General features: G+C 43.9%; 1 protein-coding gene across 1 annotated transcript; it reads right to left on the reverse strand.

Annotated features, from left to right (window-relative positions):
* Nucleotides 1-14948: 14948 nt before the first annotated feature.
* Nucleotides 14949-23671, reverse strand: LSM11 (LSM11, U7 small nuclear RNA associated). Its single transcript, XM_040439925.1, has 4 exons — nucleotides 23330-23671; nucleotides 17148-17287; nucleotides 16870-16953; nucleotides 14949-15628 (listed from the first exon to the last, which is right to left on the reverse strand). The coding sequence occupies exons 1-4, from the start codon at nucleotides 23667-23669 to the stop codon at nucleotides 15317-15319; spliced, it is 876 nt and encodes a 291-aa protein (XP_040295859.1). The 5' UTR covers nucleotides 23670-23671; the 3' UTR covers nucleotides 14949-15316.
* Nucleotides 23672-53890: the final 30219 nt, after the last annotated feature.

Consider the following 53890-nt stretch of genomic DNA (forward strand, 5'->3'; position numbering starts at 1 on the left):
TATTGGATGGTTGTAAGATAATAGGCTTTAAATTATTATATACAGTCTGACATTGTCTAATCAATGCTGGCAGTGCCAGACTTTAAACAGACACACCCCTTTAACAAGGGGAATGGTAACACCCAGGAGCAATTCATTCATAAAGTTCTAGTAGGAAGAACAGAGGAATGGCACATCAAAGTTATCTGAAAACATGCTCCAGAATCTCTTAAATATTTTTATTAATGATCTTGCAGGCGGCTTGCACAGCAAAATATCAGTTTTTGCAAATGGTGTAACGTAATTAAAAGTGGTTCTCCGGGAATTAAGAAAATGAAAATACTTAAATATTACTTTATTATAAATATTTTCCCAAATACCCTTTATTAGTTTTAATGGCTTATTTTGTCTAGGGAGAAATCATCAGGAGAAAAAAAAAATGGCTGCCATCCTGTTAGTACACACAAAACCTGTCCTAATCACACAGCAGGACAAGTTACTTCACAACACTGGGTTAAAGATCTGCCTCATCCTCCTCTCTGCTTGTCAGAGATTATGATCCTGAATACAGATAAGATCTTCGGCAGGATCTCTGTGGGAATGGAGTTCATGAGGAGACATGAAATACAGAGAGGCGGGTGGGAGTAATGAGCAGCATCACTTATATGCATAGCAAAGAAAAGCAGGCGACACCACCTTCTGGAATAAGCGTGGAACAATGGAAATACTCTTTAGAATATTTATTCTGAGATATCACACATAAAAAATGGCCAATATTATAAAATAAAATACAATAAAACATTCAAATTACAATAATACACTGGATAAAAATACAATTAAATCAATAAGGATGTGGTCTCCTGAAATAATGTCTCATGAGATAAGTTGCGGCAGAGAGCTGTAAAAATCCACCTGTAGGTGTTTGCCAAATGGGACTGTCTCTGTGAGACTCTTACCGCTCAGTAGTCCCGATGTTATTAGTATATGGTTAACTTCCACGGAGCGGTGGAGAAGTGTCGTCACCAGAACCCTGGATTCTCAACGCTGAATGATGAACAAGCGCGCAGCTTGCAGTAAGTAGTCACACAACGGTGCAGGATACAAACACCGGAGCGCAGGACGCTGAATGCTGAATGTTCAGCTCGGAGGGCGTGCTCTCGATCAGATGATCCCCACTAAGATGACGGATATCTGGAATGTTCAGTTGAAATGCTTTATTCCGCTGCTGTGCCGGTACTTTGAGTTCAGGGATATCACATATGAGTTTCGTTCCCCTCTCTGTCTCGTAGGCGCCGCTCTATCAGTAGAAGAGCCGGCGCTCGATGGTTAATGCAGGCTCCTTTTTTTTTTTTTTTTTCTGCGCTGGACTTGGTTTGTAGATGAGGGTGTGATACTCCTCAGAGAAATCCTTTTGGAGTGCGCCTAAGGTCTGCAGTGAGACACAGTAGATCCGGGTATCTATGATACTTTAGCACGGAAAGTCAATGTCCATCAGGGGGGATCCTAGCACCAAACGCGTTTCGGGGTCTGTTATCACCCCTTCCTCAGTTATCACTGAGGAAGGGGTGATAACAGACCCCGAAACGCGTTTGGTGCTAGGATCCCCACTGATGGACATTGACTTTCCGTGCTAAAGTATCATAGATACCCGGATCTACTGTGTCTCACTGCAGACCTTAGGCGCACTCCAAAAGGATTTCTCTAAGGAGTATCACACCCTCATCTACAAATCAAGTCCAGCGCAGAAAAAAAAAAAAAAAAAAAAGGAGCCTGCATTAACCATCGAGCGCCGGCTCTTCTACTGATAGAGCGGCGCCTACGAGACAGAGAGGGGAACGAAACTCATATGTGATATCCCTGAACTCAAAGTACCGGCACAGCAGCGGAATAAAGCATTTCAACTGAACATTCCAGATATCCGTCATCTTAGTGGGGATCATCTGATCGAGAGCACGCCCTCCGAGCTGAACATTCAGCATTCAGCGTCCTGCGCTCCGGTGTTTGTATCCTGCACCGTTGTGTGACTACTTACTGCAAGCTGCGCGCTTGTTCATCATTCAGCGTTGAGAATCCAGGGTTCTGGTGACGACACTTCTCCACCGCTCCGTGGAAGTTAACCATATACTAATAACATCGGGACTACTGAGCGGTAAGAGTCTCACAGAGACAGTCCCATTTGGCAAACACCTACAGGTGGATTTTTACAGCTCTCTGCCGCAACTTATCTCATGAGACATTATTTCAGGAGACCACATCCTTATTGATTTAATTGTATTTTTATCCAGTGTATTATTGTAATTGAATGTTTTATTGTATTTTATTTTATAATATTGGCCATTTTTTATGTGTGATATCTCAGAATAAATATTCTAAAGAGTATTTCCATTGTTTCACGCTTATTCCAGAAGGTGGTGTCGCCTGCTTTTCTTTGCTATACATTTCACTTTCTTAATTGGGTGAGTGACCCAATCAGCAGTGAACCCACCGCTATCCGTTCATCTTTAGTGTTGAGCCTCCCTACTTTGCCTTTTTTCTGCTATCACTTATATGCAGTCTCCATTACCACAGTCTGTCCTGTCCATCCTCTCTGTACTTGATGTCTTCTCATCATTTTCATTCCCACAGAGATTCAGGTGAAGATCTTATCAGCTGTATTCAGGATCATAATCCCTGACAGGTAAAGCAGAGAGAAGGATGAGGCAGCTCTTGAGCTCAGGTTATGTGAAGTAACTTGTCCTCCTGTGTGATTAGGACAGGTTTTGTGTGTGCTAATAGGACGGCAGGCATTTTATTTTCCCTGATGATTGCTCCCTAGACACAACAAGCCATTATAAATAATAAAAGGTAGTTAAGAATTTTCATTTTCTTAATTCTCTGAGAACTCCTTTAACATAGAAGAGGACACTATACAGCTACAGATGGATCTGGATAGATGGGAGACTTGGGCAGATAAGTGGCAGATGAGGTTTAACACTGACAAATGTAAAGTTATGCACATGGGAAGGAATAATGCAAGTCACCAGTACATACTAAATGATAAAACACTGGGTAACACTAACATGGAAAAGGACCTAGGAACTTTAGTGAACAGCAAACTGCTGTCAGGCAGCTGCTGCCAAGGCAATAAGATAACGGATTGCATCAAAAGGGGCATAGATGCCCGTGATGAGAACATAGTCCTGCCACTTTACAAATCACTAGTCACACATGGAGTACTGTGTATAGTTCTGGGCTCCTGTGAACAAGGCATACCCCTGTAAAAAATTACATAGGCAATTAAAAAAAAAAAAAAAATTGAAATCAACCCCCTTTCCTTATAATAAAAATAAAAATGACACAAACAAAAAAACGTTGAATGCCGTAAGAGGAAAAAAAAAATCAAAATGGTCAATCTGCCGGTTTCTCATAACTTCATCTCCCAAAAAAAGTGATCAAGAGTGATCAAAAAGTCACACACACTTCAACTTGTTGTTACTAAAAACTACACTAGCCCAAAAATGAGCCCTCGCACAGCTCCAGAAACCCAACTATAAAAAAGGTAAGGTCATTAATATGGCAATGACAAGAAAAAATGAAAGTTCTTATTTTTCCAGTATTAAGACGCAAGAAAAACTATATAAACGTAGTGTCATTGTAACTGTACTGACCTGGAGAATGAAGGTAACAGGTTGGTTTTACCGGACAGGCAACAACGTAAAAAGAAAACCCATGAAACTGTGGCAATTTTTTTTTTCCCTCCAATTCCACCCCATTTTTTTTTTTTTTTTTTCAGCTTTACTGTATGCAGTATTAAATGGTAGCATTAGAAAGTACAACTTGTCCTGCTGAAACAAGCTCTCATATGGCTATGTGAAAAACAATAATAAAATCCGCCGGGGCTGAAAGGGTTAAAGGGAGCTGTATCACTCCATGTACAGTGAGCTCCCCCTAGTGGGAGCTGCAGACAGCCAGAATGTAATCTTCAATGACCATTGTGCATATTTTAGCTTGTTTTTCTCGCAGAGTTTTGCAGTGGGACTTTAGGATTTCTGTATATGTCCTTGTGGGGGTAAACAGACTGGGAGCCCCCGAGAGGTTGTGGCTGACCACCAATGGAGAATGAAAATTCACGTAGGAGGGAGATAAACCCTTCCCAAGTAATTATCTAATCCATATGCAGTGATTTAGCATGATTGGTCTTACCACTGGTATTGGTGGCACATATGCCCATCAATGGCACTTGTGAAAGTTTTCACTCTTCACAGTCCAGATCTGCTGCAGACATATAGGTATGTGATAATATGTTGGTGATTGCAGCCACTACTAGGGAAAGATTTAGATAGAACTGCATACGATTAAGGGCTCTTTCACACTTGCGTTGTTCTGTTCCGGCAAAGAGTTCCGTCGTCGGGGCTCTATGCCGGAAGAATCCAGATCAGGATTATCCCCATGCATTCTGTATGGAGAGAAATCCGTTCAGGATGCATCAGGATGTCATCAGTTCCGGACCAGAAAGTTTTTTGGCCAGAAAAAATACCGCAGCATGCTGCGCTTTTTGCTCCGGCCCAAAATCCTGAACACTTGCCGCAAGGCCGGATCCGGAATTAATGCCCATTGAAAGGCATTAATCCGGATCCGGCCTTAACCACCTCCGGACCGCTGTACGCACAGACGCGTCCTGGAGGTGGTTGTTTAATTCCTCCTGGACGCGCCGGCGCGTCATCTCGCGAGACGCGAGATTTCGGTCACAGCCGGCCCGCGCATGCGCATCGCGGGCCGGCAAAAGTTCGAGGAGTATTTCATCAGCAACCTGCCGGCCAATGATCGTCGCTGGCAGGTTGCTGATTTTTAAAAAATCCAATCCAAAGTCATATAACAGATCATATTAGTAAATATGATCTGTTATATGGCTTCTCTGCTCCTCTGCTGGTCCTTTTCGTCGGTTGGATCCAGCAGAGAAGCAGACATCACTGTGAGTACACCAAACACTTCACTGTAGCCCCTGATCACCCCCCTGCACCCCAATTAACCCTTTGATCACCCCTTTGATCGCCCCTGTCAATCACCAGTGAAAGGAAAAAAAGTGATCAGTGTAAACTGTCACTTTTTTTTTTTCACTAGTATTGGCTGTTAGGTTTTAGGGATAGTTTAGGCCCCTTGGTTAGGTAGTTAGCGTCAGTTAGCGCCCACCCCACCGCAGTCACTTTTATTCGCTGTTTAGCGTATCGCTAATCAGCATTTGTACTTTTATAGTATCTGTAAGTGATCAAAACTGATCACGGTCAGATCTATAATAGTATTAGTGTCACTTTAGTTCGCCCTCCACCCAAAACGCAGTGTTTGCCCGATCAGGCCTGATCGGTCGCCCACACGTGCGTTCACCCACGCCCGCCCCACCGCAGTGACAAAAAATTTTTTTTTTTTGATCACTGCACATTCACTTTACACGCTCTGCGGCGATAAAAAAATCAGTTTTGATATTTTTTATCAACCGCAGCGGCCTCCGGTACTTCGCTAGCCTCCCCTTTGTAAGACAGGCTTGCTTTTTTTCTTGGGTAGTCTCAGGGAATACCCCTAAATTTAGTAGTCCAAATGTCAAACAGGGGGTATTCTTCTGAAGAGGCCTACAGGATTCTGACCCAGTCGGATGAGGAGTGGGAACCCTCATCTGACGAATCTAGCGGGTCAGAATATGAACCTGTAGAAAGCAGTGGCTCTCTGACCCAAAGTTCGGACGAGGAGGTGGAGGTCCCTGGCAGCACCAGGCGTACCCGGCCCCATGTCGCTAGACCACAGGTTACACAGGATCCGCTTCAAGAGCAGCAGAGTGGGGCTGTCGCTGCCGGATCACGTGGTGAGGCATACACCAGCAGCGCAGCCCTTCCTGGACCTAGTACCAGCACTGCCGTACAACCTGGTGAAGTAGCGAGCACCAGAAGGGCAGTTGAAGCTGGTACGGTGGCACGTGCACTAGTTACCCCGTCGCAGCCACCTCGCAGACAGGCCCGTAGAGCCCCTAGAATCCCTGAGGTGCTGGCAAACCCTGATTGGCAGTCACCAACTTCAGCCGCACCATTAGTTACCCCTTTCACCGCCCAGTCTGGAGTTCGGGTTGAGACGGCTCAGATCAGTACGGCCCTGGGATTTTTTGAGCTGTTCTTGACTGCGGAGCTCTTGGACTTAGTCGTGGCAGAGACCAACCAATATGCCACACAATTTATAACCGCAAACCCGGGAAGCTTTTATGCCCAGCCTTTCCGGTGGAAACCAGTCCAAGTTTCCGAACTTAAAATTTTTCTGGGCCTTCTCCTCAACATGGGCCTGACAAAAAAGCATGAATTGCGGTCATATTGGTCAACGCACCCAATTCATCACATGCCCATGTTCTCTGCTGCTATGTCAGGACATGATTTGAGGCCATCCTGCGTTTCCTGCACTTTAGCGACAACACCACCTCCCGTCCCAGAGGCCACCCAGCTTTTGACCGGCTCCACAAAATTCGGCCCCTCGTAGACCATTTCAACCAGAAATTTGCAGATTTGTATACCCCTGAGCAAAACATCTGCGTAGACGAGTCCCTAATACATTTTACCGGGCGCCTTGGCTTCAAACAATACATCCCAAGCAAGCGTGCCCGGTATGGGGTCAAATTGTATAAGCTCTGTGAAAGGGCCACAGGCTATACCCACAAATTTCGGATCTATGAGGGAAAAGATCAGACCCTGGAGCCGGTCGGTTGCCCTGACTACCTGGGGAGCAGTGGGAAGACAGTCTGGGACTTGGTGTCACCCTTATTCGGCAAGGGGTACCATCTTTATGTGGACAATTTTTACACAAGTGTGGCCCTCTTTAGGCATTTGTTTCTAGAACGGATTTGCGCCTGTGGCACCGCGCGAACTAGTCGCGTGGGCTTCCCCCAACGGCTTGTAACCACCCGTCTTGCAAGGGGGGAGAGGGCTGCCTTGTGTAACGAAGAACTGCTCGCGGTGAAATGGAGAGACAAGCGTGACGTTTACATGCTCTCCTCCATTCACGCAGACACGACAATACAAATTCAAAGGGCAACCCGTGTCATTGAAAAGCCCCTCTCAGTCCACGACTATAATTTGCTCATGGGAGGGGTGGACTTCAATGACCAGATGTTGGCTCCCTATTTAGTTTCCCGCAGAACCAGACGCTGGTATAAGAAGGTGTCTGTATATTTAATTCAATTGGCGCTCTACAATAGTTTTGTTCTCTACAGTAAGGCTGGGAGAACACGATCCTTCCTCAAATTCCAGGAAGAGATCATCGAGAACCTCCTTTACCCAGGAGGTTCCGTGGCCCCATCCACCAGTGTAGTTAGCCGTCTACACGAGCGACATTTCCCCAGTGTCGTTGCTGGTACCTCAACCCAACCGCCACCCCGAAAAAAATGTCGTGTCTGTAGCAGGAGTGGAATAAGGCGTGACACCCGCTATTTCTGTCCTGACTGTCCGGACCACCCTGCCCTATGCTTAGGAGAGTGTTTCCGGAAGTACCACACACAGGTACACCTAGCATAGGGATCACATCTCACCAGGACAGGCACACAGGGCTATTAGGGCCCTTTCTCTCACAGCTGCTGCAAACCTCTCCTTTCACCTGGGATAAAGTGCATAACGTACTTCGCCACATCTTTGGGCGATTTGCGCTTTGCACATTGTCCCATGGGGAAGGAGAGGTTTGTTCTATAAAGGTAAAAAAAACAAAACAAAAAAAAAATTACCGGTAAGTAAAAAAGTTAAAAAAGTTTAAAAAAGTTAATATGTTCTGTTCTAAAGTTAATAAAGTTATTGCTTTGCGGCCTGGTTTTTTCTTTTTTGTTTTGTTTTTTTTACCTTCCAGGTGGACCAACCGATCGACCAGCTGCAGCACTGATGTGCATTCGGACAGAAGTATTGCGCTGCTGTCAGATTACACGCAAGTCGGTGTATGCGGCGCTGCAAGACGAGATTTCTCCTCTGCAGTAAAAGATACGTTTGCCGAGGCATATGAGCTGAGGAGGTGGCGGTGTTCATATACTTTGGCAAACACTTTGTATATATAAAAAAAAAAAATCCCGGCAATGATTTATTCATCCACATCGATTGATGTGAATGGAGAAATCTGGTTTGCCAGGGCATACGAGCTGAAGTGGGTATGGATGTTGGGCGGAGCTCCTATGTCCTGGCAGACGCCTTTCCCCTCCTTTTTCTTTTTTTGGCAGAGATTTTTTCATCCACATTGATCGATGCGAATGAAGAAATCTGTGCCGTTCATTTTTTTCTTTCAGCCCAGAGGCTGAACGGAAAAAAAAAAATCTCATTACCCGTATGCTCAATATAAGGAGAATAGCAGAAACTCCTAATGCTGGGCATACATGTAATGATTGCGGAGACCCTCAAATGCCAGGGCAGTACAAACACCCCACAAATAACACCATTTTGGAAAGAAGACACCCCAAGGTATTCGCTGAGGGGCATATTGAGTCCATGAAAGATTGAAATTTTTGTCCCAAGTTAGCGGAAAGGGAGACTTTGTGAGAACAAAATCAAAAAAATCAATTTCCGCTAACTTGTGCCAAAAATTTTTTTTTTCAATGAACTCGCCATGCCCCTCATTGAATACCTTGGGGTGTCTTCTTTCCAAAATGGGGTCACATGTGGGGTATTTATACTGCCCTGGCATTTTAGGGGCCCCAAAGCGTGAGAAGAAGTCTGGTATCCAAATGTCTAAAAATGCCCTCCTAAAAGGAATTTGGGCCCCTTTGCCCACCTAGGCTGCAAAAAAGTGTCACACATCTGGTATCTCCGTACTCAGGAGAAGTTGAGGAATGTGTTTTGGGGTGTCTTTTTACATATACCCATGCTGGGTGAGATAAATATCTTGGTCAAATGCCAACTTTGTATAAAAAAATGGGAAAAGTTGTCTTTTGCCAAGATATTTCTCTCACCCAGCATGGGTATATGTAAAAAGACACCCCAAAACACATTCCTCAACTTCTCCTGAGTACGGAGATACCAGATGTGTGACACTTTTTTGCAGCCTAGGTGGGCAAAGGGGCCCACATTCCAAAGAGCACCTTTCGGATTTCACAGGTCATTTACCTACTTACCACACATTAGGGCCCCTGTAAAATGCCAGGGCAGTATAACTACCCCACAAGTGACCCCATTTTGGAAAGAAGACACCCCAAGGTATTCCGTGAGGGGCATGGCAAGTTCCTAGAATTTTTAATTTTTAGTCACAAGTTAGTGGAAAATGATGATTTTTTTTTTTTTTTTTTTTTTTTTCATACAAAGTCTCATATTCCACTAACTTGTGACAAAAAATAAAAACTTCCATGAACTCACTATGCCCATCAGCGAATACCTTGGGGTCTCTTCTTTCCAAAATGGGGTCACTTGTGGGGTAGTTATACTGCCCTGGCATTCTAGGGGCCCAAATGTGTGGTAAGGAGTTTGAAATCAAATTCAGTAAAAATTGACCTGTGAAATCCGAAAGGTGCTCTTTGGAATATGGGCCCCTTTGCCCACCTAGGCTGCAAAAAAGTGTCACACATCTGGTATCTCCGTACTCAGGAGAAGGTGGGGAATGTGTTTTGGGGTGTCATTTTATATATACCCATGCTGGGTGAGAGAAATATCTTGGCAAAAGACAACTTTTCCCATTTTTTTATACAAAGTTGGCATTTGACCAAGATATTTATCTCACCCAGCATGGGTATATGTAAAAAGACACCCCAAAACACATTCCTCAACTTCTCCTGAGTACGGAGATACCAGATGTGTGACACTTTTTTGCAGCCTAGGTGGGCAAAGGGGCCCATATTCCAAAGAGCACCTTTCGGATTTCACAGGTCAATTTTTACTGAATTTGATTTCAAACTCCTTACCACACATTTGGGCCCCTAGAATGCCAGGGCAGTATAACTACCCCACAAGTGACCCCATTTTGGAAAGAAGAGACCCCAAGGTATTCGCTGATGGGCATAGTGAGTTCATGGAAGTTTTTATTTTTTGTCACAAGTTAGTGGAATATGAGACTTTGTATGAAAAAAAAAAAAAAAAAAAAAAAAAAAAAATCATCATTTTCCACTAACTTGTGACAAAAAATAAAAAATTCTAGGAACTCGCCATGCCCCTCACGGAATACCTTGGGGTGTCTTCTTTCCAAAATGGGGTCACTTGTGGGGTAGTTATACTGCCCTGGCATTCTAGGGGCCCAAATGTGTGGAAAGGAGTTTGAAATCAAATTCAGTAAAAATTGACTTGTGAAATCCGAAAGGTGCTCTTTGGAATATGGGCCCCTTTGCCCACCTAGGCTGCAAAAAAGTGTCACACATCTGGTATCTCCGTACTCAGGAGAAGTTGAGGAATGTGTTTTGGGGTGTCTTTTTACATATACCCATGCTGGGTGAGATAAATATCTTGGTCAAATGCCAACTTTGTATAAAAAAATGGGAAAAGTTGTCTTTTGCCAAGATATTTCTCTCACCCAGCATGGGTATATATAAAATGACACCCCAAAACACATTCCCCACCTTCTCCTGAGTACGGAGATACCAGATGTGTGACACTTTTTTGCAGCCTAGGTGGGCAAAGGGGCCCATATTCCAAAGAGCACCTTTCGGATTTCACAGGTCATTTTTTACTGAATTTGATTTCAAACTCCTTACCACACATTTGGGCCCCTAGAATGCCAGGGCAGTATAACTACCCCACAAGTGACCCCATTTTGGAAAGAAGAGACCCCAAGGTATTCGCTGATGGGCATAGTGAGTTCCTAGAACTTTTTATTTTTTGTCACAAGTTAGTGGAATATGAGACTTTGTAAGAAAAAAAAAAAAAATCATCATTTTCCGCTAACTTGTGACAAAAAATAAAAAGTTCTATGAACTCACTATGCCCATCAGCGAATACCTTAGGGTGTGTACTTTCCGAAATGGGGTCATTTGTGGGGTGTTTGTACTGTCTGGGCATTGTAGAACCTCAGGAAACATGACAGGTGCTCAGAAAGTCAGAGCTGCTTCAAAAAGCGGAAATTCACATTTTTGTACCATAGTTTGTAAACGCTATAACTTTTACCCAAACCATTTTTTTTTTACCCAAACATTTTTTTTTTATCAAAGACATGTAGAACAATAAATTTAGAGCAAAATTTCTATATGGATCTCGTTTTTTTTTGCAAAATTTTACAACTGAAAGTGAAAAATGTCATTTTTTTGCAAAAAAATCGTTAAATTTCGATTAATAACAAAAAAAGTAAAAATGTCAGCAGCAAAGAAATACCACCAAATGAAAGCTCTATTAGTGAGAAGAAAAGGAGGTAAAATTCATTTGGGTGGTAAGTTGCATGACCGAGCAATAAACGGTGAAAGTAATGTAGGTCAGAAGTGTAAAAAGTGGCCTGGTCTTTCAGGGTGTTTAAGCACTGGGGGCTGAGGTGGTTAAGCTAAACGTTGTTTCGGCGCATTACCGGATCCGACGTTTAGCTTTTTCTGAATGGTTACCATGGCTGCCAGGACGCTAAAGTCCTGTTTGCCATGGTAAAGTGTAGTGGGGAGCGGGGGAGCAGTATACTTACCGTCCGTGCGTCTCCCGGGGCGCTTCAGAGTGACGTCAGGGCGCCCCACGTGCATGGATGACTTTAATAGCGTCCTGGCTGCCATAGTAACACTGAACGCATTTTGAAGACGGATCAGTCTTCAAATGCTTTCAGTTCACTTGCGGTGTTACGGATCCGGCGGGCACTTCCGGCAAATGGAGTACACGACGGATCCGGACAACGCAAGTGTGAAAGAGCCCTTATATATTGAACTCAATGACAAAATATTGTGAAGTGAGCTCCCTCTAGTGGTGGTTGTAGACAGGGTCAGCACTATGGAACTCAGACAGCACTAAAAATATATTAAAAAATTAATCAACTCTAATGATGGACCTAAAATGACATGGCGCTAAAGGATGGAGAGTCAGTTTAAAAGTACAAAAAAGGACTAGTTACCCTTTCAGGACCAGGCCAATTTTCATATTCTCCTCCTTCCAAGAACCACAACTTTTTCACTTTTCCAATCAGAAGAGCTTGTTTTTTGCAGGATGACTTGGGGTATTCCAGTTGTTAGATATCTGGTTGAGACTATTGGTGACAACAGTCCCACTGATATTTCAAGATTTCAAAGCTGTGAGTGGCCCACAATGAAAGAGTGTGGGGAAATATCCTTGTAAAATATAACCTTTATATGATATACATTAAAATATACACCTGAAGATGCATCACAATACAAAACATATATAGTCAAGGGGTTCTAGAATAGATACCCCACTGCTGGTAGAGAAAAAAGACAACACTTAGCACTGGTGCGCATGTGTAATGCTAACAGTGTTACCCAGCCAACACAAATGCAACATGTATTTATACTAGGGTTCAGGTCCATAACTAGGGACAGGTATCCGGACGGGGTCGCTCTTTTCAGGGCGAGTGCTCTGTGTAGACAGGCAGCATGGGAGTAGGCCCCAATCCTACCAAGTATATAGGGTGATATAGGGCACAGCATCCACACTCTCATGACTGTATTCCTTGTCTACACTCCCTTCCATCAGGCCTGATTCCCCTGCCACGCTGATCCTAGTCACCTGGTCGGTCAGGTAAGACTGCTTGTGTCCACACAGGCGCAGCAGTTACATTTTTATCCTTGTTCCACCAGAAGTGGGGTATCCGTCCTAGAACCCCAATACATGTTGCATTTGTGTTGGCTGGGTAACACTGTTAGCATTACACATGCGCACCAGTGCTAAGTGTTGTCTTTTTTCTCTACCAGCAGTGGGGTATCTATTCTAGAACCCCTTGACTATATATGTTTTGTATTGTGATGCATCTTCAGGTGTATATTTTAATGTATATCATATAAAGGTTATATTTTACAAGGATATTTCCCCACACTCTTTCATTGTGGGCCACTCACACCTATTCCAGTTGTTACAAGTTATCCCTTATCCATAAAATAGGGAGTAACTATTAGATTGCTTGGGGTCCTACCGCTGAGACCTCCACAGATCACAAGACGAAGGACACCAAACCCCGCTGCATTCATTTTAGGTGGCTCCATGGGTTTAAAGTAAAAAAGACAAATATTCCATGAAATGATAGATTTAGTATGTGTCTACAGGACATACAATTAAATTTATAGGTTGTCCTCACTGAAGAGAAAATTCTCGTAACCATCAGTATATACAGATTCTTACAGTGAAAGTCCTTAAAAGTGTAACTGCCGTTTCATTTTTTTATTCCCTCATTTACTAAGGCCTCTTGCACACACAGGGTTTTTTTTTCCGTTCACGTTCTGTTTTTTTACGTTCCATATACGGAACCATTCATTTCAATAGATGCGCAAAAAAACCGGAAGGTACTCCGTATGCCTTCCGTTTCCGTATTTCCGTTCAAAGATAGAACATGTCCTATTATAGTCCGCATAATGGACAAGGATAGTACTGTTCTATCAGGGGCCAGCTGTTCCATGAAAAACGGAATGCACACGGACATCATCCGTATTTTTTGCGGACCGCAAAATACTGAAAAAGCCATACAGTCGTTTGCAAGAGGCCTAAGTCATATATCCATCTGTGTTGGGTCTGAGTACATGTCTCTCCAAAAACAGGAACAGATCCCTCTAGTGCAGAGGCCCCCAACTTGTGAGCCACATTCAATAAACAGGCATATTAAATATGAACAAATAAGGAATTGTGAGCTTGCAAATATTACATACTGGTATACCATCCAAACTGGCACAGTTCAGGGGGATAAGATGTTGGGTCAGTGCTGTAATGAAACCAGTGAGTTTCTTATGATCTAGTGGGTGGGGGTCATAAATGATGGGTCATATGGCGAGCCACTTGATGGTTCTGAAAACTGCAAGTCCTTGCTGTAACTTCCTGGACAGTCCTGCCAAGACTACTGGGAGAATGTTGGAAGGGGCTGCTGTGACAACTGGGAAAGTGGAGGGGACAGTGTGGGTTACAGTTTTTTACTACAAGAGGGGATGAGACTGCTGTGAACACACTAACAGTAATCCTATAATCACACACAGCAGATTTATTGTGAAAATGTCTGCGACTGTCCAAGTCCCTGCTCCCGAAACAACGCTGCTCAGATCAATGGAACTTATTTTCAGCAGCAGATATTTTGCACCAAATCTGTTGTATGTGAATATTCCCTAGGAAGGACACAGCGTGCTGCAACTGTTGCACGATTGTTACACAGAACAGAAGGAAGCGAGCACTGCTGGGACTACTAGGGGGACCTCTATTCTGATTGCTAGAGAAGAAAGGCAACACTTTAGGAGGGGTCGTCTCGCTTCAGCTAATGACATTTATCATGTAGAGAAAGTTAATACAAGGCACTTACTAGTATTGTGATTGTCCATATTGCTTCCTTTGCTGGCTGGATTCATTTTTCTATCACATTATACAGTGCTTGTATCTAGTGGTGGCATTGTTTGTACACTATAGAAAAAAAGAACCAGCCTCTAGTGGCGAAGACCGTGGGAGCTCACATAGGTACACATACACAGGAGCTCCCGTCTGGGATACGAGCAGTGTACAATGCAATGAAAAAATGAATCCAGCCAGCAAATGAGGCAATATGGACAATCACAATACATTAGGAAGTGCCTTGCCTTGTATTAACTTTGCTTGACCCTGTTTTCTCACATGCACGCCATCTCTTAGTGAATTGTCGCTCACATAGTACCTGGCGCTTGACAGAGCTGCACTGTACAAATGACTTCAGGGCTGTACCATAGGAGTGCCAATTCCCAAATCGACGGGCCAAGGAAGAATACATTGCCAGCTTGGCCCCACTCCCTTACAACTGTCAGTACTATCTACAATACAGAGCAGAGTTTGCAAGGATGCAAGGATGCCGTCCTTGTTGCACCAAAGAGCTCATTTGCATATGAGAATAGATGGGATTTCTCAGCAATAGAGCCCCAGATCTGGATGGGGCAAAAACAACTGAATCAACAGAAGGAATTTACAGTGCTCTTCCTTTAATACCGAGGTATGTACTGACAGCTCATCCACATGCTGCATACTGAAAGGTATAAGCCATAAAACTGCTGATAATTTCAGTCCACATTATACCCATACTTCTCAAACAGCCCTCTACTGGGACCGGACATGCTGTCACGTGATTGCGCTCTTATGAGCTTTATTTTTACCATAAAGCTACAAATCAAAGACTTAAGGTCCATGCACGGCATGTGATGCCCACTGAACCCTTTTATATGGATTCATTGTCCCAAAGAAACTCCACCAGAATTCCTTTTACAACATTGTCCTCATACATCCCCCATATGGCGGCGTCATTCAGGGACGTGCACTAATAAGATGCTCTCGCCTCTAATGAACACCTGCTTCATGTGACGTTTAAACGCTTGCTGATAGTCAATCTTCTCCTTCCGCCGTCTAGTCCGCTCTTTCGTTTTCACATCTCCTTGTCTTTGGCCCTGTCCTGGCTCCTGAGTGGCTCTCCTTATATCTCTACTAGTGGCTGCGGTCTTGTCCTCTCCAGGCGGAGAACCTTTATGTGGAAGTTCTAGTCTCTTTGATGGAGCACATGGTTTTTCTGTAGATGGCTGCTCTCCTGACTCCTGAAGTTTCAGCCTGTCGAATAGCTGTGGAATGAAATGAATGGCGTAAACACCCGATATACTGAGGAATCCAATATTAAAATCATGTCAAATGAAGATGCACCTGGTGGATGACAGCAGATGTACAAAGACAAATCTATAAAGGGTAACTCCACTTATACAGCTGACCACCAGTTTAAAAGTATCGATGGGAGAAGCGTCAGGGGACAGTGGGCAGGTCATTTCTCTAGGGAACTGTACAAAGCTAAAAGGATGTCCTGCAAAGAAGCTTAGACTCCGACTTGCCTAGACAACTGGACTGCCCAACTCCCTGGATGGAAACCTGAAGTGGAAAAACCTGCATCAGTTACATGTGGATTTATTTCACCCTATGCATTGCAAAAGGTGAGATTTTCCCTGCATAGATAAGATTTAAATACTACTACTGCAAACTTTCCACCAGCAATTCCATTAACGTTTTGGTGGTCCACTGTATGACTAGACAACCCCTCCCTCTACAAACGGCCACCACGGAGTCAGCTGACCACCACCTTTCCCCTGCGATCATCTGTTATTGCCCGGGAAACTGTAATACTACATGCCAGCCATTCAAACACAGTATATGGCTGACTTCGTGGGACTGGATCCCTCAGAAAAGAAGCCATTACTTGGCAGCTTCTGGGGTTCACAGAAACACAGGACCCCACTCTAAGATGTCCACATGGACAGGAGGTGTGTTTTGGAGATGACCCCTTTATTTCTCTGCTCAGTCTTAGAGCTCATGCACACGGACGTGGTTTGGGTCTGCATCTGATCCGCATTTTTTTGCGTGTCGGATGTGGACCCATTCACTTCAATGGGGCCGCATCCGTATGTTGGTTCCGAGGCCCCCTGCAAAAAAATAGAACATGCCCTATTCTTGTCCATTTTACAGACAAGGATATGACAGTTCTATAGATGGCAGGATGTTCCGTTCTGCAAAATGCAACACACACGGCCGGTATGCGTGTTTTGCGGATCTGTGTGCATGAGCCCTTAAATGGTATCTTTACTAGAAAAGCTGGCAACCTACGTGGCCGCCATTACACTTTCAGCTGGGGTCGTCACTCAGCTTTCCTAGACTGGCTTTTGAAGACTCGGCTGGTGGCCATAGTGGTGATAAATCAGTATACAATTCTGTACAGAGAAATGAAGTCCATATATAAAGGGTACGACCTGACAGTAAAAGTGTGGAACCATTGTACCCTAAAGGTCCTGCCCAGGGTATAAGTCTAATAAACGGTTACCCGGGTGAGAGTCAGCTGGGGCTCATTGTAAAACGCTTTGCCAAGGACTGGTTTCCTGTAAGTCTCATCCACATCCACCATTGCCTGAAATATATTAAGAAATAATAACCAATTACAATTCTAGTACAGAGAAGGAAACATCACTGGACATTTCTTAAAGTTACAGAAGTGACAAGAATTTACGTCAAATTACGAATTCCTTGTGGCCGCCTTTCAGACCCTTAGGCAGAGGTCATGCCATTTGCCCTGGGAGGTAAAAGGTAAATCCCTGTAGTTACCATGTTCCAGAATTTGTCAAAGGCAACGATAAATCCTGAGCAGACCCCGCGCAGACCCTTGAACGTGCGGATGTGGACATTGACCTTCAGGCGTTCCTGTATGCAGCGGTAGAGACGTCCTACGGGGCTTCCCTCATGCACTGGAAAACAAAAATATACAAAGGTGCCCATTTATTAGTGCCCACAGATGGTCAGACTACCCAAAGACCACACCAACCCAACACTCTGCTCGTGTGCAGACTAATCCCCTGGTAGGCAGTGTAGATGGCGGTTTGTTTGCCTGCTGCCATATGCTGTAAGGCAGCTGGGCAGAATAGCCAACAGGGTCTACATTAAAGGGGTATTCCGGTTATCCCCAACCACAGGATTACAAGAATGCAGAGCCTTCTGAAATGGATGGAGCAGCTGGTCGGAAAAGCGCACTGCCACCCTATTGATTTCTATGGGAGCACCAGAGATAGTGAGCTGATAACTTTTTATTACCGGAATGCCCTTTTAAAACTTCACAGGAGTAGGGTACACAGAAGGGATTTTGATGCAGGATCAGACTACACAGGGTATGTTTGTAGTCTGTAACCATGGAGACATGAGTCTGTATGGGCGCTGTGTACAGTAAATGGTAGCAATAGACAGGCAGGAAAGGAATTTGTCCTCCACTCTAACCCAAAATCTAATATTTTTTCTGCCCACAGGGGTTTGTTCACATGTCACTATGCTGCTAATACACATCTGCTATGTGACAACATACACTGCCACCGGATATACAGCAGAAATGCCAGTCTGTCCACCAGATTTCTGCCATGGATCAGTGAGACTAATCTGCCTGTGGCCTGCGTCAAGTCACGGATGGAGTACAGCATGGATTCCCATAGAGAATTCAGGGACAAATATGTACTGGCAATCTTTGGAAAATGTTTGGCGCTTCACACGGCCTTTATGGGCGAAATTTGCAGAAACCCGCACAGGTGGATTCTGTGGCAGATTTTACATTACATGGCAAAGGATGAAATTCACTGTGAAAATTCGCAAAGAACCGACATGCTGGAGCTCTACATCCAAGCCAGTATATACCACCATATGTACACTGTCAACTAGAGCCTTCCATAATCCACACACTGACGCTCCTCCTTATGAGGCTACATTCACACAACTTGTACCCGTTTTACAATCCGTAATTCGCAGACTCACAGAATACAGATGCGGTCCATGTACATCCCCTACTTTTTGAGGGCCCCATTGTAAAAATGCCTATTCTTGTCTGCACCGATGACATCCATGTGAATGGGTCCATGTGGGTTCCGCGGTCACCACAGAGTAAAGGTGGCCATACATCTAGCAGGAGTTGGGGCTCATTCAGATGTTGTGCTGGAGGCCTTTTTATACGGCCCACTCACAGATGATGTCCTCCTCATCCGATTTTTCATTTCAGTGAATGAATCTTGAGGGAAAAATCAGAGCTGTATGGTGGATGCTGTGGTTTCTCCAATCATAGCATGCACCATCCATTGATGGAGACGTCTTCAGACTTGTGCATAAGGGTGCAGTCACACGAACGTGCGACGGGCGTGCCCATGTAGAGGACCGCAAACTGCGGCACTGCAAGATGCAGCGAAAGAAAGAACATGTTCTATTGCGGCATGGAGGCTAGGACCCAGAAGCCTAAGGGCTCATGCACACGACCGTATGTATTTTGCGGTCTGCAAAAAATACGTAGGAAGTCAGTGTGCATTCCGTATTTTGCGGAACGAAACAGCTGGCACCTAATAAAACAGTACTATCCTTGTCCGTAATGCGGACAATAATAGGACGTGGTCTATTTTTTTGCGGAACGGAAATAAGGACATACGGAAATGGAATGCACATGGAGTAACTTCCTTTTTTTTTTTTTGCGGACCCATACAAATGAATGGTTCAGCATACAGTCCGCAAAAAAACCAGAACGGAAATGGAAAGAAAATATCAATTTTTCTTTCACCGCATCTAGTGGATCGCGGACCCATTGAAGTGAATGGGTCCACGCGGCCAGTGCCCAGGTTGTCAAATTCTGCAGTTTGCGCAGCCATCACGTGTGAATGCACCCTTAGGCCTCTTGCACCAGAACGGTGTGTGCCCATGGCCGTATTGCGGCCCGCATAGGGCGGGTCCGCAATACCACGGGCACCGGCACTCACTTGAACGAGTCCGCAATCACGGAGATGCGGAGCGGTAGCACGGATCGGAACCCCACGGAAGCACTACAGTGTTTCTGTCCGTGCTTCCGCACTGCAAAAAAATAGAACTTGTTCTATTTTTTTGCGGTGCGGAAGGATCACGGATCCATTCAAGTTGAATGGGTCTCGATCCGTCCCGGCCGCCGTATGGAGGTTGCCCATGCAATGGGGACCGCAAATTGCTGTCCCCAATGCACGGAACGGACCCACAACGGCCGTGTGCAAGAGGCCTTAGGTTTATAGTTTACTGGCAGCTGTGTAAGGCCTCTTTCACACGACCGTATGGCTTTTTCAGTGTTTTGCGGGACGTTTTTTTCCGGATTTGTTTTTCCGTTGTGTTTCCATTTCGGTTCCGTTTTTCCGCATGGCATATACAGTATACAGTAATTACATATAAAAAATGGGGCATAAAATTTTCAATAGATGGTTACGCAAAAACGGAACAGATACGGAAGACATACGGATGCATTTCCGTATGTGTTCCGGTTTTTTTAAGGACCCGTTGACTTGAATGGAGCCACGGAACGTGATTTGCAGGCAATAATAGGACAAGTTCTATCTTTTAACGGAACGGAAAAATGGAAATACGGAAACAGAATGCATACGGAACACATTCTGTGTTTTTTTTGCGGAACCATTGAAATGAATGGTTCTGTATACGGAACGGAAAAAAATGCCCGTAAATGAAAAAAAAACAAAAAAAAAAACCTTTGTGTGCATGAGGCCTAAGGCTAGGTTCACACTGAGTATTTTTAGCAAGGAAAAAAAATCTGATGCGGAATCGGCATCAGGTTTTTTTCCCATGCGTTTTTTCTCCTTACATGTTATGTGGTTTTAGGTGCAGTTTCAGCGAGGATTTTCATTCCTGGTCATTTTCTATGGAATTCTGAACTTGGATTCCACAGAATCTGCATTAAAAATGGACAGGATACCAAAAAACAGCCCTGTATGGTTTAGGGTCCATTCACACGTCCGCAATTTCGTTCCGCATTGCAGACCCATTCATTTCTGATTGCGGACCCGCACTTCCGGGTCCGCAATTCCGTTCCCGAAAAAAATAGAACATGTCCTATTCTTGTCCGCAATTGCGGTCAAGAATAGGCATATTCTATTAGTGCCGGCAATGTGCAGTGCGCAAAATACGGAACGCACATTGCCGCTGTCCGTGTTTTGCGGATCCGCGAAACACACAGGGATGTGTGAATGGACCCTTAACATGCAGAATCCCCATTGAAATCTATGGGGAAGTTCTGCATGCGTTTTTGGCTCGGAATTGGTGCAAAAATCCTCAGTGTGAACCTAGCCGTACATTTAGATTAGGCCTGCACAATATATCGCCAAAGCAATCGCAATCGCAATCAATCGCCATATCGCAATCGCCAATTGGCCGACCCAAAAATGCTGCAATTATATTACCATATTTTTCGCTTTATAAGACAAACTTTTGGGGAAATGGCAGTGCGTCTTATAAAGTGATGGTTGACTTTTTACGTGGCTGACGCGGATGTATCGCCGGCCGCTATGTTGCACAGCGCGGCCGGCGATACATCAGTTACAGTGCGGGGAGGGAGGAGGGGCTGGAGGCAAGTCGTTATTTTAATGAACAAATGTTCTTCTATTTATTCTGTTTATCTGTTCTGTGCAGTGCTATTAAGAAAATGGCAAGTTTAGTATTTTGTACTTTTGCAGTAATGCAAATATGTTATTTAATTTTGTAAAAGATGTTTTATTTTGAAAAACACTGTGCATTTCATAACTACTGTAATTTCAGCATTATCAGTAATTTCTTTGTGCTTTTGCCTTGAAAATCCAAGCAAATAGACCTCTAGCACAATTCCCTTAAAATATCGCATCGCATATCGTTATCGCAATTTTTAGGGCCCTAATCGCAATCGCACAAAATTCCCATATCGTGCAGCCCTAATTTAGATGCAAAGTTTTTAACCACACAACGAAAATTGTATTTATAGAGGCTCTTAAATACACCCTCAAAGGGGGTTGCTGTGGTTTTGTGATGTGGTTAGGGTACTTTCACACTAGCGTTATTCTTTTCCGGCATAGAGTTCCGTCCTAGGGGCTCAATACCGGAAAAGAACTGATCAGTTTTATCCCCATGACTGCAGTAGCGTCCTGGTTGCCATGGTTACCGATCGGAGCCCCAGCGATTAAACTGGGACTCCGATCAGAACTCTCCGCTGCCACCAATGATCGGGGGGGGGGGGGGGGGGGGGGGGACCACACACTGTGCCACCAATGAAAATAATACAATAGAGGGAGGGAGGGGGGCCGCACACTGTGCCAATGAAAATAATACAATAGAGGGAGGGAGAGGGGGGCCGCACACTGTGCCACCAATTAAAATAATACAATAGAGGGAGGGAGGAAGGGAGGGAGCGTGGGCCGCACACTGTGCCACCAATGAAAATAATACAATAGAGGGAGGGAGAGGGGGGCCGCACACTGTGCCACCAATTAAAATAATACAATAGAGGGAGGGAGGGAGCGTGGGCCGCACACTGTGCCACCAATGAAAATAATACAATAGAGGGAGGGAGGGGGGGCCGCACTGGCCACCAATGAAATTAAAACTGGGGAGGGAGGGGGGTCTGCCCCCTGCTGCCTGGCAGCCCCTGATCTCTTATAGGGGGCTATGATATGCACAATTAACCCTTTAGGTGCGGCACCTGAGGGGTTAATTGTGCGGATCACAGCCCCCTGTAAAAGATCGGGTGCTGCCAGGCAGCAGGGGGCAGTCATGTACACAGTTCGTAGTATATTCTAACGAGAAGCGTCCCCATCACCATGGGAACGCCTCTGTGTTAGAATATACTGTCGGTTCTGAGTTTTCACGAAGTGAAAACAGCTCTGAAAAAGCTTTTATGCAGACGGATCTTCGGATCCGTCTGTATGAAAGTAGCCTACGGACACGGATCACGGACGCGGATGCCAATCTTGTGTGCATCCGTGTTCTTTCACGGACCCATTGACTTGAATAGGTCCGTGAACCGTTGTCCGTCAAAAAAATAGGACAGGTCCTATTTTTTTGACGGACAGGAAACCTTATCCTAATGCATTCTGAATGGAGAGAAATCCGTTCAGGATGCATCAGGATGTCTTCAGTTCAGTCTTTTTCACCTTTCAGGACGGAGATAATACTGCAGCATGCTACGGTTTTATCTCCATCCAAAACTCCGGAACACTTGCCATTGAAATGCATTAATGATCCGGCCCCGAGTGTTTCCCGGCAAAACGGATCCGGCATTCGCGCCGCACTGCAAAAAATGTGAAAAAAAAAATGACGGATCCGTTTTTCCGCATGACACCGGAGAGACTGATCCGGCATTTCAATGCATTTGTCATACGGATCAGGATCCTGATCCGTCTGACAAATGCCATCAGTTGGCATACATTTTGACGGATCTGGTGGGCAGTTCTGGTGACGGAATCCTCTGCCGCAAGTGTGAAAGTAGCCTTATTTGCAGGGTATTTTTGACAGGTTAAGGGTGCATTCACGCGACCATAAGTGTTTTGCGGTCCTCAAATGGCCGGCGCTATATAGAGAATGCCTATTCTTGTCCGCAACCACAGACAAGAATAGGACATGCTCCATATTTTCTGCAAGGCCGCGGAATGGAACAACGGATGCGGACAGCATCCATTGAAATGAATGGGTCCGCACTCGTTGCGCAAAATTGCAGAACGGATGCGGATCCATTTATACGGTCGTGTGAATGAGCCCTTAAAATGTGACAAATGTATATCACTTGTATATACCGCGTCACAAACACAGCCGTCACAGTAACACCGTACGCGCTATCAACCACATGGTTACCGTAGTCAGGTAATAGGGGAGGTGGGCACTGCCAAGGCAGACTGAGCTCTGAATACAGCCCTGGTTACTGTACTTGTCCCACCATCGAACCTGGGCTTTCCCACGCTACAGCGCCCCCTAGTGTCGTCTTGGCAACTCACAGGGCATCCGGGTGAGCACATTTCTCGGCGCCCGCTTGCTTCTTCGGGGAGGTCTTCTCGGCTCTGCATCGCCCTCCGCGGGCAGCATCAGTTTTTTCAGCCTCTCCACTCGCTCCGGGTCCGGCGCCGGCTTCCGTCCCTTCTTTGCCGCCTTGGGCGCCCCCCGTGCCCGACCCCTCGCCCGCCCGCCTCCACGCAGGAAGCTCTCATATTCGGCTAAGTTGTTAAAGCAGCGCACGTCCGGGAACGGGAGCGGAGTGGAGGGAGAGTAGAGGGCTAGAAGGGGGTCGAACGACTCCGAAGTGACATCCAGACTACAAGTCACCTCTTCCTGGGCCATGAGACCACGTGAAGAGGCGGCCTTTCCTGTCTGGGATTCCCGCCGGCGCTCCTCTTCTATGTGTGTACTACCTGAAGACGGCCACTAGATGGCGCCAACGCTCCACACCAGACCCGTCCTATGTCTTCTGCCGCTGTTTACACGTCTGCTGCCAAAATGTCGTGTAGTTTATGTAGAAATGTCGCACGTAAATATCTTTCACCTTAAGAACAGATAAGGGATTTTTATTTGTATTCTGGTTCAGAAGTCTGTGAATGCCCTACCTTACAGTGTGCCCGCCAGTGCCAACCATACCTCCCAACTGTTTGAATGGTCGGAGACCTCTTGGTTCATTCATTGTGTGAAAGATCCATTTTCTGCGTATTTATTCACTTTAGCACATAAATTATCTACATATAGAGATTTCTAAAATCATCATACATAATATTGCTTCAAAAATTAAAATAATATACAAGTCGGGCTCTAAGTACACAGCAAGGAGCGAAACACTTCCTGGCGCAATATTGTAAAGGAAATAATATCTCAGATCAAAAACAGGGACATAAAGGAGCAAAAAGGGACTGTCCCTGCATGACCCCATGACAAACTCTGTATACCTGCCAGTGATAGCCCCATAGCCATATATACCTGCCAGTGATATCCCCATAACAATATATACCTGCCAGTGATATCCCCATAACAATATATACCTGCCAGTGATATCCCCATAACAATATATACCTGTCAGTGATATCCCTATAGCCATATATACCTGCCAGTGATATTCCTATAGCCATATATACCTGCCAGTGATATCCCCATAACAATATATACCTGCCAGTGATATTCCTATAGCCATATATACCTGCCAGTGATATCCCCATAACAATATATACCTGCCAGTGATATCCCCATAACAATATATACCTGCCAGTGATATCCCCATAACAATATATACCTGTCAGTGATATCCCTATAGCCATATATACCTGCCTCTTACATCTGTTCCATAGGTTGATAAGACGCTCAATCCAGTGACCTTATATGTATATCATGTAAATCACGGGCTGTTGGTGTCCTAGACCTTATCTCCCACATAAGTTTTGGTTACCTTATATTTCCACTATTCTGTTCCCTATATTCATTAATTCATTTATATATGCGACTACGATTACGTAGTGACTGGTGGACGGCTTCTACTGCTATCCTGACATGCGCATATCAGGTGTGAGGCTGTTTTAGCCATCCTGAGTATGGTTGCCAGTATGTTCCTAGACGCCAGAAGTAACGCGATATTTATTTGTCTCGCGCATGCGCAGTTAATATATGGGAACGCCGCGGAGCACACGATCTGATCCACATACAGTCACCCAGCTGACAGTGAGTGTTTTTAACTTCACGCAATCATGTTTAACTTCACGCAATTATTGTTTTCACCTGCACCCATTATGATCTTTGGTACACAATGTAAAGGATGTTGCAATAATGAATTTTTTGTTATCCTCACTATACTTGTTAGATCATGACAGTGATTTTCATGTATTTATGTAACCACTTGTATCACCATATATATCGTTTTTTTATCTTGTTTTATTAATTGATGTTATATCATTAGTTGATCAAGGTCTCTTTATAAAGCACGCCTGTAACACTTGTGCACTAGGCTTGATAAAGACAGCAACAAGCTGTCGAAACGTCGCTTGACTTTGGGTTAATAAACCACACGATTTCCTTGCAATATTGGAGTGCTGCTGGCTGATTTCTTCACCTCTAGTTCATTGGACCTAGGTGCTGGTCCTCACTGGCCGGACGTGCACCCTACGCTTTTATAGTGTGCTGCTTCCTCGTCTTCCATACTCTATTACTACTGCACCAGAGGACGCTTTGCACCTAACATGGCTACACCGTCTGAAAACCTGGACCCGGATGTCTTCACTTACAGCAGGGAGGACGAACTGAGGATCCTGCGAGGTACGGATAGAGACACTACTTTTTTGTTCACCCCTTCATTGTTTGACACTAAGAAACAATTTGAATATGATTCTCGACGCCTTATAAATCTGGAGCTCCATATGTTCACTCTATGCGAATATCATCAAAATCACAGGATCCCACGTGGCATGCGGTCACAGTTAAGACCGGATTTATTCCCTAATAACGTTGAATTTTGTGCCAGGTTTTCCCAGATTTGCAACAAATTTTCGTTTGATATGATATTACTTAACATTGAGTTTTTACAGAAAGAGATATTGCTGATACAAGAATCTCTTCAGAAAACTACATCATCTTTGATTGAATTAATGCCCACTGATGAATATGAAGCATACACTTTGTCTTGTGTACCACATTTTGAGAAATTAAAATCTGAATTGAAAGACAAGAAACGTCAAAAATGGACTCGCGATATGGAGGACTACACACGTGGTTTTATATATATGTGGCAACGTGACCCCAAGAATCCTAGAGGAGGTGACAGGAGACAAAATCACTCCACTGTTAAAAGATACACACGTTCACAATCTCAAAGTATGAGCCAGGAACGGGGAGAGGCCAATTTACAAGCTACAACCCAGAAACCTTTTTTAGGACTGGACACGGATCCAATAGAACCAGGAGGGGCGGTAAGCGCCACCGCAAATGGCGAGGAGAGAAACAAACAACTCAGACCCCAGCGTCAGAAGACCATGAACAGAAAGAGGACTTAGACGACATAGTGGTAAATATCTCCTCTATTACCCTGAATGAAGCACAACAATCCGTCTTGAACAGGGGCCTTTCCTTTTGCCCTGTGTCCAGGACGGATTGGTTTCATATGGAGCTGGACTTACATAGATTCCTACGGAGTATTAGGCTTAAGATTTGGTTCTCAACACAGAGTCAAAGATCTAGATGTGATGATGATAAGCTAACGGAATTATCTTTATTTAACACTGGATTATATGTTAAAAGTAATTTTAACCCTGTAATTGATCACCCAGGTGTTGATGCTTTCTCATTAGCTATACGAAGGGACCTCGACAAATTAAAACTTGACTCTGAGAACAATGATCTCAGATTCGGCAATATTTCTTCTGACGAGATCGCCGCGATGGGCTCTCTGGCCTCCGACCACAACCTCACCATCAAATCTGCTGATAAGGGTGGTGGGGTTGTGGTGATGGACACCGGAGAGTACATCAGGGAGATCCACGGCCAACTAGAGGACACACAGGTGTACAAACGGGTAACACAGGACCCCAAATTTAATTTATTGAGGGAACTGCGTGATATCTTAAATCAGGCCCGTCAGGCTGACATCATTGATGACAAACTTTTTTGTTATTTATATCGAGATAAACCTAGCACACCCATATTGTATACACTGCCTAAAGTCCACAAGGGGGTGATGCCCCCTCCTGGCCGCCCAATTGTGTCGGGTAGAGAGTCCCTCTTTTACAATGTGGCAATCTTTCTAGATAAGATGTTGCGCCGTTTTGCCATCTCCACCAAATCATTCATCAGGGATACCAGTGATTTCTTATCTAAGATCAACGATCTTGAGATCCCTATAGGAGCAGTTCTTGTTTCGTTCGACGTGTGTAGTTTATACACGTCGATCGATCATGAACTAGGCCTACGGGCGGTCGAGACTTGTCTTGCCAACTCCGAGTATTCTGAATCTTGCCAGATTTTTTTGCTTTCATTGCTTAGATTTGTTTTGACTAAAAACTACTTCCTGTTCCAGGACGACTTTTTTGTCCAGTTGCGTGGGACGGCGATGGGGTCCAACGTGGCGCCCACCTACGCTAACATCTATATGGCCCACCTTGAGGAGTCTTTCATCTATGGCAGCCACCACTTCAGACATGTTCTGGGGTGGTGGCGCTATATTGATGACATCTTCTTGGTGTGGACGGGCGACACGTTGGGCCTCCTCGCCTTCCACACATATCTCAACGAAGTTGACCCAACTGTGAAGTTTACCGTGGTATATTCCACGGATAGACTGCAGTTCCTGGATACGGAGGTTCGGATCATGGGACGAGGTCTGAGCACAGATTTGTTTGTGAAACCAACAGATAGAAATACTCTGTTGAGATATGAGAGCCATCACCCTCGTCCCATGGTCCGTTCCTTACCTTTCAGCCAGTTCCTCCGTGTTCAGCGGATAGTCAAGGATGAACAAAAGAGACATACTAGGTTTAGAGAAATGGGCCATAAATTTACTAAACGTGGGTATCCAAAAAAATTAATTAAGGATACCATTACGAGAGTTGAGTTTCACTCCAGGGATATCAGGACTCAGGTTGCCCCCAAAAATCCACGCATTCCCTTCATTACCCAATTTTCCACTGATAGCTCGCACATCGCTACCATTATTCGGAAACATTGGAGTGTATTAGGGAATAGTTTTCCTCACATTGAAGAATTCAACACACCTCCTTTGTTTTCATATCGGAGAGGACGAAATCTGGGAGACAGATTAGTAAAAGCCGACGTGGGTAGTGCCAAAACTAGTGTAAGAGAAATGTGTGGCTCTACTCGCACTGGGTGCTACCCTTGTTACCACTGTATTAACTGTAAACTTATGATTAAGGGTGACAGATTTTTCAATCCGGCCACTAAGGGAGTGATTAAAATCACTCAATTCCTCACCTGTGACTCATCCTACGTGGTCTACCAACTGACCTGCCCTTGTGGCAAGTGGTACGTTGGCGAGACCACGTGGGATGTAAAGACACGGCTTAATCAGCATCGTTATTCCATCAGGAAGGAGAAAATGGACTTGCCGGTGTCCAAACATTTCAAAGATGCAGGACACACGCAAAATGATTTGAAATTTCGCATTCTGGAACAAATAGAACTAGGGAGACGGGGAGGAGATAGACAAGCTCTCCTCAAAAAACGTGAATTATATTGGATTTACACTTTAAAGACTCTAAAACCCAATGGGTTAAACGTCGACTTTAGGGTTGATTAGTACTGTCCCATTCCGTTAATCGCCGGATCCATATTCCCTACTGTATGGTGAATGCACATGTATATACATCAAAGCGTGCAACCAAGCAAAAAGTTTTTATGAGAATTATATATAATTCTTTTTTTGTTTCTTGTTTTTAGATAAAGAATACTCTCAAGGTCATAACTGTGGTGCTGTATGATGTAAAGTCCATTGCGGCTCCAGTCGGCTACCCACATTGTATATATTGGATCCATACCATGATGTTTGGACTGCTGTTGTAACACCAATGCGTATTGTTGTTTGTTTTGCACTAGTTGTCCGCCCAATCAGTCGTTATATCTTCAATAAATATTTATACTTATATATAATTTATAGGGTACATTAATATTTTTTATATATACAGCTATAGCTGTGAGACTGAAATGTATATGTGAAGGAGTGATGCACCCTTATATATGAGTAGTGGCGGTTCGTGGGTTCAGCTTGGCGACGCCTACTTCTCTGCCATTCTAACACTGATGGATCACTAACGTGACCTGTCAGTGTTGGGTATCTTTCTCTATTCACGATTTGCATAGCCTCTTACATCTGTTCCATAGGTTGATAAGACGCTCAATCCAGTGACCTTATATGTATATCATGTAAATCACGGGCTGTTGGTGTCCTAGACCTTATCTCCCACATAAGTTTTGGTTACCTTATATTTCCACTATTCTGTTCCCTATATTCATTAATTCATTTATATATGCGACTACGATTACGTAGTGACTGGTGGACGGCTTCTACTGCTATCCTGACATGCGCATATCAGGTGTGAGGCTGTTTTAGCCATCCTGAGTATGGTTGCCAGTATGTTCCTAGACGCCAGAAGTAACGCGATATTTATTTGTCTCGCGCATGCGCAGTTAATATATGGGAACGCCGCGGAGCACACGATCTGATCCACATACAGTCACCCAGCTGACAGTGAGTGTTTTTAACTTCACGCAATCATGTTTAACTTCACGCAATTATTGTTTTCACCTGCACCCATTATGATCTTTGGTACACAATGTAAAGGATGTTGCAATAATGAATTTTTTGTTATCCTCACTATACTTGTTAGATCATGACAGTGATTTTCATGTATTTATGTAACCACTTGTATCACCATATATATCGTTTTTTTATCTTGTTTTATTAATTGATGTTATATCATTAGTTGATCAAGGTCTCTTTATAAAGCACGCCTGTAACACTTGTGCACTAGGCTTGATAAAGACAGCAACAAGCTGTCGAAACGTCGCTTGACTTTGGGTTAATAAACCACACGATTTCCTTGCAATATTGGAGTGCTGCTGGCTGATTTCTTCACCTCATATATACCTGCCAGTGATATTCCTATAGCCATATATACCTGCCAGTGATATCCCCATAACAATATATACCTGTCAGTGATATCCCTATAGCCATATATACCTGCCAGTGATATTCCTATAGCCATATATACCTGCCAGTGATATCCCCATAACAATATATACCTGCCAGTGATATTCCTATAGCCATATATACCTGCCAGTGATATCCCCATAACAATATATACCTGTCAGTGATATCCCCATAACAATATATACCTGCCAGTGATATCCCCATAACAATATATACCTGCCAGTGATATCCCCATAACAATATATACCTGCCAGTGATATCCCCATAACAATATATACCTGTCAGTGATATCCCTATAGCCATATATACCTGCCAGTGATATTCCTATAGCCATATATACCTGCCAGTGATATCCCCATAACAATATATACCTGCCAGTGATATTCCTATAGCCATATATACCTGTCAGTGATATCCCTCTAACCATATATACCTGCCAGTGATATCCCCATAACAATATATACCTGTCAGTGATATCCCCATAACAATATATACCTGCCAGTGATATCCCCATAACAATATATACCTGCCAGTGATATCCCCATAACAATATATACCTGCCAGTGATATCCCCATAACAATATATACCTGTCAGTGATATCCCTATAACAATATATACCTGTCAGTGAAATCCCTATAGCCATACACTGCGTGCAGAATTATTAGGCAAATGAGTATTTTGTCCACATCATCCTCTTTATGCATGTTGTCTTACTCCAAACTGTATAGGCTCGAAAGCCTACTACCAATTAAGCATATTAGGTGATGTGCATCTCTGTAATGAGAAGGGGTGTGGTCTAATGACATCAACACCCTATATCAGGTGTGCATAATTATTAGGCAACTTCCTTTCCTTTGGCAAAATGGGTCAAAAGAAGGACTTGACACGCTCAGAAAAGTCAAAAATAGTGAGATATCTTGCAGAGTGAGATATCTTGCAGAGGGACTCTTAAAATTGCAAAGCTTCTGAAGCGTGATCATCGAACAATCAAGCGTTTCATTCAAAATAGTCAACAGGGTCGCAAGAAGCGTGTGGAAAAACCAAGGCGCAAAATAACTGCCCATGAGCTGAGAAAAGTCAAGCGTGCAGCTGCCAAGATGCCACTTGCCACCAGTTTGGCCATATTTCAGAGCTGCAACATCACTGGAGTGCCCAAAAGCACAAGGTGTGCAATACTCAGAGACATGGCCAAGGTAAGAAAGGCTGAAAGACGACCACCACTGAACAAGACACAGAAGCTAAAATGTCAAGACTGGGCCAAGAAATATCTCAAGACTGATTTTTCTAAGGTTTTATGGACTGATGAAATGAGAGTGAGTCTTGATGGGCCAGATGGATGGGCCCGTGGCTGGATTGGTAAAGGGCAGAGAGCTCCAGTCCGACTCAGACGCCAGCAAGGTGGAGGTGGAGTACTGGTTTGGGCTGGTATCATCAAAGATGAGCTTGTGGGGCCTTTTCGGGTTGAGGATGGAGTCAAGCTCAACTCCCAGTCCTACTGCCAGTTTCTGGAAGACACCTTCTTCAAGCAGTGGTACAGGAAGAAGTCTGCATCCTTCAAGAAAAACATGATTTTCATGCAGGACAATGCTCCATCACACGCGTCCAAGTACTCCACAGCGTGGCTGGCAAGAAAGGGTATAAAAGAAGAAAATCTAATGACATGGCCTCCTTGTTCACCTGATCTGAACCCCATTGAGAACCTGTGGTCCATCATCAAATGTGAGATTTACAAGGAGGGAAAACAGTGAACCTCTCTGAACAGTGTCTGGGAGGCTGTGGTTGCTGCTGCACGCAATGTTGATGGTGAACAGATCAAAACACTGACAGAATCCATGGATGGCAGGCTTTTGAGTGTCCTTGCAAAGAAAGGTGGCTATATTGGTCACTGATTTGCTTTTGTTTTGTTTTTGAATGTCAGAAATGTATATTTGTGAATGTTGAGATGTTATATTGGTTTCACTGGTAAAAATAAATAATTGAAATGGGTATATATTTGTTTTTTGTCAAGTTGCCTAATAATTATGCACAGTAATAGTCACCTGCACACACAGATATCCCCCTAAAATAGCTAAAACTAAAAACAAACTAAAAACTACTTCCAAAAATATTCAGCTTTGATATTAATGAGTTTTTTGGGTTCATTGAGAACATGGTTGTTGTTCAATAATAAAATTAATCCTCAAAAATACAACTTGCCTAATAATTCTGCACTCCCTGTATATACCTGCCAGTGATATCCCCATAACAAAATATACCTGCCAGTGATATCCCTACAACATGATATACCTGCCTGTGATATACCCATAGCAATATATACCTGCCAGTGATATCCCCATAGCAATATATACCTGCCAGTGATATCCCTACAACAATATATACCTGTCAGTGATATCCCTATAACCATATATACCTGCCAGTGATATCCCTACAACATGATATACCTGCCTGTGATATACCCATAACAATATATACCTGCCAGTGATATCCCTACAACAATATATACCTGTCAGTGATATCCCTATAACCATATATACCTGTCAGTGATATCCCTATAGCCATATATACCTGCCAGTGATATCCCCATAACAATATATACCTGCCAGTGATATCCCCATAACAATATATACCTGCCAGTGATATCCCCATAACAATATATACCTGCCAGTGATATCCCTACAACAATATATACCTGTCAGTGATATCCCTATAACCATATATACCTGCCAGTGATATCCCCATAACAATATATACCTGCCAGTGATATCCCCATAACAATATATACCTGCCAGTGATATCCCCATAACAATATATACCTGCCAGTGATATCCCTACAACATGATATACCTGCCAGTGATATACCCATAACAATATATACCTGCCAGTGATATCCCTACAACAATATATACCTGTCAGTGATATCCCTATAACCATATATACCTGTCAGTGATATCCCTATAGCCATATATACCTGCCAGTGATATCCCCATAACAATATATACCTGCCAGTGATATACCCATAACAATATATACCTGCCAGTGATATCTCCATAACAATATATACCTGTCAGTGATATCCCCATAACAATATATACCTGCCAGTGATATCCCCATAACAATATATACCTGCCAGTGATATCCCCATAACAATATATACCTGCCAGTGATATCCCCATAACAATATATACCTGCCAGTGATATTCCTACAACAATATATACCTGCCAGTGATATTCCTACAACAATATATACCCATCAGTGATATCCCTATAACAATATGTACCTGCCAGTGATATCCCTATAACAATATACAGTTACAAGAAAAAGTATGTGAACCCTTTGGAATGATATGGATTTCTGCACAAATTGGTCATAAAATGTGATCTGATCTTCATCTAAGTCACAACAATAGACAATCACAGTCTGCTTAAACTAATAGCACACAAAGAATTCAATGTTACCATGTTTTTATTGAGCACACCATGTAAACATTCACAGTGCAGGTGGAAAAAGTATGTGAACCCCTAGACCAGGGGGACTCAACTGGCGGACCGCGGTCCAAATACGGACCGCGGCCGCCAGTTGTCCGGACCCCGGCCATCCTTCAGAGCGCTCCTCCTCTCCTGCACACTGTACCATGCAGGAGGAGGAGCTTACCGGCGCACTTCTGCCTGTCCTACAGCGCAGTGAGACAGGGCTTCCTCCACATGTAGCGCTCTTTCTCTCCTGCACACTCTGGTACGTGCAGGAGGAGGAGCTTACCGGCGCACTTCCGCCTGTCCCACAGCGCAGTGAGACAGGGCTTCCTCCACATGTAGCGCTCCTCCTCCTGCACACTCTGGTACGTGCAGGAGGAGGAGCTTACCGGCGCACTTCTTCCTGCCCCAGGGGCGCAGTGAGAGACGGCTCCCTCCACATGCAGGCACCAGCGCTTTCTCCCTCAGTGCGCTCACAGGTCCCTCCTCCCCTGCAGCAGCGGCAGCACGTAAGGGAGCTTCAAGCTGCTGGAGAGGGGAGGGACATCACCACTGCCACCAATGAAATAAAGTCACATTTGGGAAGGAAGGGGGGCGTGGAGAGGGCTACAGAGAGGCGGGAACAAGTCACTGACTGCAGGAAAGGACTCCAGTCAGTGTCGTGTTCCCATCTCTCCTGGGCCATCTTCTTTAAAATTAAAGGTAACCTGATTAAATAAAGTGATAAAGCCCCATCAAACCATGATAGTTTTGTTCCGCATCCAATTCCCATTATTGGGGCATTGGATGCGGACCCCTTAGTTTCAATGGAGCGGAAAAAGATGCAGACAGCACACAGTGTGCTGTCTGCATCCCTTGTGGCCCCATTGTAACTAACCACCTCAGCCCCCAGTGCTTAAACACCCTGAAAGACCAGGCCACTTTTTACACTTCTGACCTACACTACTTTCACAGTTTATTGCTCGGTCATGCAACTTACCACCCAAATTAATTTTACCTCCTTTTCTTCTCACTAATAGAGCTTTCATTTGGTGGTATTTCATTGCTGCTGACATTTTTACTTTTTTTGTTATTAATCGAAATTTAACGATTTTTTTTGCAAAAAAATGACATTTTTCACTTTCAGTTATAAAATTTTGCAAAAAAAACGACATCCATATATAAATTTTGCTCTAAATTTATTGTTCTACATGTCTTTGATAAAAAAAAAATGTTTGGGTAAAAAAAAAAATGGTTTGGGTAAAAGTTATAGCGTTTACAAACTATGGTACAAAAATGTGAATTTCCGCTTTTTGAAGCAGCTCTGACTTTCTGAGCACCTGTCATGTTTTGTTTCCTGAGGTTCTACAATGCCCAGACAGTACAAACACCCCACAAATGACCCCATTTCGGAAAGTACACACCCTAAGGGAATCGCTGATGGGCATAGTGAGTTCATAGAACTTTTTATTTTTTGTCACAAGTTAGCGGAAAATGATGATTTTTTTTTTTTTTATTTTCTTACAAAGTCTCATATTCCACTAACTTGTGACAAAAAATAAAAACTTCTATGAACTCACTATGCCCATCACGAAATACCTTGGGGTCTCTTCTTTCCAAAATGGGGTCACTTGTGGGGTGGTTATACTGCCCTGGCATTCTAGGGGCCTAAATGTGTGGTAAGGAGTTTGAAATCAAATTCTGTAAAAAATGACCTGTGAAATCCAAAAGGTGCTCTTTGGAATATGGGCCCCTTTGCCCACCTAGGCTGCAAAAAAGTGTCACACATCTGGTATCTCTGTATTCAGAAGAAGTTGAGGAATGTGTTTTGGGGTGTCTTTTTACATATACCCATGCTGGGTGAGATAAATATCTTGGTCAAATGCCAACTTTGTATAAAAAAATGGGAAAAGTTGTCTTTTGCCAAGATATTTCTCTCACCCAGCATGGGTATATGTAAAATGACACCCCAAAACACATTCCCCAACTTATCTTGAGTACGGAGATACCAGATGTGTGACACTTTTTTGCAGCCTAGGTGGGAAAAGGGGCCCATATTCCAAAGAGCACCTTTTGGATTTCACAGGTCATTTTTTACAGAATTTGATTTCAAACTCCTTACCACACATTTGGGCCCCTAGAATGCCAGGGCAGTATAACTACCCCACAAGTGACCCCATTTTGGAAAGAAGAGACCCCAAGGTATTCACTGATGGGCATAGTGAGTTCATGGAAGTTTTTATTTTTTGTCACAAGTTAGTGGAATATGATGATTTTTTTTATTTTATTTTTTTTCATACAAAGTCTCATATTCCACTAAGTTGTGACAAAAAAAAAAAACTTCCATGAACTCACTATGCCCATCAGCGAATACCTTGGGGTCTCTTCTTTCCAAAATGGGGTCACTTGTGGGGTAGTTATACTGCCCTGGCATTCTAGGGGCCTAAATGTGTGGTAAGGAGTTTGAAATCAAATTCTGTAAAAAATGACCTGTGAAATCCAAAAGGTGCTCTTTGGAATATGGGCCCCTTTGCCCACCTAGGCTGCAAAAAAGTGTCACACATCTGGTATCTCTGTATTCAGAAGAAGTTGAGGAATGTGTTTTGGGGTGTCTTTTTACATATACCCATGCTGGGTGAGATAAATATCTTGGTCAAATGCCAACTTTGTATAAAAAAATGGGAAAAGTTGTCTTTTGCCAAGATATTTCTCTCACCCAGCATGGGTATATGTAAAATGACACCCCAAAACACATTCCCCAACTTCTCTTGAGTACGGAGATACCAGATGTGTGACACTTTTTTGCAGCCTAGGTGGGAAAAGGGGCCCATATTCCAAAGAGCACCTTTTGGATTTCACAGGTCATTTTTTACAGAATTTGATTTCAAACTCCTTACCACACATTTGGGCCCCTAGAATGCCAGGGCAGTATAACTACCCCACAAGTGACCCCATTTTGGAAAGAAGAGACCCCAAGGTATTCACTGATGGGCATAGTGAGTTCATGGAAGTTTTTATTTTTTGTCACAAGTTAGTGGAATATGAGACTTTGTATAAAAAAAAAAAATAAAAAAAAAATCAGCATTTTCCACTAACTTGTGACAAAAAATAAAAAATTCTAGGAACTCGCCATGCCCCTCACGGAATACCTTAGGGTGTCTTCTTTCCAAAATGGGGTCACTTGTGGGGTAGTTATACTGCCCTGGCATTTTCCAGGGGCCCTAATGTGTGGTAAGTAGGTAAATGACCTGTGAAATCCTAAAGGTGCTCTTTGGAATATGGGCCCCTTTGCCCACCTAGGCTGCAAAAAAGTGTCACACATGTGGTATCGCCGTATTCAGGAGAAGTTGAGGAATGTGTTTTGGGGTGTCATTTTACATATACCCTTGCTGGGTGAGAGAAATATCTTGACAAAAGACAACTTTTCCCATTTTTTTATACAAAGTTGGCATTTGACCAAGATATTTCTCTCACCCAGCATGGGTATATGTAAAATGACACCCCAAAACACATTCCCCAACTTCTCCTGAGTACGGCGATACCAGATGTGTGACACTTTTTTGCAGCCTAGATGCGCAAAGGGGCCCATATTCCTTTTAGGAGGGCATTTTTAGACATTTGGATACCAGACTTCTTCTCATGCTTTGGGGCCCCTAGAATGCCAGGGCAGTATAAATACCCCACATGTGACCCCATTTTGGAAAGAAGACACCCCAAGGTATTCAATGAGGGGCATGGCGAGTTCATAGAATTTTTTTTTTTTTGGCACAAGTTAGCGGAAATTGATATTTTTTATTTTTTTCTCACAAAGTCTCCCGTTCCGCTAACTTGGGACAAAAATTTCAATCTTTCATGGACTCAATATGCCCCTCACGGAATACCTGGGGGTGTCTTCTTTCCGAAATGGGGTCACATGTGGGGTATTTATACTGCCCTGGCATTCTAAGGGCCCTAAAGCGTGAGAAGAAGTCTGGAATATAAATGTCTAAAAAATTTTACGCATTTGGATTACGTGAGGGGTATGGCGAGTTCATGTGAGATTTTATTTTTTGACACAAGTTAGTGGAATATGAGACTTTGTAAGAAAAAAAAAATAATAATTCCGCTAACTTGGGCCAAAAAAATGTCTGGAGCCTTACAGAGGGGTGATCAATGACAGGGGGGTGATCAATGACAGGGGGGGTGATCAATGACAGGGGGGGTGATCAATGACAGGGGGGGTGATCAATGACAGGGGGGTGATCAGAGAGTCTATATGGGGTGATCACCACAGTCATTGATCACGCCCGTGTAAGGCTTCATTCAGACGTCCGGATGCGTTTTGCGGATCCGATCCATCTATCAGTGCATCCGTAAAAATCATGCGGACGTCTGAATGGAGCTTTACAGGGGGGTAATCAATGACAGGGGGGTGATCAGGGAGTCTATATGGGGTGATCACCACAGTCATTGATCACGCCCCTGTAAGGCTTCATTCAGACGTCCGGATGCGTTTTGCGGATCCGATCCATCTATCAGTGCATTCGTAAAAATCATGCAGACATCTGAATGGAGCTTTACAGGGGGTTGATCAATGACAGGGGTGTAATCAATGACAGGGGGGTGATCAGGGAGTCTATATGGGGTGATAACCACAGTCATTGATCATGCCCCTGTAAGGCTTCATTCAGACGTCCGGATGCGTTTTGCGGATCCGATCCATCTATCAGTGCATCCGTAAAAATCATGCGGACATCTGAATGGAGCTTTACAGGGGGGTGATCAGGGAGTCTATATGGGGTGATCACCACAGTCATTGATCATGCCCCTGTAAGGCTTTATTCTGACGTCCGTATGCGTTTTGCAGATCCGATCCATCTATCAGTGGATCCGTAAAAATCATGCGGACGTCTGAATGGAGCTTTACAGGGGGGTAATCAATGACAGGGGGGTGATCAGGGAGTCTATATGGGGTGATCACCACAGTCATTGATCACGCCCCTGTAAGGCTTCATTCAGACGTCCGGATGCGTTTTGCGGATCCGATCCATCTATCAGTGCATCCGTAAAAATCATGCGGACATCTGAATGGAGCTTTACAGGGGGGTGATCAGGGAGTCTATATGGGGTGATCACCACAGTCATTGATCAAGCCCCTGTAAGGCTTCATTCAGACGTCCGGATGCGTTTTGCGGATCCGATCCATCTATCAGTGGATCCGTAAAAATCATGCGGACGTCTGAATGGAGCTTTACAGGGGGTTGATCAATGACAGGGGGGTGATCAGGGAGTCTATATGGGGTGATCACCACAGTCATTGATCACGCCCCTGTAAGGCTTCATTCAGACGTCCGGATGCGTTTTGCGGATCCGATCGATCTATCAGTGGATCCGTAAAAATCATGCGGACGTCTGAATGGAGCTTTACAGGGGGGTGATCAATGACAGGGGGGTGATCAATGACAGGGGGGAAATCAATGACAGGGGGGTGATCAGGGAGTCTATATGGGGTGATCAGGGGCTAATAAGGGGTTAATAAGTGACGGGGGGGGGGTGTAGTGTAGTGGTGCTTGGTGCTACTTTACTGAGCTACCTGTGTCCTCTGGTGGTCGATCCAAACAAAGGGGACCACCAGAGGACCAGGTAGCAGGTATATTAGACGCTGTTATCAAAACAGCGTCTAATATACCTGTTAGGGGTTAAAAAAAACACATCTCCAGCCTGCCAGCGAACGATCGCCGCTGGCAGGCTGGAGATCAACTCTCTTACCTTCCGTTCCTGTGAGCGCGCGCGCCTGTGTGCGCGCGTTCACAGGACATCTCGCGTCTCGCAAGATGACGCGTATATGCATCCAGGCGGAATGAATCAACCACCTCCAGGACGCGTCTGTGCGTACAGCGGTCCGGAGGTGGTTAAGGGGGCCGCATCCAATCCCCCAATAATGGGAATTGGATGCGGAACAAAACTATCATGTCTGTTCTGTGGCTTGGGTTGCCACCCGGCCAGTAGTTCACCAGCAAGGCTGGTATTTTAGTTCCCTTGCCGGTGCCAGAATTTTCCTGTAAGGACTGTTAGGGTACTTTCACACTTGCGGCAGGACGGATCCGACAGGCTGTTCACCCTGTCAGATCCGTCCTGCCGCTATTTCGCCGGACTGCCACTCCCCATTGACTATAGCGGGAGTGGAGCTACGGCGCAGCATGGCAGTGCACGGCATGAGGCCGCCAGATGAAAAAGTCGGACATGTAGTACTTTTAGTCTGGCGGCCTCTCACCGTGCTGCGCCGTAGCTCTGCCCCCATCCCCATTATAGTCGATGGGCACAGAGCAGCGGCACGGCGAAGTAGTGGCAAGATGGATCTGACAGGGTGAGCAGCCTGTCGGATCCCTCCTGCTGCAAGTGTGAAAGTACCCTTACTAATGAGCGCTTCCATCATGGAACGCCCATTAGTACAGCATTTACCTCCACCGCTACTTGTGCTAGTAAAAAAATAAATAAAATTACGGTACCTCCACTTCCATTTGCTGACGCTGTGGAGAACACTCCCTGCTGACTAGAAGCTCAGGACAGGACCTACAAGACGTCATCACGTTGGAGCACCGGTCCTGAGCTTGCAGTCAGCAGCGAATGTTCATCGCAGCCAGGTGAATGCAAATTTTTATTTTTGCAAAAGCAGAGAAGGGGGCACTAATGGGGGCATTACTCTTACTGGGGGCACTAATGGGGACATTATTCTTACTGGGGGCATTATTCTTACTGGGGGACTAATGTGGCCATTACTAATTCTGGGACTTACCCGGGGCGCTTCACTATAACGTCAGAGCGCCCCACGCGCATGGATCACATGATCACATGGCATCTTTACTGTTGGCGTTCAGCTCGGACCTTCACCTGACTGCAGACCCAGGTATGTGGACCTTTAATAAAACTAGTTGAGTACCCCTGCCCTAGACTAATGACATCTCCAAGAGCTAATTGGAGTGAGGTGTCAGCCAACTGGAGTCCAATCAATGAGATGAGATTGGAGGTGTTGGTTACAGCTGCCCTGCCCTATAAAAACACACACCAGTTCTGGGTTTGCTTTTCACAAGAAGCATTGCCTGATGTGAATGATGCCTCGCACAAAAGAGCTCTCAGAAGACCTACGATTAAGAATTGTTGACTTGCATAAAGCTGGAAAGGGTTATAAAAGTATCTCCAAAAGCCTTGCTGTTCATCAGTCCACGGTAAGACAAATTGTCTATAAATGGAGAAAGTTCAGCACTGCTGCTACTCTCCCTAGGAGTGGGCATACTTTAAAGATGACTGCAAGAGCACAGCGCAGACTGCTCAATGAGGTGAAGAAGAATCCTAGAGTGTCAGCTAAAGACTTACAAAAGTCTCTGGCATATGCTAACATCCCTGTTAGCGAATCTACGATACGTAAAACACTAAACAAAAATGGATTTCATGGGAGGATACCACAAAGGAAGCCACTGCTGTCCAAAAAAACATTGCTGCACGTTTACAGTTTGCACAAGAGCACCTGGATGTTCCACAGCAGTATTGGCAAAATATTTTGCGGACAGATGAAACCAAAGTTGAGTTGTTTGGAAGAAACACACAACACTATTATGTGTGGAGAAAAAGGCACAGCACACCAACATCAAAACCTCATCCCAACTGTGAAGTATGGTGGTGGGGGCATCATGGTTTGGGGCTGCTTTGCTGCGTCAGGGCCTGGACGGATTGCTATCATCGAAGGAAAAATGAATTTCCAAGTTTATTAAGACATTTTGCAGGAGAACTTAAGGCCATCTGTCCACCAGCTGAAGCTCAACAGAAGATGGGTGTTGCAACAGGACAACGACCCAAAGCATAGAAGTAAATCAACAACAGAATGGCTTAAACAGAAGAAAATACGCCTTCTGGAGTGGCCCAGTCAGAGTCCTGACCTCAACCCGATTGAGATGCTGTGGCATGACCCCAAGAAAGCGATTCACACCAGACATCCCAAGAATATTAAAGGGGAGGGCGCTGTGAATGTTACTGTTAAGGAGGCATGCTGCTGTGGAGGTCACTGTTAATTTATGTATGTCAGTGTCTTACAGTTTTCAAGATCTCAAATTTCCTGGTCAAGTGAGGATTACAATAAAGGGACGGCTGCTGTGGAGGTCACTGTTAAAGGGGCGGGCTCTGTGGAGGTCACTGTTAAGGGAGAAGGGGACTGTGGAGGCCATTATTAAAGGGGCAGCAAGGTACTGTGAGGTCACTGTTAAGGCAGCGGGGTACTGTGAAGTCACTGTTAAGGGAGCGGGGTACAGTGGTGGTCACTGTTAAGGGAGTGGGATACTGTGGCAGTCACTGTTAAAGGGGCAGTCACTGTGGAGGTCTCTGTTAGGGGGGCTGGGAATGGTGGAGGTCACAGTTAAAGGGACTGTAACCTTTGGTCAGTGTAAAGGGGCGGGTGCTGTGGAGGTCACTGTTAAGGGGGCGAGCCCCTGTGGAGATCACTGTCAAGGGGGTGATTGCTGTGGAACTCACTATTAAAGGGGCAGGCTGCTGTGAAGGTCAAAGTTAAGGCAGTGGAGGTCCCATTTTAAGGAGGCAGGGCACTGTGGGGGGTCAGTGTTAAGGGGTAAGGGGCTGTGGAGGTCACTGTTAAGGGGGCGGGGTACTGTAGATGTCACTGTTATAGGGGATACTGTCGATATCTTTTAACGACACACACAAACATTAAATGAAATAGATGAAATATACCCGAGCTAAGCCGAGTCCTTCTGCTAGTAGTTTATAAGGCTGAAAAAAGACATCTGTCCATCCAGTTCAGCCTGTTATCCTGCAAGTTGATCCAGAAGGCAAAAAAGTGAGGTAGAAGCCATTTTTCTTTACTTTAGGGGAATAAAATTCCTTCCCGACTCCATTCAGGCAATCAGAATAACTGAAATAAAGCGATGAATCCAGCATCGAAGTTAGAAAATATTGTGGGTTCCTTTATTCAGTGTAGTACAGATCCATACAGTGACAGCATCACCTCAGTGTTCCAAATGAACGTCTACGCGTTTCAAACAAACATGTTCTTAGTCGTGACCGATCAGAAATCCAATTGGCCATGTCTATATAGGCTAGTCGCAACCTCTCCTCCCACCTCCAGGTGATAACTAGACGGAGCTGATTGCAGCACACCCAAGGCACAGCCAATAGGAACAACTGAAATTAACATTGGTGCAAATTTAACATCTATAAAAACCAGGTGAGTGCACAAAAAATATATACTATTCGGGCTCGTGGGTCTAAGTCAGGAACAGCAAAAAACGCCAGTCTCCGAAAAATTCTGTGATAGACGAGACATTGGCAAAAAACATATATAAATTCCTGAAAAAACCGCATGGTCTGAATAGTAATTTGCAATGTTAAATTGTGAAACGATTGTGAAAACTCAGATCTGAAAAAGCTGTTATGCAGACGGATCCGTTCTGAACGGATGCAAGCGTTTGCATTATAGGTGCGGATCCGTCTGTGCAGATACCAGACGGATCCGCACCTAACGCAAGTGTGAAGGTAGCCTTAGTTTGGCTGTTCACTAAAATTTCTAGGTCCTTTTCCATGTCAGTGTTACCCAGTGTTTTACCATTTAGTATGTACTGGTGACTTGCATTATTCCTTCCCATGTGCATAACCTTACATTTGTCAGTGTTAAACCTCATCTGCCACTTATCTGCCCAAGCCTCCAATCTATTCAGATTCATCTGTAGCTGTATATTGTCCTCTTCAGTGTTAATTACTTTACACAATTAAGTGTCATCTGCAAAAATTACAGTGACCCAATCTGGGTGTGTACTGTTAATAGCCACCCTCTGTTTTCTATCACTGAGCCAGTTACTTACCCACATAGAGGCCTCCCATAGTACTCTTAGAGTAGAAATAAGGAGGATCTCTAAGTCCCACCTATAGAGCCCCCAGTAGTAATAAGAACGCCTATAGAGTCCCCTACAGTGCCCCCAGTATTTATACTGCCCCCTACTGTTATAAGGGTCCATTCACACGACCGCAAAATGGGTCCGCATCCGTTCCGCAATTTAGCGGAACAGGTGCGGACCCATTCATTTTCAATGGGGCCGGAATGTGCTGTGTCCGCACTTCCGGATCTGCACTTCCGGATCCGAACTTCCGTTCCGCCAAAAAATAGAACATGTCCTATTCTTATTCGCCTTCAACATACACTCCCTCCCACAGCCGCCTTCAACATACAGTCACATGTAAATAATATCACCCTGCCCCACCCCCCTCCAACATACAGTCCCATGTAAATAACATCAGTCCCTCCTACTGCCACCATCAACATACAGACCCATGTAAATTACATGACCCACCCAGCCACTTCCAACATACAGTCTTGTGAAAAAATTAGGACACCCTTTGAAAGCATGTGGTTTTTTGTAACATTTTTAATAAATGGTTATTTCATCTCCGTTTCAACAATACAGAGAGATTAAAGTAATCCGACTAAACAAAGAAAACTGAAGAAAAGTCTTTTCAAGATCTTCTGTAAATGTCATTCTACAAAAATGCCTATTCTAACTGAGGAAAAAGATAGGACACCCTTGCCCCTAATAGCGAGTGTTACCTCCTTTGGCTGAAATAACTGCAGTGAGACGGTTCTTGTAGCCATCTACCAGTCTTCGACATCGGTCTGAGGAAATTTTACCCCACTCCTCAATGCAGAACTTTTTCAGCTGTGAGATGTTTGAGGGGTTTCTTGCACGTACAGCCCTTTTCAAGTCACCCCACAGCATCTCAATGGGATTCAAATCTGGACTTTGACTTGGCCATTCCAGGACTCTCCATTTCTTCTTTTTCAGCCAATCTTTGGTTGATTTACTAGTATGTTTTGGGTCATTGTCATGTTGCATGGTCCAGTTCCGCTTCAGCTTTAATTTTCTAACTGATGGTCTCACATGTTCTTCAAGCACCTTCTGATACACAGTAGAATTCATCGTGGATTCTATGATGGTGAGCTGACCAGGTCCTGCTGCAGCAAAGCAGCCCCAAACCATGACACTTCCACCTCCATGCTTCACAGTTGGTATGAGGTTCTTTTCTTGGAATGCTGTGTTTGGTTTACGCCAAACATGTCCTCTGCTGTTGTGTCCAAATAATTCAATTTTGGACTCATCTGTCCAAAGAACATTATTCCAGAAGTCCTGGTCTTTGTCAACTTTATCGCTGGCAAATGTCAGTCTGGCCTCAATGTTTCTCTTGGAAAGCAAAGGTTTCCTCCTTGCACACCTCCCATGCAAGTTAAACTTGTACAGTCTCTTTCTGATTGTAGAGGCATGTACTTCTACATCAACAGTAGCCAGAGCCTGCTGTAGTTCTCGAGATGACACTTTAGGGTTTTTGGATACCTCTTTTAGCATCTTGCAGTCTGCTCTTGGGGTGAACTTGCTGGGGCGACCAGTCCTGGGCATGTTGGCAGTTGTTTTGAAAGCCCTCCACTTGTAGACTATCTTCCGGACAGTGGAATGGCTGATTTCAAAATCTTTTGAGATCTTTTTAAATCCCTTCCCAGACTCATAGGCTGCTACAATCTTTTTTCTGAAGTCCTCTGACAGCTCTTTTGCTCTCACCATGGTGCTCACTCTCACTTCAACAGTCAGGAGCACACCAAACTAAATGTCTGAGGTTTAAATAGGGCAAGCCTCATTCAACATGCAGAGTAACGATCTACTAATTATGTGCACCTGGTGTGATATACCTGTGTGAGATCTGAGCCAATTTAAGAGGGAATACATGTGAGGGTGTCCTATCTTTTTCCTCAGTTAGAATAGGCATTTTTGTAGAATGACATTTACAGAAGATCTTGAAAAGACTTTTCTTCAGTTTTCTTTGTTTAGTTGAATTACTTTAATCTCTCTGTATTGTTGAAACGGAGATGAAATAACCATTTATTAAAAATGTTACAAAAAAACCACATGCTTTCAAAGGGTGTCCTAATTTTTTCACATGACTGTACATTCCCATGTAAATAATATACCTCCCTTCAGCCCTAAAATACAGTCCCAGTTAAATAACCACAACTCCCAGCATTCCTCTGCCTCACCCTTCACATACCTCTCCTCATGTAAAGACCTCACCTCAGCTTCTTCCCCCAGGACTTCTCTTCACTGCTGTCCTCTCCTGCACTGGTCACATGATGGTGACATCATCTCAGGTCCTTCCAACCACTGCCTGTTTTATTGGTCACATGACCTGTGATGTCACCACAGGTCCTTCAGATCTTCCACTGCATTAGATTCAATTGCATTGCCCCTGAGGACGGCAATACAGTTGGATCTATCTGGCAGGCAGGACATTCAGGGCCTGGGACAAAACATCAGGGGCCCAGGCCCCGAATATTTTAACCTACAACGCCCCCTGTCTATGACATTACTTAATTCTCTTAGGATACTTTTTTATTTCCACTGATTGTAGAACAAACTGTTCTTTAAAGTTTTGGGGTGGTCAGTTTTCACTACATTTTTACTCATGTGCTTTCTTAATCCACCAATGGTCGCTTGAATAATCAGTACTAAATCACAGGATTTCATCATTCTCCTCCATTTTCTCTTTATCTTTCCCTTTTACCATCTTTGAAATTTTGCCCACCTTACTTCCCAAAAAGGTAATAAAAAAATGAGCCCTTACATGAGACAATGGCCCAAAAAATAAAAAAATATGTCTCTCAGATTAAAACATTATTTTTTTGTTTCAAAAATGCTTTTTATGTTAAACGTAAATAAAATAAAAAAGTTCACATATTAGGTATCGCCGCATTCGTAAGAACCTGCTCTATTAAAATACCACATGACTTAAACCCTGAGGTGAACACAGTAAAAAAAAAAACGGTGTAAAAAAAGACATTTTTGGTCACATTACATCACAAAAAGTGGATTAGCAAGCGATCAAAAAGTCGTAATCCTCCCAAAAATGTGCCAATCTAATCGTCATCTCATTCCACAAAAATGATACCCTACCTAATACAATCGCCCAAAAACAGAAAAAACTATAGCTCTCAGACTATGGAGATACTAAGATATATTGAAACAAACAATTGGACGGCACTGCGCTCTGTTAAGGTCCGGGTGCACGGTCAGTAGGTCGGATCCCTCTAGTAATATATTAGAAAGACCAGCACTCAGTGCTGGTCTTTCTAATATATGGAGATACTAAAACATGATTTTTTTGTTTCAAAATTGAAATCATTGTGTAAAACTTACATAAATAAAAAATTGTATACATATTAGGTATCGCCACGTCCGGGGCAACCTGCTCTATAAAAATACCACATGATCTAAGTCTAATCTGTCAGATGAATGTTGTAAATAACAACAAAATAAACAGTGCCAAAACAGCTACAGGGAGTGCAGAATTATTAGGCAAGTTGTATTTTTGAGGATTAATTTTATTATTGAACAACAACCATGTTCTCAATGAACCCAAAAAACTCATTAATATCAAAGCTGAATATTTTTGGAAGTAGTTTTTAGTTTGTTTTTAGTTTTAGCTATTTTAGGGGGATATCTGTGTGTGCAGGTGACTATTACTGTGCATAATTATTAGGCAACTTAACAAAAAACAAATATATACCCATTTCAATTATTTATTTTTACCAGTGAAACCAATATAACATCTCAACATTCACAAATATACATTTCTGACATTCAAAAACAAAACAAAAACAAATCAGTGACCAATATAGCCACCTTTCTTTGCAAGGACACTCAAAAGCCTGCCATCCATGGATTCTGTCAGTGTTTTGATCTGTTCACCATCAACATTGCGTGCAGCAGCAACCACAGCCTCCCAGACACTGTTCAGAGAGGTGTACTGTTTTCCCTCCTTGTAAATCTCACATTTGATGATGGACCACAGGTTCTCAATGGGGTTCAGATCAGGTGAACAAGGAGGCCATGTCATTAGATTTTCTTCTTTTATACCCTTTCTTGCCAGCCACGCTGTGGAGTACTTGGACGCGTGTGATGGAGCATTGTCCTGCATGAAAATCATGTTTTTCTTGAAGGATGCAGACTTCTTCCTGTACCACTGCTTGAAGAAGGTGTCTTCCAGAAACTGGCAGTAGGACTGGGAGTTGAGCTTGACTCCATCCTCAACCCGAAAAGGCCCCACAAGCTCATCTTTGATGATACCAGCCCAAACCAGTACTCCACCTCCACCTTGCTGGCGTCTGAGTCGGACTGGAGCTCTCTGCCCTTTACCAATCCAGCCACGGGCCCATCCATCTGGCCCATCAAGACTCACTCTCATTTCATCAGTCCATAAAACCTTAGAAAAATCAGTCTTGAGATATTTCTTGGCCCAGTCTTGACGTTTCAGCTTGTGTGTCTTGTTCAGTGGTGGTCGTCTTTCAGCCTTTCTTACCTTGGCCATGTCTCTGAGTATTGCACACCTTGTGCTTTTGGGCACTCCAGTGATGTTGCAGCTCTGAAATATGGCCAAACTGGTGTCAAGTGGCATCTTGGCAGCTGCACGCTTGACTTTTCTCAGTTCATGGGCAGTTATTTTGCGCCTTGATTTTTCCACGCGCTTCTTGCGACCCTGTTGACTATTTTGAATGAAACGCTTGATTGTTCGATGATCACGCTTCAGAAGCTTTGCAATTTTAAGAGTGCTGCATCCCTCTGCAAGATATCTCACTATTTTTGACTTTTCTGAGCCTGTCAAGTCCTTCTTTTGACCCATTTTGCCAAAGGAAAGGAAGTTGCCTAATAATTATGCACACCTAATATAGGGTGTTGATGTCATTAGACCACACCCCTTCTCATTACAGAGATGCACATCACCTAATATGCTTAATTGGTAGTAGGCTTTCGAGCCTATACAGCTTGGAGTAAGACAACATGCATAAAGAGGATGATGTGGTCAAAATACTCATTTGCCTAATAATTCTGCACGCAGTGTATTTCTTGTTACCTTGCCTCACAAATAGTGTAATATAGAGCAACCAAAAATCATATGTACCCTAAACTAGTACCAAAAAAACTGCCACCCTATCCCGTAGTTTCTAAAATGGGGTCACTTTTTTAGAGTTTCTACTCTAGGGGTGCATCAGGGGGGCTTCAAATGGGACATGTTGTCAAAAAACCAGTCCAGCAAAATTTGCCTTCCAAAAACCGTATGGTATTCCTTTCCTTCTGCGCCCTGCCGTGTAGTTTCTAGAATGGGGTCATTTTTGGGTGGTTTCTATCATGTAAGCTTCACAAAGTGACTTCAGACCTGAACTGGTCCCTAAAAAGTTGGTTTTTGAAAATTTCTGAGAAATTTCAAGATTTGCTTCTAAATTTCTAATCCTTGTAACGTCCCCCAAAAATAAAATGTAATTCCCAAAATGATCCAAACATGAAGTATACATATGAGGAATGTAAAGTAATAACTATTTTTGTAGGTATTTCTATGTATTATAGAAGTAGAGAAATTGAAACTTGGAAATTTGCAATTTGTTGCAAATTTATGGCAAATTTTGTATTGTTTTATAAATAAAAATGATTTTTTTTTCTCCATTTTACCAGTGTCATGAAGTACAAAATGTGACGAAAAAACAATATCAGAATGGCCTGGATAAGTCAAAGCGTTTTAAAGTTATCACCACTTAAAGTGACACTGGTCAGATTTGCAAAAAATGGCCTGGTCCTTAACCTCCTCAGGACCGCCGTACGCAGGATTGCGTCTTTGCAGCGGTCCTGTTGTTCTGGGTGGACGCGCCGGTGCGTCCTCTCGCGAGACGCGAGATTTCCTGTGAACGCGCGCACACAGGCGCGCGCGTTCACAGGATCGGAAGGTAAGCGAGTGGATCTCCAGCCTGCCAGCGGCGATTGTTCGCTGGCAGGCTGGAGATGTGATTTTTTTAACCCCTAACAGGTATATTAGACGCTGTTTTGATAACAGCGTCTAATATACCTGCTACCTGGTCCTCTGGTGGTCCCCTTTGTTTGGATCGACCACCAGAGGACACAGGCAGCTCAGTAATATGTTGCACCAAGCACCACTACACTACACCCCCCCCCCCTGTCACTTATTAACCCCTTATTCACCCTTGATCACCCCTGATCACCCCATATAGACTCCCTGATCACCCCCCTGTCATTGATTACCCCCCTGTCATTGATCACCCCCCTGTAAAGCTCCATTCAGATGTCCGCATGATTTTTACGGATCCACTGATAGACTGATCGGATCCGTAAAAATCATACGGACGTCTGAATGCAGCCTTACAGGGGAGTGATCAATGACGGAGGTGATCACCCCATATAGACTCCCTGATCACCCCCTGTCATTGATCACCCCCCTGTAAAGCTCCATTCAGATGTCCGCATGATTTTTACGGATCCACTGATAGACTGATCGGATCCGTAAAAATCATACGGACGTCTGAATGCAGCCTTACAGGGGAGTGATCAATGACTGTGGTGATCACCCCATATAGACTCCCTGATCACCCCCCTGTCATTGATTACCCCTCTGTCATTGATCACCCCCCTGTAAAGCTCCATTCAGATGTCCGCATGATTTTTACGGATCCACTGATAGACTGATCGGATCCGTAAAAATCATACGGACGTCTGAATAGAGCCTTACAGGGGAGTGATCAATGACTGTGGTGATCACCCCATATAGACTCCCTGATCACCCCCCTGTCATTGATTACCCCCCTGTCATTGATCACCCCCCTGTAAAGCTCCATTCAGATGTCCGCATGATTTTTACGGATCCACTGATAGACTGATCGGATCCGTAAAAATCATACGGACGTCTGAATGCAGCCTTACAGGGGCGTGATCAATGACTGTGGTGATCACCCCATATAGACTCCCTGATCACCCCCCTGTCATTGATTACCCCTCTGTCATTGATCACCCCCCTGTAAAGCTCCATTCAGATGTCCGCATGATTTTTACGGATCCACTGATAGACTGATCGGATCCGTAAAAATCATACGGACGTCTGAATGCAGCCTTACAGGGGAGTGATCAATGACTGTGGTGATCACCCCATATAGACTCCCTGATCACCCCCCTGTCATTGATTACCCCTCTGTCATTGATCACCCCCCTGTAAAGCTCAATTCAGATGTCCGCATGATTTTTACGGATCCACTGATAGACTGATCGGATCCGTAAAAATCATACGGACGTCTGAATGCAGCCTTACAGGGGAGTGATCAATGACGGAGGTGATCACCCCATATAGACTCCCTGATCACCCCCCTGTCATTGATTACCCCTCTGTCATTGATCACCCCCCTGTAAAGCTCCATTCAGATGTCCGCATGATTTTTACGGATCCACTGATAGACTGATCGGATCCGTAAAAATCATACGGACGTCTGAATGCAGCCTTACAGGGGGGTGATCAATGACAGTTGGGTGATCACCCCATATAGACTCCCTGATCACCCCCCTGTCATTGATCACCCCCCTGTCATTGATCCCCCCCCCCCCCTGTAAGGCTGCATTCAGTCTTTTTTTTGGCCCAAGTTAGCGGAATTTTTTTTTTTTTCTTACAAAGTCACATATTCCACTAACTTGTGACAAAAAATAAAATCTCACATGAACTCACCATACCCCTCACGGAATCCAAATGCGTAAAATTTTTTAGACATTTATATTCCAGACTTCTTCTCACGCTTTAGGGCCCCTAGAATGCCAGGGCAGTATAAATACCCCACATGTGACCCCATTTCGGAAAGAAGACACCCCCAGGTATTCCGTGAGGGGCATATTGAGTCCATGAAAGATTGAAATTTTTGTCCCAAGTTAGCGGAACGGGAGACTTTGTGAGAAAAAAAAAAAAAATATCAATTTCCGCTAACTTGTGCCAAAAAAAAAAAATTTCTATGAACTCGCCATGCCCCTCATTGAATACCTTGGGGTGTCTTCTTTCCAAAATGGGGTCACATGTGGGGTATTTATACTGCCCTGGCATTCTAGGGGCCCCAAAGCGTGAGAAGAAGTCTGGTATCCAAATGTCTAAAAATGCCCTCCTAAAAGGAATTTGGGCCCCTTTGCGCATCTAGGCTGCAAAAAAGTGTCACACATCTGGTATCGCCGTACTCAGGAGAAGTTGGGCAATGTGTTTTGGGGTGTCATTTTACATATACCCATGCTGGGTGAGATAAATATCTTGGTCAAATGCCAACTTTGTATAAAAAAATGGAAAAAGTTGTCTTTTGCCAAGATATTTCTCTCACCCAGCATGGGTATATGTAAAAAGACACCCCAAAACACATTCCCCAACGTCTCCTGAATACGGCGATACTAGATGTGTGACACTTTTTTGCAGCCTAGGTGGGCAAAGGGGCCCACATTCCAAAGAGCACCTTTCGGATTTCACTGGTCATTTACCTACTTACCACACATTAGAGCCCCTGGAAAATGCCAGGGCAGTATAACTACCCCACAAGTGACCCCATTTTGGAAAGAAGACACCCCAAGGTATTCCGTGAGGGGCATGGCGAGTTCCTAGAATTTTTTATTTTTTGTCACAAGTTAGTGGAAAATGATGATTTTTTTTTTTTTTTTTTTTTTTTTCATACAAAGTCTTATATTCCACTAACTTGTGACAAAAAATAAAAACTTCCATGAACTCACTATGCCCATCAGCGAATACCTTGGGGTCTCTTCTTTCCAAAATGGGGTCACTTGTGGGGTAGTTATACTGCCCTGGCATTCTAGGGGCCCAAATGTGTGGTAAGGAGTTTGAAATCAAATTCTGTAAAAAATGACGAGTGAAATCCGAAAGGTGCTCTTTGGAATATGGGCCCCTTTGCCCACCTAGGCTGCAAAAAAGTGTCACACATCTGGTATCTCCGTACTCAGGAGAAGGTGGGGAATGTGTTTTGGGGTGTCATTTTACATATACCCATGCTGGGTGAGAGAAATATCTTGGCAAAAGACAACTTTTCCCATTTTTGTATACAAAGTTGGCATTTGACCAAGATATTTATCTCACCCAGCATGGGTATATGTAAAAAGACACCCCAAAACACATTCCCCAACTTCTACTGAATACGGAGATACCAGATGTGTGACACTTTTTTGCAGCCTAGGTGGGCAAAGGGGCCCACATTCCAAAGAGCACCTTTCGGATTTCACTCGTCATTTTTTACAGAATTTGATTTCAAACTCCTTACCACACATTTGGGCCCCTAGAATGCCAGGGCAGTATAACTACCCCACAAGTGACCCCATTTTGGAAAGAAGAGACCCCAAGGTATTCGCTGATGGGCATAGTGAGTTCATGGAAGTTTTTATTTTTTGTCATAAGTTAGTGGAATATGAGACTTTGTATGAAAAAAAATAAAAATAAATAAATCAGCATTTTCCACTAACTTGCGACAAAAAAAAAAAAATTCTAGGAACTCGCCATGCCCCTCACGGAATACCTTGGGGTGTCTTCTTTCCAAAATGGGGTCACTTGTGGGGTAGTTATACTGCCCTGGCATTCTAGGGGCCCAAATGTGTGGTAAGGAGTTTGAAATTAAATTCTGTAAAAAATGACCTGTGAAATCCGAAAGGTGCTGTTTGGAATATGGGCCCCTTTGCCCACCTAGGCTGCAAAAAAGTGTCACACATCTGGTATCTCTGTATTCAGGAGAAGTTGAGGAATGTGTTTTGGGGTGTCTTTTTACATATACCCATGCTGGGTGAGATAAATATCTTGGTCAAATCCCAACTTTGTATAAAAAAATGGGAAAAGTTGTATTTTGCCAAGATATTTCTCTCACCCAGCATGGGTATATGTAAAATGACACCCCAAAACACATTCCCCACCTTCTCCTGAGTACGGAGATACCAGATGTGTGACACTTTTTTGCAGCCTAGGTGGGCAAAGGGGCCCATATTCCAAAGAGCACCTTTCGGATTTCACAGGTCATTTTTTACAGAATTTGATTTCAAACTCCTTACCACACATTTGGGCCCCTAGAATGCCAGGGCAGTATAACTACCCCACAAGTGACCCCATTTTGGAAAGAAGAGACCCCAAGGTATTTCGTGATGGGCATAGTGAGTTCATGGAAGTTTTTATTTTTTGTCACAAGTTAGTGGAATATGAGACTTTGTAAGAAAAAAAAAAAAAAAGAAAAAAATCATCATTTTCCGCTAACTTGTGACAAAAAATAAAAAGTTCTATGAACTCACTATGCCCATCAGCGAATACCTTAGGGTGTGTACTTTCCGAAATGGGGTCATTTGTGGGGTGTTTGTACTGTCTGGCCATTGTAGAACCTCAGGAAACATGACAGGTGCTCAGAAAGTCAGAGCTGCTTCAAAAAGCGGAAATTCACATTTTTGTACCATAGTTTGTAAACGCTATAACTTTTACCCAAACCATTTTTTTTTTACCCAAACATTTTTTTTTTATCAAAGACATGTAGAACAATAAATTTAGAGCAAAATTTATATA

The sequence above is a fragment of the Bufo bufo genome, chromosome 1 (assembly GCF_905171765.1).
Source record: "Bufo bufo chromosome 1, aBufBuf1.1, whole genome shotgun sequence".
Lineage (NCBI taxonomy): Eukaryota > Metazoa > Chordata > Amphibia > Anura > Bufonidae > Bufo > Bufo bufo.

Excerpts from the sequence above, each read along its gene's own strand:
- LSM11 (XM_040439925.1), bottom strand. The coding sequence starts at position 23,669 with ATGGCCCAGGAAGAGGTGACTTGTAGTCTGGATGTCACTTCGGAGTCG. Across the intron at positions 16,954-17,147 it reads TTGACAAATTCTGGAACATG|GCAATGGTGGATGTGGATGA; the intron begins GTAACTACAGGG and ends AATATATTTCAG. Across the intron at positions 15,629-16,869 it reads CCCAGCTGACTCTCACCCGG|CTATTCGACAGGCTGAAACT; the intron begins GTAACCGTTTAT and ends TTCATTCCACAG.